The 72089-nt window shown below is 37.5% G+C and overlaps 1 protein-coding gene across 1 annotated transcript; it reads left to right on the forward strand.

Annotated features, from left to right (window-relative positions):
- The first annotated feature begins 6227 nt into the window (after nucleotides 1–6227).
- SGPP1 (sphingosine-1-phosphate phosphatase 1) lies at nucleotides 6228–45039 on the forward strand. The gene is made up of 3 exons (XM_016223856.2): nucleotides 6228–6929; nucleotides 32724–32813; nucleotides 42617–45039. The coding sequence occupies exons 1-3, from the start codon at nucleotides 6243–6245 to the stop codon at nucleotides 43166–43168; spliced, it is 1329 nt and encodes a 442-aa protein (XP_016079342.2). The 5' UTR covers nucleotides 6228–6242; the 3' UTR covers nucleotides 43169–45039.
- Nucleotides 45040–72089: the final 27050 nt, after the last annotated feature.

Genomic DNA, 72089 nt, shown 5'->3' on the forward strand with positions numbered 1-72089 from the left:
GACAGAGAGAGAGAAAGCTCAAGCCTGCAATCAGAATTGAACCCACAACCCTTTAGTCTGAGGGCAGACACTCTAACCATCGAGCAAACTGTCCAGGGTAGTTCATAGGTTTTAACAATCTCTTTACACTTCAGTGTCTTTCACGGGAGTTCTATAGGAATGGAATTCCAAAGCAGTTTGCATTTCTTCATTCCATTATTCAGTAAACACTTAGATACTGACAATATGGAAATCAAGAATACAGTTTATTTGCAGCTAACTCATGGTCTAGTGTAGGAGACAGTCTTCAAAGACTCAGCCAGGTGAGAAACAGAAGTGAGGTCAAGACAGAGAGAAATAATATGAACTGACACACAGAGGCATTAGGAGCAGGAAATCTTCAGGGAATGCCGTTTCTGAATCATGGAATCCGGAGTGAGGGTATCAGGGCAGCGCTGAGAGAGGCAGGGGCAGGATGTTAAAGACCTTCTATGTGAGGCCTGAATAGCGCCTGGCTTTCCTCGCTCTGCCTGTTAAAGTCCCCTCAGCTTGCATATCTCTCAGGGAATGGGAGAAGAAAACAAGAAGCCAGGTAGGCTGCCAAACAGCCTCTGTGAAACCAAAGTTCAGAGTAAACTAGACCTCAATCATCTGTTTTTCGTAATGAATGTATCCTAAGAGATACATTCATTTAGTTTAGTCCTTTGTGAATGTCAAAGCAAAATCTGAAATTCCCTGAAGGCAAAAGGGAAACACTGGAGGACTTTAAGCACGGTAGAACTGTGAAGCCGGTAGAACTGTGATTAAATTTGCCTTTCGGTCTTGAAAGCACTTGTGCAAAGAGATTTGATGTGATGGTGAATGAACGCAGAAGTATGAGGAAGACAATGCATTCCATCTGAATATGCTGAGTTCGAGATAATGATGGATATATGAATGATGCGAAGATGATAGTAAGGGACCAGATTCAGTTATTTAAATAAAACTTCCAAGGTACATTCTGTCCTCAGCACACTCTCAGTCCAATTTCCTATTATTATTACACTTAGACGTTTGCGGTTGTTAATTCATTTTATAGTTTAAAAACTTCTTACGTATATAAGGTCATTTTAGCCTCTCCATAATCCTATAAGGTAGACAGGACTGTTGTTCTTCCTATTCTGCAATAGGATTTATACTTCTGAGATGGTAAGTAATTTATCTGCCCAACTTCATAGAGGAAGTCAGTGGCAGATCCAATTCTTCTGACTCAAGGTAGTAGTCCCTCTATAACAGTGCACTGCGTACATTTATAGCAGTGAGTTTCAATCTTTTTCATCTCATCACACCCATAAACTGATTACTAAAATTATGTGGCACACCAAAAAATATATTCTATTTTTTTGCTGTTCTCACACACAAAAAATAGGTATAATTTTGATTCATTCACACCAGATGGCTATTGTGTTGGCTGTAGTAATTTTTTATTTGACAGTCTATAGGAAAAGAGGTCAGTGCCCCTGACTAAATAGTCAGGTATTGCATGTTTTAAAAATTCTTACAGCATGCCAGTTGAAGATGGCTGATTTATAGTAACCTATCAACTCTTTGTTCAGTTTCTACTTTTCTCCCAGCACTATGTTAGTGGAAATAACAAAGAATTAGAAAATCAGCATGAATCCTTGTCTCTGAGGAACAGCAGCATTGTTTGTTGGCAAAGCTGTAGATCAGCAATTAGATCTGGCTTCTGGTTCTAATTCTGCCTCTAACCACCTGCATGATTATATTTTATTTGAAAAATAACAAAAACCAACCTCAAACTTAAATCGAAAGGGGAATTAGTTGGCTTATGAAATCACCAAGAAGGATTAAACAGTCAAATGGCAAGAAAGGTAGGGCCACAGAGATGGCCTTTAGGAACACCTGGAACCAGGGGCTCAAACTTTGTTACAAGTCTTCAAAACCTTTGGTTTCTGTAGCTGTTTATATGGCAGTTTCACTTTCTCTCACTGCTAATTAGTTTTCTCTAAGGAAGAACTATGTCCACAACGTTTCTGAGTATATAAGTTAAAGCTTTAGCCACTGGAGAGAGAGCACCCCAAGCTATCACTTGTGCAAAGCACAAAAAATCTCAGGGAACCTACTTCCTTGGCTCAGCAGAAGGTGGGTGCTCAATCTGTGGTCACCAGAGGAGTCAATTCCACAGAGTGCTAGCAAGATTATCCCAGGTGTTCCTTTTCTTAGGTACTTTACGAAAGGCATGAATTTTGACTGTGGGGCATAATATTAGTTAGGTAGAAGCAAGCAAGCCAGTGTTCCAGGTAGGGGGAGGAAGTTTGAATTAGTGATGTAGGTGGTCTATGAATGAAAGACAAGCCTGACTGGAATGGAGGCTACGTCCTTGTTTCCACTCACATTAACATTGGATTGCTAAGGTAGAAACCGATTATGATGGAACTAAGAGGTAAAACAGAATTTGTTCTAGTTGAAGCAGCCATTAGAGGTTTCTTGTATAGATTCAGCCGTAACTCTGAAACTCCAGTTTATAACATAAACAAATCCTCAACCACATCCTAGAATGTACCTTCCTTGTCAACTAAACGTGGCTTAGGTTTGTGGCAGTGGGAACAGAGAAGAATGGGTGACAGAATTCAAAGAAGGGAAACTCCAAAGACAACACCCTAATTTAATCCAGGAGCCTAGAAGGATGATAACATATAATAGAAGTCTCAGTGAAGATTTGAACATAAGCATCTTGAAAGCAGATGTCTTAATAACATTGCATCTCCAGGAATCTAGCACAGTTGGTGCTTGATTTACTACATTAATAAACTAAGTGATTCTCATAAAATTAGTTAATAATAAAATGGCTTCTAAACCCCTTCTAGCTCTACAATTCTATGTCCATTTCTGATTCCTGATCTTAGCCTTCAAAGTCCTCAAATAACCACACACAAAAAAGATAGGCTTTTTTAAAAGGTTAAGATGGTGAATTTTATGTTACGTACTTCTGACAATAAAAAATGCCCCCCAAAAGGATAGGTTGTTTGTTCTATCATACTTTCAAAAATATACATTTGAAAATATTCCAAATACATTTTATAAATATTTTCACCAAGAGCTAAAGTTTATAAAAACACTGTATGTTGTTTAGAAAACTAAATTAACCATTCTGATTAATGGAGAATTTAGCATATTGCAAACATAAAAATATTAGGGAGAAATCAACACCTACCAAAATGTCTGGAATGGTGAATGGGCAGATGTGGTTGGAAATTTCAAGTCCTAAACTTAAAAAAAAACATCTCCTGTGTTGGGTATACACCTGTATTTCCAATAATTTCTGTGGGGGAAAAAAAAGTCATGAATCAGATTTTAAGAATAAGAAAAGTGGCCTAGCTGGCATGGCTCAGTGGTTGAGTGGCAACCTATGAACCGGAAGGTCATGGTTCCAGTTAGAGCACATTAGGGGTTGCAGGCTCAATCCCCAGTAGGGGGCGTGCAGGAGGCAGCCAATCAATGACTCTCATCAATGATGTTTCTATCTCTCTCTCCTCTCTGAAATAAAAATAAATAGATAAAAGATTAAGTAAAGTGGAGCTGGAAAAATATTAATAAATAAAGGGGGAAAATCTTAGAAAGAAAAAAATGATTTAAAAAGGTACTACAGAGTTGGGGTAAAGTAAAACTGAGTGTAAATAATCTGTATGTTAAAGAAGGAATTCCTTGGTCATCTCAGCCTACGTGGATTAGAAATAAAATGGATGAGAGACTATTTTGTTGCCTGGAATACTCACTACTTTTTCTGTAGTTTTTTGTTTGTTTTTAAAGAATCTTTGGGATAAAGTGATTGAAAGGTTGAGGCATAGAAAACATAGAGAATGGAAAACTCATTATCTATTAATTATAAATTTTTATGTATATTTACCACATTTTATTTACACTTGTGCTATGACTTTTTTTTTTTCCTACAAAAGAGCAGAGTTAAAATCCAGGTCCTTAATAAGAGAATGAGAAATACAATAGGCATCTTTTTGAGAATACAGAGGAAATAAATTTTGTAGTTTAACAAACAAGAAATTAAGTTGGGTTCCAGATAGACAAAAGTAACAGTCCCGTCCCCCCCAAGTTTTATCAAGATATAATTGACACAGAACACTGTATTAGTTTCAGGTATCAAACATAACATTTGATATAGGTATGTACTGCAAACCTATTTGCCTGCAGGCCTATGAATTCAAAGGAAATGCTTTAATTTTTTTCTTACTTCCAAAATCCTGTTCAAATCTACCCCTTTCCTTCCAATCAGAATCACATCCCTCGTTCTTTTTTTTGATCCTAAGCCAAGGATATTTTTTCCATTGATTTTTTTTTTTAGAGGAAGGGGAAGGGAGGAAAAGAGAGAGAAACATTGATGTGAGAGAGAGGCATGGATTGGTTGCCTCCAAGATGCACCCCAGGGCCGGGGACTGAACCTGCAGCCCAGGTACGTGCCCTTGACAAGTAATCGAACCTGTGACCCTTAGGTTTGGAGGGCGCCACTCTAATCACTGAGCCAAGCTGGCCAGGGCCTACAGCCCTAGTTCTGACCCTCATTCTCTCACCTGGTAACTGCAATCACCTAATTATTTACCTGGCCTTTGGTCTCTGACGGCTGGCAACTTATCTTTGATTTTCTTCCAGTTCTCTCTCTAAAGCACAGTTCTGATGTTGTCACTCCCTTAACTCCCCACTGCCTACAAAATATAATCCCCAGCTTGGCATTCAAGGCCTTTACAATTTGGTGCTGTCTTCCCTTTCTAACTCTATTCCAATTACTTACCTTCCTACTCTGCACTCTATGAGTTATTACTTGTTCACCAGATGCATCTTTATCTATTTCCATCCCCTCTTTATTCATTCCCTCTCCTTAAGATTGGCTTCTCTACCTGTTGGTATCTCGCCCTTTAATTACGACCCATCGCACGGGATCACGTGACTCTCGGCGCCTTTCCCGCCCTCCCGTTGCCCTCGCTTGCCCTGCCCGGAGCAGCCGTGTATGTCTCTGCCTGAGCCCGTCTCTGCGCGCTGGAGGTGGGCCCAGCTCCCCTCCCCGTCATATCGCGACGGCTGGGTGTCACAGCCCAGCAAGTGGAGCGCGGGAGAATAACTCTCCCTGGGACAGCAGAAAATATTTCCTATGACATAACCGCAGGAGAATTTTCCAGCCTGTTTCTTGGAAGAGGTTCAAATTCTTTAATTACAGGCACTCACCTTACCCAAAATAACTTCCTGAAATTAAGAGTTCTGAGACCTTCTAATAAAAACTATTCTCTCTGGAAGTCAAGTCTGCGTAACTTGTGAGACAGAGACACTAAACCGACTTTATCAAACTACCGCATTCAGCCACCGATTAATTCCTGTGCACGCCCGGCAGCCATTAGAATTTATTAAAAGGAAATTCCACACGTGTGTCAAAACTATCTGGGGTCTCTGAACCTATTCCACAATGTTTTGGTCAGTGACACAGTATCGTCCTGGGATCCGCATGCAGTCTTGCCACCACTGGTCAATTGGCACGTGGCTTTCAGGACATCAGCCCGCACAGACAGCTCTCTAATTACTTGTGATGATTTAGTCCAACGATTCCGGGCGCGTGGTGGCCGCTTCGCCACCATTCACCGTTCACCATTTGATTCTGTGCCAGCAGGATATCCGGGTGCTTGGCCACTGGCACCGCCGAAGCGAGCACCAGGCTCGTGGCCTCCCCGAGCCGGGGCTCGAAGAAGCACAGCGGGCAAGCGCAGCCCGAGGGAAACGGCCGCGGAAGTTGGCGAGCGAGGACGCGCAGCCTCGCGCACGCCGGGCGCCGCGACGCCTGGCGGGTACGAGGCGAACCTGAGGCCGCCGCGGCGCCAGGCCTCCGCACCTAGACACCTCCCGAGGCGCCCGAGGCGGCCGAGCGCGGCCCGGCGCCCGTCCAGGGCAGTAGCGGGGGGAGGGGCGGGGCTCGGCGCGCGCCGGCGCGTGGAGGCCGCGGGCGGTGGCGGAGCGCGCGCGGAGGAGGTTGGGGCGCGCGCGCGGGGGAGGTTGTGGCGCGCGGCCGCTACTGCGGCCTGTGGCGCGGTCACCCTACACAACCCAGCGGGTCGAGCGAGGCGCTGCTGCCGCCGCCGCTGCCGCCGCCGCTGCCGCCACCGCTGCCACCGGCCAGGCGCGCAGGAGCGATTCGGGGCTGCGCCCGCGGCCGGCCCCCCCATCCTGCCGTCGTCCTCCGGTTCGCGGGCCGCGCGGGTCCCGTTATCATGTCGCTGAGGCAGCGCTTAGCTCAGCTGGCTGGCCGTCTGCAGGAGCCGCAGAAAGTGGCCCGTTTCCAGCGGCTGTGCGGGGTGGAAGCGCCGCTGAGCCGCCCCGCCGCGGCTCCGAGGGAGGAAGAGAAGGCGGAGGCTCCGCTCTCCGGAGACTCCCGGTGCCGAGAGCGGCAGCCTGGGGCGTGCGGAGGCCCCCAGCCCCCCGGGAGCGACCGCAATCAGTGCCCCGCCAAGCCGGGCGGCGGCGGCGCCCCCAACGGCGTGCGGAACGGACTGGCCCCGGAGCTGGGCCCGGCCTCGCGGCGGCGAGCGGGCGCCCTGCGGCGAAACTCGCTGACGGGCGAGGAGGGCGAGCTGGCCAACGTGAGCAACTGGCCGCTCTACTACCTGTTCTGCTTCGGCACGGAGCTGGGCAACGAACTCTTCTACATCTTGTTCTTCCCCTTCTGGATCTGGAACCTGGACGCCCTGGTGGGCCGGAGGCTAGTGGTCATCTGGGTGCTGGTCATGTACCTGGGCCAGTGCACCAAGGACATCATCCGCTGGCCGCGGCCCGCCTCGCCGCCGGTGGTGAAGTTGGAGGTCTTCTACAACTCCGAGTACAGCATGCCCTCCACCCATGCCATGTCCGGCACCGCCATCCCCATTTCCATGGTCCTCCTCACCTACGGCCGCTGGCAGGTAAGTCCTTCCCTCTCCTCGCCCCGCTCAGCCGCGGGGCGTTAAAGAACAAGGAGTTCTCTTTGCGCTCCGCGGTTCTTTTAATTTGTCCCGTCCTTCCCCTTCCAAACTTCTCTTTCCGTAGGTTTTCACAGTGCCCGCAAACAGGCCCCTTTCTAGGTTTAAAAAATTAAATTATCGAGAAAACCTACAGACTTAGCCATCAAACCATATTTTAATAGTAATGTCTTTCTTAGAACCCAAAAGAAACACTGTTCGTGAAGTCATACATCACCATTGGGCTTCGGTTGAGTTTTTAAACCGTTTTAATTCTTGTAGTGCACAGAATATCATTGTGATTAATTATAATGTCCTTATAATTAATTGTTAGATAACTAAGACTCAAGTTTCGCTGTAGTATGTGGTGTCTTCCCCGAAACTGATAGTTTCAGGCATAGGTAAAATTTTTAACTTTCCTCGGAGTCAGGGTTTATAAAACAGTATAATTCCAAAACAAACATGGTCGGTCCCGGCAATAAAGTAATGAATTTTAAACCAAAGAGCCACCCTTTATGTAAGTTAATGGAGAACAGTGTTGAGTTCTCTTTTTAAGGGGTGTGGTTGCTAATTTGCTGAACCCGAAGTTTATCTTCTGGATCACTAATCTGTAGTATCAGTTGTTGAGCTATGGCAGCATTAGGCTTGTTACATTAGCTTTAAAAATTCGTGGTTTTATTCTTAAAATGAGGGTTCTCAACCAGATTAGTCGGTTTGTAAAAATGGCAAGTTTGTAAAAACAGCAGGGTCAGCCTGACAGTTGGGAAGAGTATTGAATGGTAAACGTTTTGTGTTCTGCCCAGTTCTTTTGGCCTCCCTCTTTGTTTCCCCCCATGATCCCCAAATTAAGTTTAAAAACTCTTTCTTACAGATGCAGAGTTTATTCTTAGGCTGCTATCTTGTTTTATCTGTGTTTTAAATTGTAATGCCAGTCCCTTAATTTAAGAATAAAGTTAATATTTATGGAGGCTCTAAGGAGTCAGACTTTCTATGTTTTTCCCATTACAGCATAATACACATTGAGAAATACACATTCTGTGTAACACTCCTTTATGATAAGCTTACTTCTCCCAGATGTAGTTTCAGTATAGATCAAATCTTGTTCCCATGGACACTTCTGTGCAGTGCATCGCTCTTAAGTACATGGAAAATATGTAACGTGTGTAGTAAGAATGACAGAATTACAGGGGAAGAGTACCATGGACAGACTTTTTTCCTGTTTAACCAAAGGAGAGTTACCGTGATATTCAGATTGTAAAGCAGTGCTGCCTGTTTTGCATATAGATAAATATCTCAAATTTTATTTAATCTAAACATTTCAGGAGTTAAGGTACTGTACTCAGTTATGTTTGGCATGATATTCACTGGTTAGGTAATGATGTTTTTCATATGTTCATGAGACTTTTTCAGTATTCTATAATTATAGGGCCTTTTATAACTCCTTGGTCAGTAGCTATGTTGCATTCTGCTAACATTAACAGTCCAAGTAAGAGAAAATATTTATTGGTCATCATTCACTCAGAACACATGCTAACAGGAAGTCTGAAAACAGTACTGTACTGATGGATTGTTTACAGGATGCAGCTATCAGTATTCTAACATTTCAGAATTATTTGAATTATCAGAATAAGCTTATCTTACAGTTTTTTAACAACCTAGTATATTTAATTCAAAGTTTGAGGAATTTGTATATCATACAATTTTAGAATTTGAACTACGCAGGATTTTAGAAATTTACGAGTTTCAAACTGTCATTTTACATATGTGGAAACACCAATTACATTTAAATTAATCTTATATAATTAATTATTTAAATTTATTATTTTAAATTTTTTACTATAAATTTGAATAAACTTCTAAATTTGAATAATTGTTTATCTTTTGGTTAGAAGTTTTGAAAGAAAGGCTCCCTTATATAAAAGTTCTATGTTTACAAATGTATGACTATAAAATTCAGTACAAAAACCAAAATGACATTTTTTATTGCTTTTTGAGAGAGAGAATAAAATGTCAATTTATTGTTCCACCCACTTATGCATTCATTGGTTGACTCCTGCATGTGCCCTGACCAGGGATAGAACCCGAAACCTTGAGCTATCAGGAATGATGCTCTAACCAACTGAGCCACCCAGCCAGGGTGACTATTTTTTAAAACTGGGGTGGGAATAAAAGTTGAATACATGTGCAGGGGGGATTCACATAGACATGATAAATCCATGAAAATTCCCAGACAGGCAGCACTGGGTATATAAAACTATTTAAACAAAGGAAAAAGGGGAAGGGGGGAATGCGGTAATCGATTTCAGAAGTGAGAATGGGCCATTTACTGGTAGTTGAAAAGAGCAGAACACAAAGGGCAGGAAAACCCCACTAGGCCCTCAGAAACATTGGGACAGAGGGGTATACAGAATACTAGCAGGTGCCTGAAGCTCTCTTGTTTACCGTACTTAAATCAAGTTAGGCTAAGGCAGCATTCTAAAATATCCTTCCCGAAGCAGGTTTTTCTCTGTATTTCTTAGGCAGGAAAGTGGCAGAAGTCTAAGGTTGTGAGTTTTTGTTTCTTAATAAATAGCTTAAAGTCAGTATCCCAAAAAGCACCTTCAGGTTGACATAATTGTTTTCCCTTTAGTGTCTCGCCTTTGAAACTTTAAATAATAAACTTTCACATTCTAGAAGCCAAGTTGGTAGCTTGCTCCATATTTCATTGATTCAGCCATTCAGTTTTGAGAAAAGTTCAGTTTAGTGAAATGTGTTGAGTCTCATTTCAGGAGGCATCACTATGCACATGGGTCCCCAAAATGAGGCCTATACTGTATATGCAAGCAGTCAGGTGTTTAATAAGGGATATGTCTATGAATAGAGAAGAAAAAAAGGATAATGATCAGAGCAAATTATAAACCAGCTTCTGAGTCTGTAAGCCTGTCAGTTGAGAATATTTCTGGATGTAAGGCCCAAAGTTTCTTTTGCTGGAATGAAGGCCTGCAGTGACTATCTGATAGATCCTCCTTGTCTGCCTTTTTGAATGTCTCTGATGATGTCATCAGGTGCTCTGGTGAATTCTACGTGGCTTACACAGCATCAGTCACTGAGACTGTTTAAGTATGAGCTGTTGTAGTGATTTTTCTGAAGTTTATATTATATCCTTTAGCTGCCATTTGCAATTGCAAGGCCCAGAAGAGTTTTCATTCTTAATAATTCCAAGTCAATGGATGGGGGATAATGAAACAATAGTTCATAGGATTATAGGCAAATATTTAAGGAAACTAGAAAAATTCAGGATCCAGTCCAGTAAAACTTTAATGACATTTAACTGGATTAGAGTCTATATCCATAATTCTGTATTATGTAGGGTGTGACAAGAGTAGGTTTATAGTTGTGAGTACGTGATACGCAGAGTTTATAATTGTATTATTTATTAATTATTGTATTATTTTCCATACAAACTATTGCAAACCTACATTTACCCCATCCTGTAGATTCTATGGTAACATAGTTTCTCTCCCTGAGATCAGCCTCATTTTTCTCAAAGATGATCACATCAAGACTATTTAGTGCCTAAATATAGTTTCAATAAATTTGGCTTATTTGCAAAAATTCAACAATAATAGTAATTGATTATATAGACTCTCTTAAATCTGCTTTGCTGGAGTCTCATAAGGAATCTCCAGATTAAACTCTCAATAGCCTCTCAGGGTGAAGAAACCAAGCCACATAGTTGCCATCAGACTTTGCCTGCAATAACCATAGATTTGGATGAATTCCACAAGTTCTCGAGGTCCCCTAAAATGCCTTGCAGTCCTTCCTTCCTTCCTTCCTTCCTTCCTTCCTTCCTTCCTTCCTTCCTTCCTTCCTTCCTTCCTTCCTTCCTTCCTTCCTTCCTTCCTTCCTTTCTTTTTTAATATATTTTTATTGATTTCAGAGAGGAAGGGAGAGGAAGAGAGAGAGAGAAACATCAATGATGAGAGAGTCATTGATCAGCTGCCTCCTGCACGCCCTCCCGCTGGGGATCGAGCCCACAACCTGGGCATGTGCCCTGACCGGGAATCGAACCACGATCTCCTGGATCCTAGGTCCATGCTCAACTGCTGAGCCACGCCCGGCCGGGCTTGCAGTTCTTTCTTTACCATCTCCCAGGAAAGCAACCTTCTTTTTTCACCTGCAAAGAGTGCTATGAACCATGAATAAGCAAGGTACCATACTGTTTTTCCAAGGGGCTTTTATTAGCTTCCAAAGTCTATCTTTTTTTTTAATTCATCAGAGAGAGAAACATCGATTTGTTGTTCCACATATTTAGGCATTCATTGGTTGATTCTTGTATGTGCCCTGATGGGGGACTGAACCCACAACCTTGGTGTATCTGGACAAGCTGAGCTACCTGGCCAGGGCCAAAGTCGATCTTAATTCCTTAAAGCTTTCTGGTGACATCCAGAGTCTATACATGTCTCTCAAACATGACATTCCACTCAAAGTCTTGGTTAATAAAACCAGTTTCCAACTGTGTCCTGTTATAAAGAGAACAGATTCTCATTGAATTCATGCAAACAATGATATTGCTATGAAAATTAAATAGTACTCATTTAAGAGTTTCCGAATTCTGGAGAGATCAGGTAGGGAGAAAAATATAAAGGCTTCAGTATTGCTTACAAAGGTATGACTTACCATACTGCTCTAAGAAATACAAGTTTCCTTACATCTGGAAAACAAAAGAATTTTGAAAATCATAATTATCCTAAGTTCAGTCAGTCCCATATAATCAATTCTTTTTTATCCAGATCATCTGCCAGTATTTCCATAAATCCAGTTATTCCTTAGAGTTCTATAAATCTGCATCTTGTTTAAGGGTATGATCTGAAAATTTAATCTCAGAAAACTCTGTTTTAGTATTAAGTCAGAGTCCTTTTCATGGATCTTTGAGATGAAACCTATTTGCAAATGCATCCAAGTAAAACAATGACTTTGTAAATGACGAAACTTAAAATGACATGGTTATTAATCTGATTATAATGCAGTTGACAAAGAACTTTGCTTTTGTGTAAGATAAAGCATTCCAAGATAACAATTAGAATTACAAATGAGCCCTAGCTGGTTTGGTTCAGTGGTTAGAGCATCCGTCTGCGGTCTGAAGGGTCTCAGGTACGATTCCAGTTAAGGGCACATACCTCGGTTGCAGGCTTGATCCCCAGCTGCAGGAGGCAACCAATGGATGTGTCTCTCTCACATCGATGTTTCTCTTTCTCTCTCTCTCTTCCTCTCTCCTTCTCCCTTCTACTCTTTCTGAAAAGCAATGGAAAAAATATTCTCGGGTGAGGATTTTTTTAAAAAATTAAAGAATTACAAATGAAATTATATCGGAACTTTGTAGACTCTTGGAGATTTTTATAAAATCTCTGGAATATTTATTTTAGTATTAATCTGTGTATACAAATACAACACAAGGATTTAACCCCCCCCCCCACATACAATCTTTGCTTTCTAGGTAGAAAAATTTTTCCTCATATCATTATTTGGAGTAGAACAATAAATACAGGAAAAACCTTATCCTTTTTGACATAGTGAAAAACAACAAAACTTTAATTCTCTATTAGCTTGCTTTTGTAATTTAAATTCATTTATTGAATTAAATTTATTCCAATCTTATTTACTTTAACCATATATAACATTTCTTTAAGATTTCTTTTCATAAACATTCTATAACTTTTCTAGTTCCTTTTAGTTTGTCTCGTCTTAACTCATTCAGTAATAACTAACTTTAGAACAACTCAGTTTCTTCGGATTTTCTACTTTCTGTTACTCAAAACACACAGTTTCTTTCCACCTTAATTAGAATTCTTAACTCTTAGAAACCTTAATTTTTTGTGACAACTAAAAGTAAGCAATTAGCATTTCTTAGATTGGCAAATTTATGAATACATTTCATAACTTGTAGAAACAGGTTCTTTTGTGAATGGTGAATGGCACCAGATGTTAGACCTCAGTTCAACATCCTCAGTTCTTGAGTTTTGGCTAAGAAAAAACTCAGAGCCAAGATTCAAATACAAGCAAAAGTTTATTTTGAAAGTCACAGAGGTAGAAGGAATTAGCCATGGAAGAGGTGAGCCACCTGGGCTATGTGGGCTCAGGAAGTAAGGTATAGAGGCAAAAGAAAGTGCACCTGGGGTCCCCTGGCTGGTGTTGCTAAGTGGTTAGAGCGTCTGCCCACCCAACAGAGGGTTGCAGGTTTGATTCTGGTCAAGGGCACCTACCTGGGTTGCAGGTTCAATTCCTAGCACCCCCCCCCAGGGGGATGGCATGAGGGTGCATGGGGAGGCAATCAATGTGCCTCTCTCACCTGATGTCCCCCGCCCCCCCACTGTCTCTGAAAATGGAAAATATATCCTCAGATGAGGATTAGCCAAAAAAAAAAAAGAAGAAGAAAATGCACCTGGGGAAAGAAAATGGGGAAATGTGTGGGCATGAGAGAGAAAGCATGCGCTCGCACACTCAGGTGCACAAAAACGGGAGGCCAAAATGACCTTTTTGCCTTTCTACTTTTTTTTAAAATCCTTGTTATGAATTGAAAACAAAGGTACCTCCCTTTGCTGAAGTTGTTTTGGTCTTCTTCTCTGTCAATTAGCATTGTAATACTTTGCAGACTTCTATTTCCAGAGTGGTTAATGAAAAAAATTGGAAACTGTAAGAAGAATTAAACAGTGAAAGCCTGGTGGTTTTCTAATTAATAGCAGTTTTGGTAGACAGTCCTGTCTGTCCACTATGTTCCTACTGCTTATTTAACACAGGTGAGGTTAATTCTATATGCCTAGAATGCTGAAACATTCTGAGTTATCTCATATATCATCCCTTTGGTTTGGAATAAGTACCCACTCCTTCCTGCCACTTAATGTTCCTACTTGAAATCTTCTCAAGATTCACTTCCTACAAGGAGCTTTTTAAATTAACCCTTTCTGTTTTATTATTCCTCATTGGTTCTTAAAATGACAGTGGATCTCCCCCCAAAAATTAATTGGGGGCTTGTTTAAAGCGCAGATTCTGTACCTTACTCCCAGAGATTCTAATCCATTTACTTAAGTTCCACAAAGATTTTTGAGGGGAAAAAAGGAACTTTCTTCAGCCCCTTCCAGTAAAATTAATTCTTGATGTTTACAGTAGATATTTAATATTTCTTCAACATTGCTGTCTCAGTTCTTTTGCAGTTCCACTCTGAATCTTTTAAGGATATGTTATAATACAAAAAAGGGAGTTAGGAACAGTATTGCTCCAAGGAAGTATTTGGTACGAAAAGAATTTTAAAAAACACAAAAGAATGAAACTAGACCACCAACTTTCACCATACACAAAAATAAACTCAAAATGGATAGAAGACTTAAATGTAAGTCACGAAACCATAAAAATCCTGGAAGAAAACATAGGCAGTAAAGTCACAGACATCCCACGTAGTGGACTTTTCACTGATACATCTCCTAGGGCAAGAGAAACAAAAGAAAAAATAAACATATGGGAGTACATCAAACTAAAAAGCTTCTGCACAGCAAAAGAAAACAGCCACAAAATACAAAGGAATCCCACGGTCTGGGAGAACATATTTACCAAGGATATATCTGATAAGGGGCTAATTTCCAAAGTGTACAAAGAACTCATAGTACTCAGCAAGAGGAAGACAAACAACGCAATTAAGAAATGGGCAAAGGACTTAAATAAACACTTCTCCAAAGAAGACATACGGAAGGCCAAGAGACACATGAGAAGATGCTTAACGTCGCTAATCATCAGAGAGATGCAAATTAAAACCACAATGAGGTATCACTTCACACCTGTCAGAATGGCTGCCATCAACAAATCAACAAACGACATGCGCTGGCGAGGGTGTGGAGAAGAATCTCATACCCTTTGGGACAGTATGGATGGATCTGGAGAATATTATGCTAAGTGAAATAAGCCAGGCAGCGAAAGACAAATATCACATGATCTTGCTTATACGTGGAATCTAAAGAACTTAATAAACTGATGAACAGAATAGATGCAATGGCATGGAAGCATAGATGAGTCTGACAAATGTCAGAGGGATGGAGGAGCGCGGGTGTGTGGAGGGGGAGAGAGTAACCAAAGAATTTATATGCATGTATGCACAACCCAAGGACACGGACAATGGTGGGGAGAGGGACTGGGGAGGGGAATGGGATGGGGTGGAACAGGTCATTGGGGAGAAAAAGGGACATTTGTAATATTTTAAACAAAAATAAAATAAAATAATTTTAAAAACATTACAGTGATAGAAAGTATTATAGCATTTCTCTGAATATTAAATAATTTGAGATCCAGTGACCAGAGTAATGATTATTGCTCTCATATTATTCATTGGAACTTTTGTAGCCTGAATAGGGAAAAAATAGAAAATAAAGGGGCATTAGATACTAAGAACATAGTCCTTTGAAGAATAATCTGAAATAAAAAATAAAGCATTCATTTTTTATTTATGGTTGAATATTTCTAGAAATAAAATTCTTAATTTTAAATAATATGACATATAATGAGTTCTAATTATATACTTGATTGAATAACATTTTTTAAAACTATGAATTTCATTTTAAAAAATTAGTGTCATCACATATTTTTTATGTGATGACACTAATTAACCAAACTCATTCCCAACTAGTCCATATGCTTTCACAATTTTTAGTAATGATAATGTTATATAATCAACATTAACATTTATTAAGGTCTTACTGTGGGTCAGACATTGTTTGAAATGTCTGTTACCTCATTTAGTCTACTCTTATAACATCCCAATGTTTGGACCTACTATTCATAACAAATTTACAGATTAGGAAGCTGAGATAGAAGGAGGTTAAATAACTTAGTCTAAGTAACATAGCTAGTAAGTGGCAGAGGCTGAATTACACAGATAAACTCCAGAGCTAATGCAGAAAACTTTTCAAATCATATTGTGATTGTTAAAGAATGTTTGCAATAATAAATTGTTTTGAAATAGCATTGTTCTTAAAATGCAGAAAGCTCTTATATGCCTTGAGAAGTTGTGTATGTACATACATATGCAATATTCACAAATATTTGTGTTTTAAACATAAAATGAAGTTGACTGAAATCAAATGCATATTTGATAACCCTTTTCCCCTCTATATTTCTGACATAAATAAAAAACTCAATAAACATAATAAGAGCTTTGGAAAAAAAAAGTACATAGGAAGATATTCTATCAAAATATAGATTATTGTAGGTAATAAAGGAAGATATCTGTGAGATCATGAAAAGGTAAAAGGAAGGAAGTAAGAGTTACAAAAGTAGGTCCCAAATGACAAAGACCAGAAATTGCTTCAGGAGCCCAGGGAAGCTGGCAAGAAACAATTTATTGAAAATCAAATTGGTTTGCTACTTGATTTTTTTTTTTTTTACCTACCATGATACTTGCGTTCGAAATGCACATTTTCCTGATTTTATAAATGCTTATTGTTAATTATTTATTTAAAATTAATTTTACTTGAGTGTAACACATTGTAGAAAATTCAATATTTACATAAAAATACAAAGGGAAGAGTACATTTTTCTTCTTTTGTTCCAAAGATAGCAGTCTCTCTTTTCCAGAAGGATTTATTGTTTTATATTTCTTGTTTAGCCTTCTAGAAATAGTCTTTACTTTTGTGGACATATATTTATAGAATTTATTTTTTATACAGATGGACCTTGTTGTTTTCATTTAAAAATGTACTATGGAGATTTTCCTTTTCTTTACTCAACAGTTAACACCAATTTTGTGCTTGGGGTTGTTTTCAATGCCTTAAATCACTTACCTTTTCTAATTCCCATACAATCTTATGAGTATTACCACTTCTTTGTAGAAGAAACTGAGGCAGAAGGAAGTTAAGTAACTTGTGCAAGATGACTCAGCAAGTACATAATAGAGCCTGGATTCAAATGCAGGAAGTTTGGCTGCATAATGACACTATCCTGCTGGATACTGCCTGCCCGTAGGAGCACTCTCTGAATTACAGTCAGGTGCTAAATAATGTTTCTGCCAAGAAAGGACCACATATACAAAGTTGGTCCCATGATAACAATGGAGCTGAAAAATTCCTATTGCCTGGTGATATGGTAGCTGTTCTGGTGTGGTAGTGCAAAGCATTACACAGATACAGTTATGTTACAGTTGCCTTCAGTATTCAGTACAGTAACATGCTGTACAGGATTGTAGCCTACCTAGGAGCTGTAGGGAAATAGAATATATCACCCCAAAATATGTCTTTTTGACAGAAGGATTAATTTAGGCTGGTTAATTTTATGAAATGGCACATGTGGGAGAAGCTCTGAAAACCAAGTAGAATTTGCCCTTTGTATGTAGAACAGGGTGACGATCTATCTCTAGAAGGTCTTCTCAGTGCAGAAGAGAAGACATAAGCCTGCATAACAACCTTACCCTTGTTTACTGTTCTTGGTAATCTCTCATCACTGACTCCCTCCACCCCCAACGTCTTCTTTTGTCTTCCACTATGGTATTTTAAGGTGGTGGTTTCAGCCATTTTAGCGAGTTAACTTAGTTTTCCTCCATCTCCTTCATGTATGCAGGTGTTACTAAACTTTTGTTTTTCTCCTGCTAATGTGTCTTTTATTCCTGGGATATCTCAGCCAAGAACCCAGGAGAATAGAGAGGAAGTTATTTTTCCTCCCCAGAAAGCTAGGTGTGTAATAGGCTGTATCATCTAGGTTTGTGTAAGTGTACTCTAATGTTCGCACGACCACAAACTGCCTAACAACACATTACGACGCATCTTGCATGTCTCAGAACATATCCCATCACTAGGTGCACACAGCTATATATAGAGAGCTACCTAATTTTTTCATATTTGCATGATGTTCCACTATATTAATATAGCATAATTTGTTTAATTAGTGAAATGTTCCAGGACTGCCTATTTAGAGCCTTTCTATTAGATTGTTGATTGCCTACTGATTTTTTAACTGTTTTTGGTATCATTGCTTTTCAGAGAGAGTGGAGGAGGGGTGGAGAGAGAGAGAGAAAGATAGAAACATTGATGTGAGAGACACATCAATTAATTGTCTCCCGCCTGCAACCGAGGTATGTGCCCTTGGCTGGAATCGAACCTGGGACCCTTCAGTCTCAGTCTGGGTGCCAGCCTGACACTCTGACCACTGAGCCAAACCAGCTAGGGCTTAAATAATGTTTCACTCAATGTCATTTTGTTACAACGTTGATGGGAAAAGAAAATCAGTTCCGGGCCAGGCCGCTGTCCCTGTGAAGTTTGCATATTCTCCCCATGTCTGCATGGATTTCTGTGGGTACCCTGGCTTTCCTTCCACATCCCAAAGATGTGGATATTAGATTAACTGGTGTGTCTAAATGGTCCCCAGTCTAAATGAGTGTGGGTGTGTGTGTGAGTGTGCCCTGCGGTGGTAGAAAGGTGTCCTGTCCAGGGTGGGTTCCCACCTTTCCCCCTGAGCCTCCTGCAGAGGCTCTGACGAACTGCAGACTTACACTGGAATAAGCAGTTGGAAAATAATTATCTTACTTATAAAATTAATCTTTCTTAAATGTATATATAGCTCACTTTTTTCCCCAATGTTTGATATTAGAAGTGTTTTGAATCTTTATTTAGAAGTTTGGTGATGTTTTTGTGACCAGAAATATGCTGTAGAAACCTAACTCTTGTTATCAATTAGCCTATGGTAAATTTGCTTTCCTTATGTCTCATCATACTTAAAGTTGCAATTTCCAAGAACTTATCTACAGTATTAACTGAGGACTTAATGTGTAGGATATACTGCAGCAATATACTTTCATTTTTCCCTCTCCCCTTTTTAGAATTATTGTTTTCAGATGTTTTACATCTACATATGTTATAAAACTTGCATTATTTTTGTATAATGTTCAAGCCTTATTTCTAGAAATATTTTTTCTCCTCTTTTCCCTCACACCGTTCCCTTCTGGAACTCGAATCTCATGTGTGTTAGACTGTTTCACACTGGTAACTCACAGATCACTGATGCTATGATGATGATGATGATGATGATGATGATGATGATGATTACGGCAGTGTTTTTACCCTCTGCTTCATTTTTGATAGTTTCTGTTACTTTAACTTTCAAGTTTACTCATCTTTTCTTCTGTGATGTCTAATTTCCTGGTAAACTCATTAAGTAGGATGGGATATAATTTCAGATACTTTATATAGACAAGTTCCAGTTAGGACTTTTTTAAAATCTCCATTTCTCTATTCATTAAGTTCCTGTTTTCCTTTATTTCCTTGAGTATGTTTGTAAGATTTTAAATGGTTATTGTAAGTTCCTTATCCACTAATTTCATCATCTCTGTCATCATTATGTGATCCTACTATTTCTCCTGGTTATGGATCACATTCTCCTGCTTCTTTGGTAATTTTTATATAGTTTTAGATTTTGTTGTATTCCTTTAAGTAGTGTTGGACTTTGTTCTGGTGTACAGTTAAATTGCTTGTCAGTTTAATCTTTTTAGGCTTGCTAGTGGGCCCTGACTAACGATAGTCTAGAAGCTACTTTAGCCTCACTAATAAGGTGGTGTTCTAAAGACCCAATTTCTTAGCACTCTGCCCGATGGGAAAGCAATTCCAGTGCTATGTGAGCTTCGGGAATTGTTTGGATCACTACTTTCTAGTCTTTCTTTTTACCTCAGCCTCATGGACTTGTACCCCATCGTGCACAGGTTAGTACTCACCTAAAAATTTTCAGAGACCCCTCTACAGATCCTTAGGGCTCATTCTCTGTGCAGATTCCTCTCTTCAGGACTCTGTCCTGCAAAATATTGCTGCTTTGGGTTCCGTGAACTCTAGTCCCTCTCCTAACTCAATGAGACTGCACAACTTTGTTTTGGTTCCTCCTCACATGCAGCAGCCTGGAAACTGCCTCTAGCAGCAAGCTAGGACAATCATAGGGCTCATCGCATTTGTTTCCCTTTTCTCATTAATCACAGTCCTGTGCTGCTTGTTTCCCAATATTTGAAAGCAGTTGTTTCATATAACTTGTCTCCTTTTCTGGTTGTTTACAGTGGAACAGCTGTTCTTTCAACAGTTAATCCTTTATGGGCAGAAACAAATCCTGTCACCTCTACTTACTGTTTTTTTGTTTTAAAATATATAACAGCTTAACATGATATCCGTCCAAGGAGCCTGCCTGCCTGTGCCTTTCCCTTCCCCCTCTTCTTCCCTTTCAGGCCTTCATCTCCTAAACTCTAAGGAACCACATAAGACTGTAGCCAGGGGAGCAATGGGCAGTGCCAGCTTGTCCCAGGCTAACCCCCGAACTTGTCTTCAAGGCCCCCTTTTCTTTGACTTCTCAGTGAGCCAAAGCAACCCTGCCTAGGTTCATTTCTTTCCTGAACATTTCTAGAGAACCAAAGCAGCCCCGCCTAGGCTCTTTCCTGTTGCTTCTTCTATCCTAGGCCCTTCTTTGTTTCACTGTCTGCAGCTTGAATAAACGTACTCTCAAAATAAATAAATATATGTGTGTGTGTGTATAAAACAGCTTATCTAAATTAATTCTTATACCATATAATTCACCCATTTAAAATATAGAACTCCGTGGCATTCAGTTCATTCATAGAACTGTGCAACCATCACCACAATCAACTTTAGAACATTTTCATCATCCCTAAAGGAAACCCTGGACCTATAGTCACTCCCCATTTCCCCCCAGGCCCAGGCAGCCACTAATTCACTTTGTCTGTAGATTTGCCTACTTTGGACATTTCATGTAAATGGATGCATTCAACATATAGTCTGTTGTGACTGGCTTCTTTCACTTAGCATAATGTTCTAAGGTGCATCCATATTATAGTATCAGTACTTCATTCCATTTGTTTTGCTGAGTACTATTCCATTGGTGGATATACCAAACTTTATTTTTCATCTGCTGATGGACATTGGGTTCACTTTTTGGTTATTTTGAATAATCTTGTTATGGGTCTTTTTGCTTAAGTTTTTGCATGGATATATGTTTTTGTTTCTCTTGGGTTACTTATTGGTTTTTGAAGCCCTTTTTATTGTGGTGATATTTTCCTTTTGTTTGTGGTGTGATTTGGAAATGTCCTAAATTCTTCTTTTCTGACTTTGTTTTATTATAAATAGAAAGTTTTCCTTTTTATATATTAGTCTTTTTTAAAAAAAATGATTTTAGAAACAGAGGAAGGGAGAGGGAGTGAGAGAGAAACATCAATGTGAAAGAGAAATATCGCCCATATGAACCCTGACCAGGAATCGAACCTGCAACCTGCATAGGTGCCCTGACTGAGAATTGAACCCTTGACCTTTCAGTGCACAGGATGATACTCCAACCAACTGAGCCACACCGGCCAGGGCCATGTATTAGTTTTTTATTTCATGGTTTCTTAGTTTTGTGTAATGTTTAGAATGGCTTTCTACAGTGGTTTCTTATAGTACTTTTATGGTTTCATTTTTTATGCCTAAGTGTTCATCGCTTGCTTTGAGGAAGGAATCCAAATTGATATTTCCTAGTGGCACCATTTATTGAATAATCTATTTTTCCCTACTGATTTGAACTCTCACTTTTATCAGACCTTAAAACCTTGATATAACGGACTAATTCGGGCAAGGGAGCATTTGTTAAAGCAGAAAGTCTGTTATATAATAAAGTAGATTTTCCGAATGCCTGTGTTAAAAAATTGACAAATTAATTAACTTGTTTTTACTTATGTAGACACGTTTGTGAAATTAAAATTAAGTATGTATGAAAAGTTTAATTCCACAGAAAATTTTTCTATATGTATTACCATAATTTTAAATTTATACTGAATAGGCCTAGTAAATGCATGCATTCATCAGTCACCACGAGTAAAAAATGCACACAGCTGGGATGTGGATCTGCTGGCTCCCTCACAAAACTGCTGCAGAAAGTCACATCACAGTCCTAGCCAGTTTGCTTAGTGGTTAGAGCATCGCCCCAAAGACTGAAGGGTCCTGGGTTCAGTTCCGGCCAAGGGCATGTACCTTGGTTGCAGGCTCAATCCCTGGCCGCTGTTGGGGTTGGGGTGTGTGCAGGAGGCAACCAACTAATGTTTTTCTCTCACATCTCTCCCCCCCCCTTCCATTCTCTCCAAAAAGCAATGAAAAAAAAAATCCTCAGCTGAGAATTAAAAAAAAAAAAGTCACGCCATACAACAAACCAATTACCGCTTGCGATGCAGTGATCCCATGCTAATCATTTGCGGAACATTGTTTATGAGCAGTGACTCTTGTATTTAAATATATAGACTGTAGTTGTAGATATGTAATATTTATGTCAGCAAAATTACTACAGTGTATTTTCTAACATATGGCCTATTTGCTAAAATTTGTTAAAAATAACAGTGAATTAATAACAAAAAATAACCTGTTAATTTAATTATAAGCGAATCTAGCATAAAAGCATTTAAAAATTAACAGGGTGTTAATTTCCACATATGACAGATGGACCGGAAATTTTGTTCATTAAATCTGAAGTCAGTTATATCGAGGTCCACAAAATCGAGAGTTTACTGTATATTAAGTACATGCATATATTTGGGTCTACATTCATATTATTTATTTAAAATTGATATACTTGATATTTGTGTGTAAGTTCTATACTATTATTGTAGCTTTAAATATAATATTCTTCAGGATTATTCTTGGTGTTTTTATTTTATTTTTTTTAAACATATCCTTATTGATTTCAGAGAGGGGAAAGGAGGAGGGGAGAGAGAGATAGAAACATCAATAATGAGAGAATCATTGATTGGCTGCCTAGCCTGCAACCTGGGCATGTGCCCTGACCGGGAATCAAACCCCGATCTGGATCCTAGGTCGATGCTCAACCGCTGAGCCACGCCTGGCCGGACTATTTTATTTTTTTTATGTATTAAAGAAAAAGTATGTTGTTTCACTTCACAGTAGACCGTAAGCTCATTTGCATTTTGCTGTTTTTGTTGTTTTAACTACCTGCCCCAGGTATCCAGTGGAGCAGTCAGTTGAACTGTTCTTACAGTTCTCCTTCAAGCGTTACACATCATCATACTTACTACCATGTTTTATACACAGAAAGGGGGAGGGTGGGGTTAAGTTTCTTGTACGTCTCTATGGTACTTGTCGTCTCATAGACATATCATGGGGACCTGCTAAATCAGAAAAGGGAGAGCACCCCCTGGGGAAAGAGGAGGGTGGGGAAAGGTGTGGGCATACTCCATAAAGAGAGAGGCACCGCCTACATTTCTTTCTTTCTTTTTTTAATATATCTTTATTGATTTCAGAGAGAGGAAAGGAGAGGGAGGGAGAGATAGAACCATCAATGATGAGAGAGTCATTGATGGGCTGACTCCTGCACGCGCCCAACTGGGGACTGAGCCCGCAATCGGGGCATGTGCCCTGACCAGTAATCGAACCACGATCTCCTGGATCCTAGGTCGACACTCAACCTCTGAGCCACGCCCGGCTGGGCTCCATTTCTTAATCAAGTTCCTTCATCAACAGGTTTTGATTTGAGTTCTTCGATTCCTTTATGTAGTTCTGTGCTTCTTGATTTACTTTCTGTATCAGCATCATCTGCTACTTGGCAAGCTTTATAAGACCTTCCTTGGGCGGTGTTCCAGCCTTCCACACTTCAGGAAGCCTGCTAGTCAAGTATTTTCTCTGCCTTAGGTTTCCCAGTTCCAGAGGTAGCTGATGAAGTGCCACCTCTTCCCCGCATCCCACCCACCACCTCCACTTTTTAAATTTTAAAATATATACTTGGGACGTCTTCCTGATACGCCAAGGTTGCAGGTTTGGGTCAGGGCACATACAAGAGTCAAACAGTGAATGTATAAATGAGTGGAACGACAAATTGATGTTTCTCCCTTCCTTACTCTCTAGACTCAATAAATAAATAAAAAGAATATATACTTTAGATTTTGTTTGTCTGTTTCTAAAAGAAAATCCTTTTGCTATTTCTTTTTATTGGAAAGGTAAAGTTGTATTTTCACATTTAAGTCTTTAATTTACCTTTAATTGATTTTGTGTATGTTGTGAGGCATGGATCTGATGTAATTTTTTTCATATAGATAATTGACCTAGTACCATTTTTGAATAGTTTATCCTTTCTCCACTCTTTTGTAATGCCACTTCTGTTATATGTCAGGTTCCCATATATATGGGTCTGATCCTGGGTTCTCTGTTCTGTTTCACTGGTCTCTTTGTCTATGTCTTTATCCATATCATTGTCTTAACTGCTTTACTTGCTTTAGAGTAAGTGTTGAGTTCCATTTATGAATGTTCTCTACCATATTCCTTAAGATTGTCTTGGCTATTTTTGAATATTTGCTTTCAGTATACATTTTTAAATAAGCTCTTTAATTTCCATGAAAAGCCCTGTCTGGACTTTTATTGAAATTGCAATGAATTTATAAATTAATGTGGAGAGAACTGATAGTCATACAGTATTGACTCATCTTATCTATGAATATGGTACATCTTATTTATTTAGGTTTTCTTAATTTTTTTTTTTTTTTTAATTTATCTTTAGCCCTACCCAGTTTGGCTCAGTGGTTAGTGTGTTGCCCTTCGGACTGAAGGGTCCCGAGTTCAATTCCTGCCAAGAGCATGTACCTCGGTTGTAGGCTTGGTCCCTGGCTCCAGTTGGGGTCGTGTGGGAGGCAACCAATGGATAAGTCTCTCTCACATCGATGTTTCTATCTCTCTCTCCTTCCACTCTGTGTGAAAAGTAATGGAAAAAATACCCTCAGGTAAGAATTTAAAAGTAAATAAATAAATAAGTTAATTAAATAAAATTTATCTTTATTGTTGAAAGTATTACAGATGTCCCCTTTTCCCCCCTATTGACTCCCTCCTCCTGCTTCTGCCCCCTCCCCAGCCTTCACGATACTATTGTCTGTGTCAATGGGTTATGCATATATGCATGTAAGTTCTTTGATTAATCCCTTCCTTCCCCCTACTTCTTAAATGTATTTCAATGAAGTTTAATAATTTTCTCCATATGGATCAAGTGTATCTTTTGTTAGATTTATCTCTAGTTTATATTTTTTGTTACTGTTGTAAATGATATCTTGTTAAAATTCAAAGATTTTAACTTTTTGTGGCTGGAATATACAAATGCTCTTGATTTTTATACATTGATTGTATATATAACATTATTCAACTCTCCATTTATTGAATAATTTGTGTGTATATTCTCATGTGTTCTCTATAGAGAAAATCATGTTAACTGAGAGTAATTACAAATACTTCTGTTACAATTATACATTTTTCCTTCTGTTATTGACTAAAAAGCTTTAATCAAGGTAATGATGTTGAATTCTGCAGACATAATCTTTTCGTTTCTAATAAGTGCCAGGAAATAACATAAGCCCTACAAATATCAGGATGAATAAAACAAATATGGTCCATTTCCTCAAGGAGATTAGATTGGTGTTTTAGGAAGACTCTTGTGTCTGTAGTATGGAAAATGGAAAAGAGAAACAAGACTGGGGGCAGGGAAACCAGACCAGGTAAGAGGTTATTCAGCCAGTTCAAGGGAGAGGTGATGGAGATCTAGATTAGGGGACTGCAAACAATGGCTTGCTGCCTGATTTTATATGAATGGCTTTTACATTTTTAAATAGTTGAAAAAGGTCAAAAGAAGAATGGTATTTTCTGACATATGTAAATATGAAATTCAAAATTTTAATGACCATGTATAAAGCTTTATTGGAACATAGCCATGCCCATTTGTTTATATATTGCCTATGGTGCTTTTGTGCTACAACAGCAGAGTTGAGTGATTGTTACGTTAACTATATAGTCCATATGCCCAGCGTCGACCTGGGATCCAGGTGATCTGGGTTCGATTCCCGGTCAGGGCACATGCCCGGGTTGTGGGCTCGATCAATGACTCTCTCATCATTGCTGTTTCTGTCTCTCTCTCCCTCTTCTTTCCTCTCTCTGAAATCAATAAAGGTATATTTTTTTAAAAAAACTAAAAAAAAACCTATATAGTCCATAAAGCCCAAAATAGTTACTACCTCGCTCTTTACAGAAAAACTTTGCTGGCCCCTGATCTAGATAGTATCAGTGACAATAGAGAGAAATGGATGAATTTAAGAGTTATTTTAAGAGGTGGAATTGACAAGACATAGTGATTAATTGGATATGGCAGTTAGGAGGAAACGCAGGACTATTCCCAGATTTTCTATTTGGAAAGCTGAGAAATAGTAGCTTGATTTATAGAGATTAAAAATGTTGAAAGCAGGTCAGATTTGGGGGAAAGGAGCAAGAGCCTAGAGGAGATTAATTCTGTTTTAGATATGATGTTGCGTTTGAGGTGTCTGTGAGACAACTATGTGAAACTGTCTGGGAGGCATTTCTATACATGAAAGAGACCTGGACAGATTTTGTGTTGTAAGAATACACGTGCGGAATGAAATGATGAGAGTCGATGATATTGCCCTTGGAGTGTACACACTGTGAGGAGAATGGAGGGTCTAGGAAAGCTTTGAGTGGATAGAGTAAAAGGAATCTGAAACAGAACCTGACAAGGAGCAGAGGTAAGAAGGTATCTTAGGGATTGTTTAGGGTGCTCTGTGTGTCTGGGGGGGGTGGTTAGTAACCTATTTGAACTAGATTAAGCAAAGAAACAGGAAAAGGGGGGTTGTTATTTGAAGATTAGTGGGAATATCTCATGGACATCGAGGGCAAAAACGTGCTATCAGGTCTTCTGAAGGATTGGAGCCAGGCTCTGGAAATCTGTCAGAACAAAGGCATGCCATCCATCTCTGTTTTTTAAGTTCATGGTCTCTCATTTCTTATTTCTTTTCTCTCTCTGCTTTGGCATGTGTGTCTCTCACCCCTAGTTCTGCATCATCTCCAAATTCAAGCATACAACAGAGACTGACTGACTTTCTTTCTGACTTTATTTCAAATTACTATTGGGAAGAAGCCCAATCAACTCAGTCCAGCCAATGGATTGGCTTCCTTAGAGCCAGATATCCATGCCTGATAATTCAGTAGCTGTGGTCAAGAGAGCAGCAGGATCACGCAGTATGAGCATGTCTCTAGGGCCACACTGCTGGGTCTAAGTCGTGATGTGTGCAGAAGAGAAGGGTGTAGATTGAACAATATCATAAAAAGAATATACTATAAAGGGAAACTGCAAGTAGAATAAAGAAAGAGGATGTTCCTAGAAAAAGAAAATAGTTAATATTATTAAATGCTAAGAGGACAAGCAAGATAAGTACTGAAACTTATGGAAGACTTGGAAAAATTGAAAGAATAGGAAAAAAGTAGTGCTTTTTCCTTACAATTTGAAAATAATTGGGATCGTATGGTATATGGCATTTATTCTCTTTTTATTTAATATTATGTGTGGTGGTTAACTTTATGTATTAACTTGGCTGTGCTACAGTACCCAAATTTTTGGTCAAACACTATTCTAGATGTTTCTATGAAGATATTTTTTAGATGACATTAACATTTAAATCAGTAAACTTTGAGTAAAGTAGATTATCTTCCATAACCTAGGTGGGGTTTTTTTCCAGTCAGTTAAATACCTTAAGAAAAAAAAAAGACTCTTCTCTCCCAAGGAAGAAAGGGATTCTGCCAGCAGACTTGACCTTGGATTTGAGCTACAACATCAACTCTTCCCTGGGTCTCTGCTGGCCTACCCTGCAGATTCTGGACTTGCCAGTGCCCACAGTTCTAAAATAAATCAATAATAAAGCCAGTTCCTTACATAAGTCTCTCTATGTGTACATATACACATCCTGTTGAAGTTAATAGAGTTAGTTGCAAGTCATTTTACTGACTTTTACTAACTTCAGTGGTTCCTTTTCTCTGGAGAACTCTAATGCATGTCATAAATTTCCCAATCAGTAAAAATTCTTAGAAACATTCTTAATGAATAAAATTTTTTATATTCCTACAAAATAGTTTTTACGCTATTGGGTGTCCTTACTGTAGATACTATTATCTCCATTTATAGATGAGGGCATTGTGATGCCAAGAAATTATGAAACTAGCCCATAGTTCTCCACCTGAAGAAGCAGGCACCTTTGGGGGAGTCTGCCTCACTGACAGCCCTCTATAAGCTCCCTCACCTGTAGGGCAGCTATATATTCTGTACATGATCTTGTCCACCAGGAACTGAGAATAAGTACTGGGTTGGGGAAGATTTCCTCAATGAAGAAGTAAATTCAGAAACCATCTACCATGTGGACTGAAGAGCAGAGAAGCTGCTCTGCAGAAAAAGAAGAATGAAGCAGATATGTCAAAAGAAGAGATGGTCCTATGACTGTCCAGTTTATAGCTCCAGTTTCTTCTTGAAGCTCAGCCTCATCCTGCCTTAGGGTTCTGTGAGGTAGATACTCTGTATCCTTATAACCTTTTTTCCCCCCTCAAGATAATTTAAGTTGATTTCTGTTACCTACATTTTTGTTTAGAATCCCAGTAAGTGCATGTAGTAAATAGCTAGAGCTAGGTCTGTGGAGTTTCAAAAACCCATATTTTAAACTATGACATTATAATCAATAAATGTTGACATATTCATTGTTTTATGGGGTGTATATAGTTTTATGATAAACATTTTAATATTTGAATCCTTGCCTACATTTCTATGTAGTATAGCATTAGTATAGAATTCTAGGAGAGAGATTACTGGGTCATTATATATACATTTAGAACATTTAGAGCTCTTTTATGTGTAGACAAAAATGCTTTCCAGAAAGATTGCATCCATTTTCATTAAATTAACAAAGTATGGAAACAAGGCAGATATATCATTAATGTGTTATCCTTGTCAAATGTTTACATATACACTATCCATTCCTCATATTCAAAATATAATTTTTTCTGGTGTCTGCCTTTGTCCCATATTTAAATTACTCTGAACATTTTAAATTCTATTAAAGATAGTTTTTGTAATTGCTTAATTGCAAGTAATTTTATTGACTTCTTTTACTAACTTCAATGAATATGAATGGAAAATGCCATGATATGAAAAGTAATTCTGATTATGTGTGATAAATAGTTAAGGAGAGCATATCAGTAAGAATAAAACTGTTTGGTAGAATAACTGAAGGGAATGTTTAGATAAGTGTTCCTGTAGTAGGATGTGCAATGAAAAGATTAGATGGTGGTATGAAATTAAAAGCATCTAGAAGGTCCTGTGAACTCTTCTGGGCTTGGTAAATTTTTGTTAATTTGAAAATAATATGAGGACTTACAAATTTTGCTTTCATCTTTTTTGCTAAGATCTAAAGATCAAATTTAAGTAAAAACCTTATTTGAGGAGATATATAAATTCAGCAGATAAAGGTCAACATTCTCCAAGAAAAATAAAATAGAAAGTAGGAACTCCTACCAAACTTAAAATTATTACCTACTGTATTTGTGTAGTGATAAAAGTGTAAAGCGACGAGCATGGTAAATTGTAAAAGCCATCAGAATAGGCCACTAGAAAATAATATTAAATGTTATTTAGCATTCTCTGGGTCTGTTTCTTTATCTGTGAAGTGAGGAGAATGAAATCAGTACCTTTAAGATCTCTTATACCTCTAATTATGTGAAATTTGTATCTAGCCTCCATTATAAGAAAAACCTAATTAAAAATAACTAAGTGATAATCTGCTTGATCCTAGGGATACAAACACACTTTTCACATGAAAGGCAGCTTAGCATAGTGGTTAAGAGCTCAGACTCAGTAATCAGACTTTCAGTGTTTGAATCTCAGTTTTGTAACTTAATACCTATCTGTTTGATTTTGGGCTTCTCTTTGCTTTTTTTAATTTAAAATAGAATACCTACCCCAAAGGGTTGTTCTGATAATTAAATGAGGTAATATTTGTAAAACTCTTAGAATAGTGCCTGGTACATGGTAAGTTGTATGTTAAATAAAATTATTTCATCTATTAATGTTTCGTTAAAGAATAAATCCACATTTATTTCTTCTAACATCTGCCTAGAATTGAATTTTGGTTTTAAAAAATCCAGCCAATTTATTTATCAGAAATAAAGGATTGGATTAGGTAGGAATGTTATTGGAGAATTGCATGGACTGCGCTTCTTTGTTGCTAGTGGAAGGTGGGGTTCTTAGGGCACCACTGGATAAGAATTTCCAAAAGCCCCCATGGGAGGATGAGATGTGGTAGAAAGCTTTATTTGTGAAATTATATCCCTTGGTTTGCAAAGTACCATTTCCCTTAAGTCAGTCCTGGGAAAGGTGCAGCTAGGGATCCAGCAGAGCTAAAAGCAAAGCCAGTGTCCAGAGTTTCCATTCCATGGTGGATCTGGATCTGGTATAGCATCAAGCTAGTCATGGTCTATCAGTCCACTGTGTGTGGAGTCCGCATGGCTGTGGGCCATGTGGGTGAATGCAGGGGAGCATACCCCCTGCGACAGGAGAGCCAGGAGCTGGCACAAAAAAAGAGGAAAGCAAGAGGGGGAACTCCTTTGTTCAGGAGCTTATGTATCTTAGATTTCATGCCCTTGCAGTGACCACCCCTGTTCTGGCCAATGACCTGTTCCCAAGTGTGAGTGACAGGTAATCACCTTTCCTATGTCATCCAGACCTCCACTCACTGGGCATGCCTATAATATTTGGCCTTCCCTTTGTTCCTTTCCAGTTAATTAATAATTGGGTTAAATACAACGGTATCAGGAATAGAAGTAGAGAGTAAGAGTGGAAGACTGGATTTACTGTTTCTTTTGTTTCTACTCTGGGTTCTACAGAGGCAGCCACGAATTTCTTCATCTTAGCTATCTGGGAAGCTGTGGTCTGCCTGCAGCTCTAAATGATATAAGCAATAACACATAGCCTTTCTCTTTCTTTCCTCATAAATCCTTTCCCTATAATAGGAATTGAGAAATGGATCTTATTTTGTTTTTATTTGTTTGTTTAATACTCACCCGAGGATAATTTTTCCATTGCTTTTCAGAGAGAGTGGGGAAGAGAGAGAGAAACACATCGATGTGAGAGAGACACACATTGACTGGTTGCCTCCCGCACGCACCCCGGACAGGGCCAGGGATGAGCCTGCAACCAAGGGAGGTGCCTGTGGTCAAAACTGAACCAGGGACCCTTCAGTCCTCAGGCTTAAAGCTACAGAATCTGTACCTAATGTTTATTATAAAACAAGCCTTGGAAATTCCTTTTCCTAAGTTTATTCAAAAGGATTTTCAGATTGCAGTTTCTTATGGTGGATTCCAGAGATGCTCCTAGAACTTAAGGTTAACACAGCCCAGGTTTGAGACGAGGAACTGAACGATACTATGGTATCATTGATAACCCCAAGTTATCATGAGTCTGATACGCTAAGACTGATTTCCTCAGTGCTGAAGGCTTGTATTTACTTCATTGAACAAGTTTATTGACTGCCCACTATGTGCACTGTTGTCACTGGTACTACAACAGTGAACAAAGCAGACTTAGGGCCCTTGCTCCAGTGGAACTTAGATTTTGAGGAAAGAGACAATAATTAAAATAATATTATATATAAACATATATATGTACACAAAGAATATATGTAAAATATATCCAAATGCATAAATATGTCCTATGTCAAAGATAAGAGTCTTTAATTTCTTTCAGTAATGTTTTTTAGTTGTCAGTGTACTGGTATTTCACTTGGTTAAATTTATTCTTAGGTATTTAGAAGAAGATATGCTCTTGGGGGGGGGGGGAGAAGTAGATGGTTAAAAGGGAACCAGGAGAGTGAAAATAACTGGTATAAAGAAAGTGGTGGGCCATGTCAAATGCAGTAGAAAAGTCTAATCAAAATAACTAGGTACTAAATCTTTACCATCCTTCTTACAACCATACTTCATTTTTAAACATCACTTCTTATTGAACCACCTTGGCTTCAAATTTGTAAGAAATATGAAGGAATGAGGCATAAATTGCTTCAAATATGCCATCTCCCTTTCTTTAGAAATGTACCACATGCCTATCCCCTAGAATGCTAGGAGAGTTAAAGCCAACTCATAAAGTAGTGCTATTGATACCAAGACTTCTCTACGTTTTGTTTTTTTCCTTTTTATGGCCTATTATTTCCAGTATCCCATCAAAATTTTTCTCAATATGGTTACCATTTAAATTTTAGTGGTGGGGCAGAAGTGGAAAACAAATTATAAGGTGTTGAATATTGAATACAAAATGGGAAAATATCAATAGAAATTGTAGATAGCAGTTACTAATGGAAGCGAGAGGGAGATAATGCCCAGTCTATCTCCCCAGCAAAGTGAAGACCCTTACGTAGTCCAGATTTAGGTACTATCCCAGAGGCGCTTTCATTTTGTAGCCATATTAAAAGTATGTCTTCTACCTGTTTTTCTTTTATTTATTTTTTAAATCCTCACCTGAGGATATTTTTTCCATTGCTTTTCAGAGAGAATGGGAGGGAGAGAAAGAGAGAGAGAAACATTGACATGAGAGACACAGGGATTGGTTGCCTCCCCCACCTTCCCCTACTGTTTTTCTTCTTTTGTAGAATGCTGGTGATTGAGTCTTTACTGTAAAAGCAAAAATGAGTTGGTTCCCACAATGAAGAATATGGAAACACCAGATTTCATTTACTTGTTCATTTCATGCAGAAGTATTTCTTGAATGTCTGCTGTGTGTCATGTTTAGGGTTAGTGCTGGGAATACATTGGGGAATAAAAACACATACTTCTTTTCATGAAACTTTAGAGTATGTGATTTGTTTTTAATTTGCTTGTTTACATTTAACCTAATTTATTTAATTTTACTTTTTTTCCTCTTTAGTACCCTCTTATATATGGACTGATCCTTGTTCCCTGCTGGTGTTCCCTAGTTTGCCTAAGTAGAATTTACATGGGAATGCACTCCATTCTGGTAAGAAAAATGTTGTGTTTATAGTGCTTTATTTTTTCTGAAATTGATAGGCAATTTAATAATTTTTAATCATTTGTAAACTTACGTGAAACCTAAATGACAAAATATAGTTATTGTAAATCTTCTGTGTTTTGCAAAAATATCAACATGATGCTTTGTGAAGTTTTAACGTAGTAATTATGTACCTCATAAAAAGAGTTCCCAGCAACCACAATAGCCAGGTATACTCAGGATAACATTTCTCCCTTCTTCCAGTCTCAGTTTTATTTTTTTCTCATTCTCTACTATGACTCTCCTAACGCTGAGTCAAAACCAACAAGGGGAATATAGAAACCAAGGGGAGCTCTACTTATTAGTGACTAGAAACTTAAATGCACTTAATCTATTGTGGTGCCACCTGTATTTACGTACTAAACTCTACTTGTCTTCTCTTTCCTAACAGTATTTTAGGGCTCACAGCAGATATTTTATTTTGAGAATGCAGTTCAGTTTCAAAAGCACCAACACAGACACTCATGTACTCTTTTCAGCCACATCTGCTCACTTCCGTTCCTCTCTATCCCTATTGACATTCCTTTAATCATCTCTACCAGATTACTGCAACAGCTTTTTTTTTTTTTTTTTAATATATCTTTATTGATTTCAGAGAGAGGACAAGAGAGAGGGAGAGAGAGAGATAGAAACATCAATGATGAGAGAGTCATTGATCGAGCCCACAACCCGGGCATGTGCCTCGACCGGGAATCGAACCCTGATCGCCTGGATCCTAGGCCTACGCTCAACCGCTGAGCCACGCCTGGCCGGGCAACAGCTTCTTAATTAGTAGTCCTCTTTCTGGTCTGACACCATTCCATGCAATGTTTAGTCTCTTGTTACAGTATACTTCCCAAAACACAAATGTGGTGCCATACTGAATGACTTTACATTTTCTCAAATGCAAAAGTGTTTCTTACCTCCATACTTTTAGGATTGCTATAACTAGTGCATGAAATGTCCTTTACCTTTCTTAGCCTAGCTAACCTACCTATTCTTGAATATTCACAAAAATGCTCTTATCTCCTAAAAGCCTCATTACTTTTCCCATCTTTCTTTTTTCTTTTTTCTTTTTATTATTATTATTTTATTTATTATTATTATTTTTTAATCCTTACCTGAGGATATTTTTTTCTATTGCTTTTCAGAGAGTGTGGAAGGGGGAGAGAGAGAGAAATAGAAACATCGATGTGAGAGAGATACATCGATTGGTTGCCTCCTGCTCCTACGCCAACGGGGGCCTGGGTTGAGCCTGTAACCGAAGTACATGTCCTTGGCCTGAATCGAGCCTGGGACCCTTCAGTCCGAGGGCTGACACTCTTACCATTGAGCCAAACCAGCCAGGGCCCATTTTTTCTTTCTGAAGACTGGTTAGGTGACCCTTCTCTCAGAGCCTTTTGAACATAATTCTGGCACAGCACTTATCCTAAAATGAAAATGCTGTTTTCCTTATCTGTAACCCCCACTAGACAGTAAGCAACAGGAGAAAAGTAACTATGTTTTCTCTCTCTATCCCTTGCATATAGTGTGGTGTCTCTTAAGACACAGTGAACCTGTTATATATTATATTGTAGATAAAAGATCAGAAGAAAAAGTAGAGATATATGAACTAATTCACAGAATCCAAAAATTTCTAGTAAATTACATTGACTTTTTCTTGTCCTTAACAACTTTCACTTTTAGAACTTTCATATTTGACTTTTTAATAATTATTTATATTAATACAAATTGTGAATTTGTATACAATTCTAATATCTACTAATTTTATAATGAGACTGAGTATCAGAGTCTTATATCACATATAAGATTTGTCACAAGAGAATGTTGTTATTCATCTCTGTGCCTTGTGAGAGTTATTCCCTTCTACTACCGAAAGTTAGCAATATCACTCTTAAAAAACTTTCAAATGGTTATGCATCTTTAAATGAAAAAATGAATCCTTGATATTTCTTGAAGAAAAATATATTAAATAATATTATCTATACCTAGGTTCATTATCATCGTACAATGAGTAACATGAATCTGATTATATTGAATGTATAATGCATAATCTCAAAGATGCTGCTCTTTAAAAAAATTAAATACAAGCGCCCTGGCCAGTATGGCTCAGTTGGTTGGAGCATCATCCTGTGTACCTAGGGCTGTGAGTTCAATTTCCGGTCAGGGCACATACCCAGTTTGCAGGTTGAATCCCTGGTTGGGGCGCTTAGGCGAGGAAGCTGATTGATGCTTCTCTCCTCTCTTCCTCTCTCTCTAAAAGTCAATAAGAACATATCCTTGGGTGAGGATTAAAAACAAAAAGTTTAGTCTGGCCGGGCGTGGCTCAGCAGTTGAGCATTGACCTAGGATCCAGGCGATCGGGGTTCGATTCCTGGTCAGGGCACATGCCCGGGCTGTGGGCTCGATCAATGACTTTCTCATCATTGATGTTTCTATCTCTCTCTCTCCTTCTCCTTTCTTCTCTCTGAAATCAATAAAGATATATTTAAAAAAAAGAAAAAAGTTTAGTGAATTGGTCAAATATTCAAGCTTAGTTTATTTTTTTAAAAAATAGGAATTCTTTTAAAAAATATATATATTTTTATTGATTTTAGAGGCAGAGGAAGGGAGAGGGAGAGAGAAACATTGATCAGCTGCTTCCTACATGCCCTCTATTGGGGATCAAGCCCAAAACTGGAGCATGTGTCCTGACCTGGAATCAAACCAGCAACCTTCTAGGTGCATGGGACTATGCTCAACCCAGTGAGCCACACCAGCCAGGGCTAGTTCATTTTTTATATACCAGATAATGTCTACTCATGAATCAGCTGAAGTAAAAACAACATTGATGTATTATTTTTCAAATGATGACTCCCATAACTCTAGTCCTTTTAACTCTTCAAGAATCATCTTGTCCCGTGTATAGTATTACAAGTTTTTGCTTTTCCTTTAAAAGTAAAATCACAGATAACTTGTAAATATTGTAAATTATGGTTCTGTTATAACCACAACTATTTCTATTCAGTAATGCATTGCTTCTTATCATTTGATAATTGGCTATGAAATTATACCCACAATGAACCCCCTTTTTTTTTAACATTTAGGTCTAACTTTCCTCATAATTTTTGTTTCTTTTCCTACATTTTAATGTTTTAGTAATTACCTGCGTTTTGAACTATTTTCTTAATCATGGTTTGTATTTTCACTGTTTATTGTGAAATTAGTATGGAACTATAGGCAGAGTGTGCCCTAGAATTTGCTAATAGGTGCTTAGATACCATATTATCTAAGCTGATATCTTTATTAACATTGAGAGTTCTAATGTGTTCTAAATAATTCATAATGAACACTTCATTCAGTATTTGCCATATGCTTTGTTATTGTTACAACACACAGAGCAACAGCTTTGTTTATTTTTAATATCCACCTACTTTCCTAAACTGATTTTCTTTACCCCCAGGAAAGTAGAGGAGAGTTACTACATCCATTTTTTCTTTATTTGTTACCAAACCCAGCTCTTAAATTTTAGTTTTTTAAAACATAAGCCATTTTCAAGTTACTAGACTGAGTACTTGTCCGATTACTTTTGTTATAGAGAAAGATCTGGAACAATAAACACTTAAGAGTTCTAATAGTGATGAGTTTTAATAGTGGTTATTCCTGGATAATAACTATTTGGGGGGTGTTGTTGGTTTGTTTGTTTGTTGTTTTTGTTTTTTGTTAATTCTTACCCAAGGATATTTTTTCCATTGATTTTTAGAGAGAGTGGAAGGGAAGGAAGGAGGGAGGAAGGGGGGGAGAAAGAGAGAAGGAAACATGAGTGTGAGAGAGACACATCAATTTGTTGCCTCCTGCATGTGCCCTGCCTGGGATCAAACCCACAACCTTTCTGTGTTAGGAGGTTGTACCCAACGATGCTCCAGCCAACTGAGCCACACTGGCCAGGGACTATTTGTTATTGTATATCTGTATTTTCTAGTTTTTCTATAGTGAGCATGTATTAAATTTGAATTTTATTACTAAGGATGGGTTTTGAAATTTTTTATCTTAAAGAAGATAATCAAAGATAATCCAATCCAACAGTACATTTTGTTGTTAGAAACCCTGTTGGTTTCGCTGGCATATTAAAGTTAGAAGCAGGAAACCTGAAATGTATTATAATTAAGAAAAAAAAAATACTAGGAGACAACTGAAGTTCTAAATTCCAGTCCCAGCTAACGATTAGCCTCTCTTATTCTATTTCTTCATCAGAAAAAATATAAAGGAGAATATTCCAGATTTAATTACATAATAAATCTTTATTGAATGTATGGTATTTGATATCTTCTGTTATAAATTTGATGATAACCCTGAATATTCCACTTAAATGTATAGTCAATTTTTAGGGCATAAAAATTATAATAAGTATCTAAAATTATTCACTAAGTTTCTTTTTGGAATATTTGCTATTTTGAATTCTTTATGTTACATTTCATGTTAATTTTCTTTATTGCATACTTTGTGCTGTAATACTTAAAAGCATTTGATTATACATTTTAATGTTATACATTAAATATCCCAATGATAGCCACTGTGTTTATGTCCTGAGCTCGATCACTCATTATTTCTGGTTTTGTTGCATGGAAGTTCAGTATGCCCTCACTATCCAGTGTAATATCATAAACAATAACTCAGTCAGGAAAGGAAGCAGATTTGTATAGTTGTTTTTTTTAATTAATTAGGGTGACAGGGTTAATATGAACATACAGGTTTCAGGTGTGGGTTTCTATGTTAGAAGATTGTATAGAGTCTTGCAGCAATCTAAGTTTAACATTCATGGAGATATACAAAAAAGTAGAGGACAACAAATATTGGGTGTTTTATGTCATACTGAAGTATACTTCTAAAAGTGTAATGTAAAAGTAAATCAAACAAGAAAATCTTAAGTCATTAATTTTTTTTTCACTTTTAAGGTATTATAAAAAACATTTTACAGGAATGAACATACTCATATCTATAATGTGAAAAACTATATATTTTTAAAGTAGCCACTTTAACCCTTCTTTTCACCTAACCTTTGAGTAAATATGTATGGTTTTATATAAATAACTCATCAATATCTACTTAAAACATCTAACTTGGTACACATTCTGTATGAGAATTATAAGACTCAGAACATTTCCACATTAGTATATAACTTAAAGTTTTGACTCAGTCATGAAATTTAAATAAAAAATAAGCTACAGCTTCTGTCCTGGTAGTGAAAATCCTATGGTTATTCCCTGAGACCTGCGTCTTTTAATTACAAGTTAGAGAAGAAAGGGTAAGGTAACAAACAAAGGAACATAACCTCATAGAGTGAAATTATTTGGCAACTAGGAGCCTGAAACATGAGGAATAGGGTTTGACAGTCATGTGACTTGAGATCTCCGTATTCTAAGGTATGGTCAGAGTTGAGGCACTTGGGGAATCTTCGCGTGATTGCAGTAAAATTCAGTTAACCAGAATTCTTAAGTAACTTTTAGTGCATATCAGCAAGTTTTCATGGAAGACTTCATGTTTTAAAAGATGTTGAAAATTTAGTTTCTCTTCATTCCTAATATTTAATGAGGTGATTCCTTTTTTTTCTTTTTCCAAATGTATTGAGCACTTTCAGTCTAGGAGATTAAATAACTAGCTATGTGAACTTAGGCTATTTTCTTTCTTTAAAAACTAGTTCATTAACTTTAAATTTTCACCAAGTTTGAACACACTTGAATGGGAAGAAAGGTACTTTTAATATTTATTTTTGGGGCAACAGAGCAAAATGCAATTGTCTCAGGCAAACTATATCAGAGTGGTTGTGAGAATTAAAAGTGGCATTAAATGTAAAATATTACAACAAATGTTTTAGTACAGAAATAATTATTATTCCCTGAAAATGTCTTTAGCCTAAATTCAAGAAATTATGTTTTATCTATTTCTCTTATAGAGTTCTTGTCAGGCAAAATGTGGTGATGACTCTAAAGAGTTACTTTAATTGCCTTAATTCAACTCACCAAGTATTTATTGCCTGCCTACTGTGTGCCAGACACTGGGTATATATGTATAAATAAGATAAAGTCTTTGCCTTTGAGAAATCACAGTCTAAATACTAATATGTAATATAAGTAGGTACTGCAGTAATTCTCAATAGATTCACTGGGGAGCTTTAAAAAAAAATACTGATGCCCCAGTCCCGCTTCAATTCAGTTAAATCAGAATCCCTGAGATTTGGCACAGGCACCAATATTTTTGTTAAGTTCCCTGAGTGATTTTAATGGCAGCAAGAGTTGTGAGCCTTTGGTTTTCTGGAAGAAATAAAGCAAATAAATGAAAAACAATGTGGTAACTGCTGTAACAGTTATGTAGAAGATGCTTAGGAGGCAGAGAGGAGGAAGTTGTTCCTATTATAGGTTTGGAGGAGAAAGTGTATGGAGGAGATAGATGCCTGGGCAGAATCTCAAAAGATATGCAATAGTTTGCCTAAAATATAGATGGGAAGGGTAATTCCAAAATGAGAGGAAATAGAGTCTGTAAATTATAGGATCTGGCATTGAAGCTTAATGGTAGGTAGAAGCCAGGTATGAAATGCTTTGTATGTCCTAAAAATTTTGAATATACCAGTGGTATTTATTGCCTTTGTTGATACTTTCAGAAACATTTTGTTAATTGATTGTATCTTTCCTGGACCTACTGTAAAAGGAGTCACTTATATAAAAATTAAAATTTTAAATAATCTCACTTCATACTGTAGAATAGGAAAATATCAGTGAGAACTTCTTTTATATAGAAATGTTTTTCTAATATGTATGTAATATAATAATTGTTGAAAAACAATAAAGATATTCATTTAAAAGCAACTTAGTAGATTTTGTTAAAATAGATAAAACAAATTTCTATAAAGGATTCATTCACTCATTCATTCATTCATCCGTTCAACAAATATTTGAGTGTCTACAATATGCTAAGCTACTTGGTAGGTGGTGGTGAACAAAATATAATCTATTTCCTAAAAAGTTTTAGTTGAATATTCAATTCTTAGCCTGTTTAGTAACTGTCTGTATCTTCTGTAGCTGCTCTTATATTCCATAGTATTCTGATTTGGAGTTGAGTATCTTTTAGAACGTTGGTTTCAAGTATTGTACTGTGGACTGCCAATCCACCACTACAAAATTTTTATTGAACTGCTACCGTACAGTGAGTACAATGGCTGGAATTTGGGGTATATTGAAGTCTTCAATATAAAAGGCAAACAGACTTTTTTAATAACACTCTTTTATGATCATGAAGACTGTATAAAGAAATCATGTAAATCAACAAGAAGAAAATCTAAAATAACAGTTCCCAAAAGACACAATTGTGCATTGCATAGAAAAGGAATAGCCCATAAACTTATGAAAAAAATAATAATCAGGAAAATTCAGTGGCTCATGGGATATAAATTACAAACACTGGAAAAAATTTTATTTTCTTGTAAAATTGAACATGCATTTATCCTAAGATTCTGCCATTCTAGTCCTAAGCATATGTCCTGGAGAAACACTTTCAGGCCCACACCAGGGAACATCAAAAGAAAGATAGTAGCATTGTTTATAATATTCCTGGTTGGCTTAAGAATACATACCAATTAAGAAAGCATTTAAATTCAGCTATAACCAATGAACTAATCCAAAACCTGAAAACAACCTAAATGACTATTGGTGGGAAGATGGAGAAATTGTATATTCATACAGAAAAACATTACACAGTTTTGAAAATGAATGACCTACATGTAAATACAGTGAATGAATCTTGAAACTTAATGTTTAGTGTAAAAAGCAAATCAAAGGAGATTGCATTTTTTTAAAGCTCAGAAAGAAGCAAAACTAGATAACATTTTGTTTGAAGATATGTGTTAAAACAGTTTTTAAAAACAGGTGTTTATTCAGCCAAAACTCTGGTTTATAATGGTCTCTGGGGAGGATGCAGCAATAGAATTGGGAGATAGCATACCAGTAGAGTCAAAGTACTGGTAATATTATAGTTCTCTTTTTGGGCAGTGATTTCATAGATACTAATTTTATAAGTTCATGTGCACTCCACATATCTTTTTCTATGTACCAAATATTACATTAAAAAATTATAAGACAGAGAAACATTAAGCAACTAGTCTGCTTAACTGCTGAACGATATTAAGTGCCCGTTGTTATTGACAGCATAAGGATAACTATATGAAAAGAGTGGTTTCAGTGCAGTGATGAGTTAGAAAAAAATAGGAAGTGAAGAAGCGAACATAAGCAACTCTTGATAAAAATGTCAGTGATAGAGAGTTGATCCCAGGGGTTTTGTTTTGTTTTAAGGTGGAAATTCTGAAACCATTTTGTTTATGTCAGGAATGATTCAGAAAGGAAAGTTCTTTTAATAATAGCTTTATTTCTTCCAGTAAACCATTTTTCATCACCTACCCAAGTCGTTCATGCCTAAAACTAAGTCATCTTTCATCCCTTTCTCTTTGCTTCTCTCCTACAGTTTCTGTCACCAAGTTGAAATTGTCAGCTCGAATGTTAAAATAGTTTCCTAGGTCATCTGTGTACTTTTCTTCATGTGTATATGAACCACGTCAATAGTGAACCACTGCAGTAGCCTCCCACCAGTGTCTCCAGTGGCCTCCTGCTTTCCGTACTTTTTCTCTGACTCATTCTTTACACTGCAGATCGAGTGTTGCAGTCCTACTTTGGAATCTTTCAGTGGCTCCCTAATACTTTTTTGAAATAAGATTTAAACCTCTTACCTAGTCTATAGCGCCCTGTATGATTTGGCCTCTGCTTATCTCTTTTACCTCATACCACATCCCTCTTTCCTTTGCTCACTATTTGAGTCACACTGGATTTCTCTCAGTTCCTTGAACTCACTAGATTCTTTTCTGCCTCAAGCTTGTGACACTTGGTATTCCCTCCACCTAGAATACTTTTCCTTAGATCTAAAGATAGATAAGGCTGACTCCTTTTTGGAATCAGGTCTCCTCTGCTCAAGTGTCACCTCCTCAGAGAGGTTTCTATAATCACTCTAATAGGGTCTTTTGTCATACTATCCCATTGTCCTGTTTTAGTTTTCTTCATAACACTCATAACTATCTGAAATTGTAATATTTATCTACTTTCTTACTTACAGGGTTATTGTCAGTCTTTCCCATTATGATGCAAGCTCTATGACAGCAGGAATCTTGTCATTTTTTAAGCAATGTATCTTCAGTCCCTAAAATAGTTCCAGGCACATGTAGGTACTCAATAAGTATTTGTTCAGTGAATGCCTGGATGAGAAAAGAAAACTGTCCAGGCTTTGTATCCTCTTTAATCATGAATTACATGTTTAAATGCATGAGAATGAAGATGGTATTTCTGAAAAATAGGTATATTCTTTTTCCCAAGAGTCAAAGCTGCATAATTTAAGCATATTAATTGTTCAGGATTTGAGTGTAGATTTGTGGGTATGTATGCATTTACTTAAATTTATAAATACTTACATTTATATATACTTTTAATTTACATTGTAAATTTATAAAAGGATAGAACTATGAAAACATAATTCTTTTATTATTAATAAATCCTTTTTATTGTCATTAAAACAGTTTTTAGTAACCATTATATGGCCAGTTAGTAAATTTTACTTTGAGAATGTGACATACTTAAAAAATTTGTATCTATTAACATTTGAAATATGAAATATATATATATATATGTGTGTATATATATATATTTTTTAATGCCAAAAATAGTATTATACTAAACAACTCTACTTTTCTCTTTTCCCAGGATATTGTTGCTGGATTCCTATATACCATTTTAATCTTAGCTATCTTCTATCCATTTGTGGACCAGATCGACAACTTCAACCAAACTCACAAATATGCTCCATTAATCATCATTGGGCTTCATTTAGCCTTGGGGATCTTTTCTTTCACTCTTGACACCTGGAGTACATCCCGAGGAGACACTGCTGAGATTCTAGGCAGTGGTGCTGGAATTGCATGTGGATCTCATGTTACCTATAACATGGGTCTAATGTCAGACCCTCCTTTGGATGTATTACCTTTAGTTAGGCCCCCCATTACTGTAACTCTGTTTGGAAAAGCCATGTTGCGTATCCTTATAGGGATGGTATTTGTACTGATAGTTAGAGTAATAATGAAAAAGATCACCATTCCTTTAGCCTGTAAAATCTTCAATATACCATGTGATGATGTTCGAAAAGCAAGACAGCACATGGAAGTTGAACTTCCTTACCGGTACATTACCTATGGAATGGTTGGTTTCTCTATCACATTTTTGGTTCCTTATATATTTTCCTTTATTGGTATCTCTTGATGGAAAAATGTTTATTATAAGAAAGAGGGTATCAGTTACTGATATCTAAAAATATATTCTAGTTAAAAGCCAAATCAGAGTTAGGCTTTTGCAGGAATTTAACTTAAATAATTAAGTAAATTCATAAGAGTCAGTGCATTTTACCATTGCACATCCAGATATTGTTTTAGGTGAGCTGAGCTATTTCAACACTGAGAAAGTGATAAGTTTCCATTTAGACTGTTAATATAATATTTGGAGAGTTTTGTGCTGTTATGGATTCAATATATATAATATATATTAAGGTACATAATATACAATTATGTATATAATATATGTTATATATAAAATAATATAGCTATGTTTTTTAAACTGGGGATATATTATAAAATCAGTAATAATATGCAAACATTGGTGCCTGTGTATTTGGACTTAATACAGGCATGTTGTTATTAACAGATATATTTAATGTTTACTTACTATGGGAGCCATTTCCTAATTAAACTGCATAAATTATTAGACCAGAATTCATATACTACCACATTGATTTATGCCTCATTTTACACTGCCATCATATTACCCATGATGTTGAACATGGGAGGCATTTTTAATGGACCAAGTTTTCAGAAAAATTCATTTTTGGATTCCTTTTTTCCCCCAGTTCTGTATACTGTGTTGAATGTACTTTATTTGCAGTTGTTCTGGACATCAGTTTAATAATTCAGGTACTGATTTTTATTGCTTGCTAATTGTGCCTTTCTGTTGCTGTATTAAGAAATGCCACGTATACTGTGATATAAAAATAAGATGCTACCTTAATCTTAACATACATATAATCGGGCAAATATTTTAAAAATATGTCAAGCTAACAGGGCTAGAAGTAAAACACCCTCAATTCTCTTTAGCCTTTGTTTAGAAAGAAATGTGGAATGGGCTAAACTTTCTCACTAATTTATTGGGAAACTAAATGGACAAATATTTCCATTTTTATAGGTATTTTTCTGTGCATTGTAAGTTATAGAAACAAGATATATTTTTTGTACATTGTCTTGCTGGTTTATACTGCAGGTAGACGTTTCCAGTTAATGGAAGAGTAATTGAAATTTATAGATGGGACAATGCACAAGCTTCATATATAAACAAACTGTTTTTCTAAATTATTTGGAAAGGATTGGGTTTAGCAGTTACCTTTTAACCCACTTATTAGCTACTTAAGTTAAATTATAAAATCTGAAAGTATCAGTATTTAGATCCTATTACTTTTTCAAATTTTCAAATTTTTAATTATTTTCAGAGGTAAATTTGGGTATAGTATTAAACTATTCTTTATTGTCTGTGCCTTTATATTTTGAAGTGTAATTATAATTAGATTAACATTGAGTTTATTTGTAATAAGTTTTTCATAAAGAAGAGAATTAGCTTTCCATAAATGAGCATCAGGTATGGAATTCCTTTAGTGCAATATCTGTCAGATTATCCAGAAGTATCACTTTAAGATGTTTCTATTTTGGGCAGCATAACTATTTAAGCTCATATTTTTATAATTCTGATTGAGAATTTAGAGACGTGGTAATTTTTACCAGTACTGAATCTGATAATTTTAAATAAAGCAACAAAATTTGGAACCTTTCCCTATTAATAGGAAACCAAGGCACTTGGGAACATATCGGTACGTTGGAAAATGTGCAAAGAACTTTTCTTTCAAAATGTGTTCAATGAATCAAATTTGAGGGACTATTTCCTATAATTTGGGTCTATGCTATCTTATTAATTTTTATATCTAGCTTTAAAGGTATTTGAAAATATTCCATTTCTTTGTGTTTTATTATTTTCTGTTCTGTGATAGTTCCATGCTAAATGTATTTAAAAATAAAAACCAAAGTCAGGTTGCAGGGTGTTTGGTTTTGTTTGCCTTCTATGCATTTGTCTCTGTATTATCTGGTAGAGATTATAAAATATGTTTAGAATTTTCAATTCCAGTAGGCTTTCCCTCTGAGGCGTTTTATTCAAAATCAGTGTACTATTTCCAGTAATAGGAGACATTGAAGAAATTCTGTCAGATTCAAGTTGACTTTGGGCTCCATTTATGATCATTCTGACATTGTACTTTTAGTAAAAAGTTTCTTTTAAAAACTTATGTATAAAGCATGTTTCAGTAAAATCTGTGGCTAACAGTATTGTAGGAATTAATCATAATACTAGGAACAGGTACTTTCTCAAGCAGAATAAACATATGAATCAATCTCCCTTCCTCCCTTTCTCCCTCCCTCCCTCCTTCCCTCCTTTCCTTCCTTCCTTTTTTTGCCTGCCCACCCACTGCCAACATGTAGATATTTCATTTTGTAACTTTAAAATTCCATGATGTGTGAATTGTAAAAACTAGGTCTTCCAGAAACTCATTGTAAGACCTAATGTAAAGCAATACTACAGATTATATAATTACTAGCTTTCTTTATAAGTAATTTTTAATAATGTGTCTTTCAAAGACAACATAAAAATTAATTCAGTGATATGAATATAATTTAAAGGCAAATTTTCATAAGACATTTGATAAAGATGAGTATGTAAATACTAAAATGTTTTTATTTTTAATATAGTCACAATTTTATACAGCAAAGGTGTTTGGTTCTTTTCATTGCCAAAGCTATTTCATTGTTGTTAACAAAAAGTTTAGACTTAAAAACACAACTATTTAATCTGGACATCAATAGGACCAGTTTTTAAAATTCAACTTTGTAGTTGAATTAGTTTTTCTGAAGGGAGCGCTTGTTGTTTGCTAAGGAGCTGTTTTGAGAAAGGGAAGGGGTAATAGTTTGAGGAACAGTAACGGAACAGCCTGGCTGGTGTGGCTCCGTTGTTGGAGTGTCGTCCTGTCCTGTACAGCGGAAAGTGGCTGGTTCAGTTCCAGGTCAGGGCACATGCCCAAGGTGGCTGATCGATGTTTGTCTCTCACATCAGTGTCTCTCTCCCTCTCTGTAAAATCAATTTTTAAAAATAAAAGTTTTTGGGGTTTTTTCCAAGAGTAACAGAACATAGCATGCTGGATATTTTGTCAAATTTTGGTCACTTTCAGTTCCTTCTATAGTATATGTAAGTTAAGAAAAAAACTTTTACACTTGAATTTTAATTGTGGTTACATAAGCTACAAATAGCACAATAAAGTAAGTTTTAACAAGCTATGTGTAAAGGACATTTTAGAAAGCTCTTCATCTTTAAGTCCACCAGACCAGTACAGATCTTTATAAGACATTTCTTCCCCATGAGACACAAAGGAGGGAAAATTCAAAGAAAAATAAAAGAAACATTCTTTTTAAAATAAAAATGTTTATAGAAATAAACACTGACTAGCTGGTATTTCCTAATTTGTTCTTCTTTTTCCTTTCATCATCTTTAGTCTTGTTGCATAGCACCACAACCAACAGGATATGATAGAATATCTTTGTTTTTTAAGTGTTTTTCCCCCCCCCATTTTCTGAAATCCAAATGAATTTTAAAGTTGCTTTATGGCCCAGCCGGGCGTGGCTCAGCGGTTGAGCGTTGACCTGGGATCCAGGCGATGGGGGTTCGATTCCTGGTCAGGGCACGTGCCCAGGTTGCGGGCTTGATCAGTGACTCTCTCATTGATGTTTCTCTCTCTCTCTCCCTCTCTTTTCCTCTCTCTGAAATCAATAAAGATATATTTTTTAAAAAGTTGCTTTATGACCTGTACTAACAGATCATATCATGATGTTTGCAACATCATTAGGCTTGTTTTCAACCTTAAATGTCATCAAGTCCATTATCTCAGATTTTAAAAATTCTTCCACTTACCAACAGACTCAGAAACAGAAATCAAACTTGGATACCAGAGGGGAAGGGGTGGGGGAGGGGTGAAAAAAGGTGAAGGGGAAAATAGTAATATTGTGATAACTTGGCACACTGACAGATAGTTACTAGACTGAGTATGGTGAGTACTTCATAATGTATGTAAATTATGAAACCAATATATTATTGTATGCCAACTACACTTTTGTACCCCTGAAACCAATATAATGTTGTATGCCAACTACACTTTTTAAAAAGTTCCTACACTTATATATCATGTGCTTTGCAATATTTGCTTAATACATATTTTTAAAGTTTCCTTTGTTATATAATGACATTTTCTTATGAGATATAAAATGGATTCTTTTTTTTAAAAAATTTAAAATAATATTACCTCTTCAGATTTGAGGTTTATCCCTTGTCCTAAATTAAAGGTTCTCGTAACCGAAATCCATTGTAGCACATATGAAGACCTGTCATTGTCTTATTTATTTATTTTTAATTTTTTTTGTCTTCATCTCTATGGTGTAAACTCCAGGAGGAAAAGTACTCGTGCCTCTATTTGTTTTGGATCCCTGTAAGACAGTAGGCATTCAATTAATATATGTTGAATGAATATTCAATACCTAGACAGGCTTCAGCATGTGCATTTTTCTGGGGAATAATTCTACACCTTTATCAGAGTCTCAAAGAGATTAGTGATGTAAAAAGTTTAAAGTTACTTCTTGTTTTAGCTGTTTTAAAAGTTTAGGCTATAAATAAATGCTTTCAGTTTATCTGGTAAGAATTTTGTCACTTTTATGCAAATATTTAAAAGATGATAATTTAGATTCTTGAAATATTTTGCGTGTAATTACAGTTCTCTATTGTATAGAATGTGATTTTTATCCAAATTAGTTGTAAGATAATTTCTTTAGAATTAAAACCAAATCTGAAAGAAAATATACTGCATATATAGGGATATAATTGTTTTTAGTAATAAGAATATAAATGTGTTCATGAGACTATTACTTTATACAGCTGACAGTCTGATTTTTATATTTAAAGTGTTATTAATAATTAAAATGTAGATGAGATATATTCAGGGTTTAAGTATTGATTTTTTTTCTACTTAAAAACTTTTAAAGGCTCCCCTGGTCCCAGAGGTCTCCAGGCCCACAATTTTTTTTAATTAAGATATACTGACATATAACTTTATATTAGTTTTAGGTGTACAACATAATGATTTGATATGTGTATATATTGTGAAATGATCACCGCAATAAGTCTAGTTAACATCTGTTCCCATACATAGTTTCAAAATTGTGGGGGTTTTTTATAAGGACTTTTAGATCTACTCTCTTAGCAACTTTTAATTTTTTTTTTAATAGCTGTATTTTTTTTTAAATTTTATTTTTGTTTAAAATACTACAGATGTGCCTTTTTCTCCCCAATGACCCGTTCCATCCCGTCCCTTCCCCCTCCCCAGTCCCTCTCCCCACCATTGTCCCTGTCCTTGGGTTGTGCATATATTCATATAAATTCTTTGGTTACTCTCTCCCCCTCCACCCACCTGCCCTCCTCCATCCCTCTGACATTCATCAGACTCATCTGTGCTTCCATGTCATTGAATCTATTCTGTTCATCAGTTTATTAAGTTCTTTAGATTCCACATATAAGTGAGATCAAGTGATACTTGTCTTTCGCTGCCTGGCTTATTTCACTTAGCATAATATTCTCCAGGTCCATCCATACTGTCCCAAAGGGTACGAGATCCTTCTTCTTTACAGCTGCGTAGTATTCCATGGTGTAAATGTCCCACAGCTTTTTTATCCACTTACCTACTGATGGGCGCTTGGGCTGTTTCCAGATCTTAGCTATTGTAAACTGTGCTGCTATGAACATCGGGGTACATATATCCTTTCTGATTAATGTTTCAGGATTCTTAGGATACATTCCTAATTTTACAATATAGTATTAACTATATTCACCATGCTGTATGTTACATCCCCATGACTTATTTTATAACTGGAAGATTGTACATTTAAATTCCCTTCACCCATTTCACCAACACCCCTCCAGACCCAGATTTATGGAACTCAGTTGGTGACAATAAAATGGATTCTAATTACCCTAGTATATAAAGGGTAAAACCCCTTTCCATCTGGGTTGATATAGGGGCTAAAATTCACCAAACTTATTTTAATTGATAGTGTTATTTTTGCTTATTTCATATTGAAATTCTGTGATAATGCTCTTAAAGTAGTGAAAGTGGAAAAAAAATACTTCCTCAACATTTCTACTCTGCAAAAGGTTTCAATTAGCTTTACAAATAAATATTTTAAAAATATTTCTTTCTCTCGGCAGTATATTCCCCAAATCTTATTTAAATTATTAATTGATTAGACCTGTAAATTTTTAAATTAACACATAACGTAATTGATAAATATCATTAATCAGCTATAAACCCAAATATGACATTTAAATGTGAAATATTTTTCTACCTTTCCTAAAAATAAATCGTCTACATTTTCCCACTCTGTTATATATGTCAAGAGTAATTACAGAATTACAAATATTTTATACATATGGGATCTTAGAGCTCATATATAGGGTGTCCCAAGAAAATGTATATACATTTTAACAGCTGATAACTCAATTTTTCACTCCTTTCCAGTGTTAATAAACACTGACTTTATAATCAACCATTCAAAGTGTGTATACATTCTTTCGGGACACCCTGTATATGGGAACATCTTACCCAATTCATAAATCTATAAAATTAGCAGATAATCATATGCAATCTTCTTAAATACTCCCTCAGTTTAGGCAGGCAGACTGTATGTACTTTTGAACAGTTCTAAGTGAAATCAAATTTTAATGGGCTAAGAGCAGTGTGGTGGGCAGAGGATACATTTTAGGTAGAAGAAACAGGATAAATCAAAGCATAGAAATGGAATTGTTTTAGACGTTTGGCAAGCAAGCAGATCGCAATTTGTCTTGAGGGTCAAGGTACCTGGAAGACAGTAGTAAGATGTAAAGCTGAAAGTTTGTTAAAATGTTGAGTAAACGGTGGTTATAGTGAAGCGTTTCCTTTCCTTACCAGTGCCACTATTTACTGCTCATGTAGCTCATGGATGAAATTACACCCAACTTGAAGGTAAAACTATTGTTTGCTAGATAATTATTAAGTATTTGTTTCTTTTTTAAATCTGTGATAAAATAATTGTGCGTTTTGCTCTAAGTTTTGTTAGCTTATTAAGGGGAAAGAAGGCAATTTCATATATTAACCCTCGATTTTATATGAAGCATCTCAAGGCTTTGGATTTTGGTGACATGAATAGTGACTGCTGTAGTTGCAGCTACTTAGAGGAGGGGCACCTAGAGAGTTAAAACTTGGTCAAGTTACACTCCCCCATGTTGGTTTGCAACCTCCTTGGGAGATTCCCAGGTGTAATCTGAAACTGGCCCCCATACATGGAGGGCATGGAGAGACCAAAGAAAGACGCAGGTCACCCCAGATTGGTAGGTGGCAGGCTGAAAAGCAAGAGAACGTATGAGGCAAGGCGGCCAAGTACATCTGAGCACCTGCCTGTCAGATCTTAAAAGTTTACGTAGAGGCCCTAATGGGGATAGTTACACATACTGGTAGTTCACGTGGTCTCTCAAGGCTGTAGGTTTCCTTGGGGCAGCTTCTGGGAACAGGGGAGGCAAAAGGAACACACATTCCAGAGAAGGGAGGAGGTGGGGAGCCTCCAGTTGCCCAGGTTCAGCTCTTGGGTCAACCAGCAGTCATGTCTTCTTGATGACCTGCAACATCACCTTCCAAAACCTCACTAGACGGTTATAAAGCAAACCAATGGCATACCCAGAAACGTGCTAGCAGACCAAGAGGAAATGTGTCTTGAGGATGTGACCCCTTCCAAGGGCCTGTATGTGTTCTACACACAGCACTACCTGTCAGAGGACTCGGGGATTCCCAGGCATGCTCTGGGAATAACGCGGTGTTCTTCACCTTACTGTTTAGCTCATCATATTTGAGACCGTGAAATTTTATATGGATTAAGCTAAGAACCTATCACACATCTGATTAACCCCAACTGCTTGGGACATGAAGATTGTGGGGTGAGGGTAAGAAGGGTGTTTGCTAGTCCAATCACAGAGACAGCATCCATATGTTCCACGTGTGTGAGGTCATCTGCAATATACCCTGATTCAGCATTATTCCAGAAGGGTCTTTGCTTGCTTCCTTATTCGAGTTGCATGTGTGCCTGTTACTCATTTAAAAGACAATGACCATATTGTCTTACATTTACCTTATAATTAGCTCTCAAACATGTTACTAGCCATTGCATATCTACAAGTATAGCCATGCCATTCACCTGCAACTCGAATTCCTAAGAAACTTTTGGAATACACCATAAAAAACTTTTTTTGGGGGTTAATCCTCAGCCGAGGATGCTTTTTCCATTGCTTTTTAGGGACTGGGAGGGAGGGAGAGAGAGAGAATCAATGTGAGAGAGACACTTTTGGTTGCCTCCTGCATGCTCCCCCATCCAGGGCTGGAGCTCGAACCTACAACCAGGTACATGTCCTTGACCGGGAATTGAGCCTGGGCCAAAGCTCTACCGCTGGGCCACACCGGCCAGGACAAGAATGTCATATTCATGGGTAATTCCTTTTATCAGCATGACATGGACGTCTTTTTCTGTTAAATTTTCTGTGTGGTCTTATTTAAGGTATGTCTCTTAAAGATTTAGTGTTTTTCGTCAAATCTGAGTGTCTTGGCACCTCTCTTAATTTGTGAATCTGGTTTACTGACATTTATTGGAATTACTGGTATGTATATGGGGCCTTTTCTGCCATCCATGTTGTGAAATCCAGTGCTATCTTCTGTGTCATCTTCATGAGCTCTACGCCGCATTCCTCACAATCCACACTCTTTTCGTCATGAAACACTTTCTTTTACCTTCTGTGATATCACATTTTCTTCCTCTTCATTGACCCTTCAGTCTCCTTTGCTGGCTCCTCCTCCTCTGCCAACTTCCTGATGTTGAAATGCCTAGAAGCTCGTTCCTGAACTATTTTCCACTCTCTATCTACATTCTTTCCCTAGATAATTTCAACCAGTTTCTGGATAACTCCACTCCAATCTTCTCCCTATCCAAGCTTCAAATTATATATCCCAATGTCTACTTGACCTTTCCCCTTGGATTTCTAATGGACATCTTGAATTTAATATGTGCAAAGCAGAACTCTCGTTTTTCTCCACCAAATGTGTTCCTAACCTACTCCTTCAACTCAGTAAGTGGTGTTATCAACTGCTCAGTTTTCTATCTAAAAATCCAGTTGTCATTCTTCCACTTCTCTTACCCTTCACAAAGTAACCCATTCACCTTCAAAGCATAATTTGAATACCTCCACTTCATTGCCTTTGGTTCCACCCAGGCCTAAAGCATCACCATCACTTGTCGCCTGGCCTACTGTCTAATAGCCTACTGATCTTCCCGCTACCACACTGGCTTCCTTATCTGTCCAGTGATTCATTCTCCACATACAAATATTTAAAAATGTAAATCAGATTATGCCACTCACTTTTAAAAAACCCTGTAGTGTATTCCCATTGTAATTGAAATTAAATCTAAACACCTTCACAGTGCCTTCAAGGGCCATAATCTGGCTCTAGCTACTTCTTTGCCTTAAACTCCATTCCAGTCATAATGGCCTCGTTCTTGAACTCAAGCATCAGAGCCTTTGCCACCTTCCCTGCCTGGAACACTTCTCCCTAGCTCTTCCTATAGATGGCTTACCCTCCTTATTCAGATCTCAGTTTAAATAATATCTTCTCAATGAAGCTTTCCCTGGCCATCTTATTTAATGGAACCCCCATTGCCTATATGTGTTTTTTTTTTTTTTATCAAATTATCATGTCATATTTTGTTCATAGCACTGAATTTCCCTTGTTTATTTGTTTGCTTGTATCTTCTTTCCTCAGTACCATGGAAGTTCCATGAGAGCATGGACCGTATTTACCATAGTCTCTGCTTAATTCCAACACCTAGAACTGGTAGAGACTCAATAAATATTTGTCCTATGAATGACTGAATGGATCTACCTTACTCTTTTATAGTGCTACATGGTACAATTACAGTTTACTTAACAATTACCCTGTTAATGAACTTTCAGATTGCTGCTAATTTTTTGCCATAACAATGCTACTCTGAAGATTCTTGTATCTTTTTTGTAATTGCTGTGACTGCATATAGGCAGGGAGCCAACAGAGATAAATAAGACTATATCCTGTCCCCTTCCCTGACGTCATTTTTACTTCCTTTCCCACAGGAATTTAAAGAACCCTTATATACAAACTAATTTTTAAAAATAAAACAAGCTTGTTTTTAATAGTTCAGATTGAAAGAGGAAGTTGTTACTTTATCATCCAGATTTATTCTGTCCCTGTCTAGTTAGTTTTAAAATTCTCTTACATCTCAGAAATCACTGTGGAATTATAAGAAGCTGGAACAAGACCCTTAAAATTACCTCTGCCGATAATTTCTCATTCAATCTTTCATCTCATCACCTTACTCATCTCTGTTGGCTCCATGCCTATACGCATCCTCAGCAATCTACACTAGAATGTTAAATTGTCTTATACTGAACATTTTGTAACTAACATTTTAAATGGATATTTATTGCCTCGTGGGCGTAGCTCAGTGGTTGAGCATCGACCTAGGATCCAGGAGATTGTGTTTTGATTCCCGGTCAGGGCACATGCCCAGGTTGTGGTCTCAGTTCCCGGCAGGGGACATGCAGGAGGCAGCCGATCATTGAATTTCATCATTGATGTTTCTATCTCTTTCCCTCTCCCTTCCTCTCTCTGAAATCAATAAAATTATATTTAAAAAAAAAAAAAGATGGGTGTTATTACTGTTTATATTAATTATTGTAGTACTTAAAATTGTTGGTATATTGCCCTGGCCAGTGTTGTTCAGTGGTTAGAGCGTCAGCTTGCGCACTGAAGGGTCCCGGGTTCAATTCCCAGTCAAGGGCATGTACCTTGGTTGCGGGTTCACTCCAGTCCCCAGGTTGGGGCCTGTGCGGGGGCCCTGTGCTGGAGGCAACCAGGTGATGTGTCTCTCACATCAGTGCTTCTCTCCTTGCGCCCTCCCTCCCTTCTACTGTCTAAAAAAGCAATGGAAAAAATATCTTCAGGTGAGGATTAACAACAGTAAGAAAAAAATTGTTGGTATATTGAAATAAAGAAAATGTATAATTTATTTTAAGAAAATTAGTAGCAAGAATTAAAAGACAACAGATCTGCTAATATTCTTTTTTATTGAATTTATTGGGGTGACATTGGTTAATAAAATTATATAGGTTTCAGGTATATAATTCTACAGTACATCATCTGTATATTGTATTGTGTGTTCACCACCCCAAGTTAAGTCTCCTTCCGTCCCCCCTTTACTCTCTTTTACCTCACCCGCCCCCCATTCTGTCAGTCACCATACTGTTTTCTGTGTCCCGGAGTCAATAATTTCTTGAATTCCTTACTTTCTCTTTATTACTGTTCCTCTAAGTGTTTTGCTAAAATGAGACAATGTTTTATTCCTTGTGAGTACTAGATACTGTACCTGACTATATGGATTCAATTGTAGAATATTTTCCTTTGGATATTATAGATTTTTTAAATCACAATAATATTGATAAGACTGTATAACTAATTCTCAAATATGAATTCCGACAAATTATTAATGTTTTATCAGTACAAACCCAAGAATATATTATTGCAAAGTAACACCTGGCAAATGAACTGCAAATGAGGCATAAGGACTAATTAACACATTTTAGGCAGGTAGTCTTCAGAGTTTATTATTACTAATTCCCCAAATAAAACATGTACTCAAAGAAATATGTGAACACAATATAGAACTTGAAATACATGATTAGAAGTAACAGAAAACTTAGTCAAAATGGTTTTTAAACATAAAAAGAATGAATTGCCTTATTTAACTGAATGTCCAGCGGTAGCAGGCTTCAGGCCAGGCTTGATCCAGTGAAACCTAAAGCCATGGAGACCAATCAGCTCTCTAAGAATGTTTTTCTGAAGGGCTACATTGTGAAGAATTATTCAGATTTTGATAGGAGTGCTGCAATCAGTGATGTCTGTCCAAGGGCAAAGGGGAGAGTGATGTGGCAGATAAGCCAAAAGAAGGGTTCCCAGAAGAACAAAAATCAACAGTGTTGAATACTAGTAGAGACTCAGGATGGGGGCAGAGAAAAGCCACGGGTTTCACGCTAACCTTTAAGAAAGGAATTTCAATAGTATATGTGGTAGGGGCCGCAGTCGGGCTATGATGAATTAAGGGCGGGGGAGGGGAGAGGAATTGGGGAGAAGCAGTAAGTGCACTGCTGAGGTGTATAGGTTTGTGAAATTGGCAGGTACTACATGATAGAACTGATTTCATTATTATATACAGTTGTTAAAGATGTAATTAAATCTAAGGTTAGACTGCACCTGAATCGGGAAGATTATACAACCTAAAGTGAACAATATCCATCAGATGACTTTGTAGCTCCTGATCTTAAGCAATAAATTTTAGTACCGCTTACCTGGCTTTTATCTCACATCTGTCAAAGAGAAAACATGAGGGATGGGCTAACCTACCTGGAGCAGTGAGCTCAGTGTGAAGTTCCCTGACCTGCATTCCCTGGGAACTTGTTAGAAATGCAAATTCCCGACTCCAGCCTCAGACTTACTCACTCAAAAGCTTGGGGGTGGGGCCCCAGGCAATTTCTTGAACAAGCTCACCAAGTGATTTGTATGCACACCCCAGTTACTGTAGTGTAACAGCACTTTCTCATGAAATAAGCCACATAGTTATTAAATTCCTCACCTACTTGGTCTGCCTGACCTAGATTACCTGGATTCTATACTGCCAAGCTCTTTCAAGGGGTTAGAGCTAACTAAAAGTATTTTAAGCCTATTGTGGTCTGTTGGCCAGCTCTGGTCTATTAAGAAAGCTCTGAGCTGGCCCGGCCGGCGTGGCTCAGCAGTTGAGCGTCGACCCATGAACCAGTAGATCGGGGTTCGATTCCCGGTCCCAGCACATGCCCAGGTTGCGGGTTCGATCCCCAGTGGGGGGCGTGCAGGAGGCAGCCGATCAATGACTCTCTCATCATTGATGTTTCTCTCTCTCTCTCCCTCTCCTTTCCTCTCTCTGAAATCAATAAAGAAATATTTTTAAAAAGAAGAAGGGAAAGAAGGAAAGAGGGAGGGAAGGGAGGGAGGGAGGAAGGGAGGAAGGGAGGAAGGGGGAAAAACAAAAAGAAAAAAGAAAGCTGTGAGCTGGAGGAAAAATGATTACTCATTTGGGAACCAGCAGCCCCCAAAAGTGAGAGAATCTCCTCTCCCTAAATCTCCATGGCTTGAACTCAGAAGCCTCAGGCAACCAGAGCCAATTCCTAACACATCAAAACTGCATACAATAATTTTTTGTGCATTTGTCTCGGACGAGCATACTGTTTTGTTGAATTTTTGGCTCACTATCCATTTGCAACATGTGCCTTACAGAAATTCTCTCCCTCTCCCCTTTCTTCCCAACAGTTTATTTGTACGTTACAATAGAAAGGATGCTTATCTTGTTGAGTTCTCCCTTTTGGCCTTGGGATTATTTAAGGTCTTTATCTCTGTGTATTTAATAAACTGTTTCTTCCAGAGTAAGTTGAAGAAGCTGAAATTTGACTTCTGCCTAAATTTATCCAGATTTTTTTTTCATGAGCAGCGCTTGATTTATTAGCACTAAAAAACCAGTTCTCATGTACAAAACAAACTAAAATTTAAAGCAAGGATTACGTGAATTGTTTTTCCTGGAAGCACTTGAGTGAATGTTATCCAGATTTTCAAATCAGCACGTTATTTTCTGCTGTGCAGCATCCCTTAAAGTCTTGAACTTGATATACTTCAATTTGAAGATATTTCTATTTCAGGGGGAAAAAACTCACAAATTAATACCATAATAATTACAAATGCATAAGACAACTGGAAAGAAATCCTTAAGATTCCAAAATAAAGAATTTCACCTACTTAAGGTTGCAGGAGGCAGCCAGTTGATGTGTCTCTCTCACATCGATGTTTCTCTCTCTCTCTCCCCAACCTCCCTTCCACTGTCTCTAAAATGAAAAATCAATGGAAAAAATATCCTTGGGTAAGGGTTAACAACAACAAAAAGAGCATGACTAATGTTTTGTTGGTAATTTCCAATATTAAATACCTACCAATGTATCATTAGTCATATTGGTGGACCTTAACCTACTAGATATGCTACCTTTTTCAAGATTTATAATATATAAATCTTCCAAATAAGTATTCAACATAAATTCTTATATATAATTGACATTTCTTTGAAAGATCCTGTTCTATTTCTATATATAGTATTTCTAGAATAGTAGTTTCAATATTTTTATCTAATGAACAATGCTCTCACTAGAATAAAAATTGCATTTATATTTCAAAACTTAGTAATATGTGTAACCACAGAAAAGTGGAACAGTAGTTGTTTTTTTCCAGAGAAAGAACTTCTCTATTTCTTTGCAGCTTTCAACATGTTGGAGTTTTGCGAACTCACTCAGGCAAGAAACATCTTTTGAGTGCCTATTACACCAGGAACTCTGCTTAGAACTGAAGATACAAATGTAACTAAAGCAGTGCATCTGGTGTCATAGATTTTATGAAATCCGGGAGGGGAAGTAGAGATTAACCAAACAATTGTACATGAAACCATGAAACTGTGAAGCTTTAGGGAAGAGATACATGGTCATATGGTGGCCTTCTCCAAAGTGATTTGGTATAACCTGGGCTGGGGGTATCCGGGCAGTATTCCCCGTAAAGTGACAGCTGAGCTGACTGTGGAAAATTAGACCCAGATCATCTTCGATATCCTCCAGCTGGCTTCATGTGGGCCCAGCACATTTCTTAGTTTTGTCCCTGAGTATATAATCTTTTAAATAGCATATGGGATCTTTTATTCATTTTTTTTCTAACTGGGTCTTTTCCATTTTTGGAAAAGCTATTAATCTTCGTGTATTAAATTTGTAACCAATTGCCTTTAAAATTTTGAGGAAACACTTTCTCTTATTCGTGTCCATTTTTGCCTCAGCCAATAAGAAAGAAATACCTGCCAAAACTTCCATTCTTTAGGGCGTTTTAGGAGAGACGCTACAGCTGTTTTCTCTCCACCTCTGTAAACAGAAGAGGGATTCATCTGCTTGACGAAATGGGGGGAACCTGCCATGCATTGAATCACCTTTCCGCACTGGGTGGGATCAAGGTGCCAAGGCCAAGGCCAAGCCTCGCGCGGGGTGCGCCTCTGGGCTCTCCGCGGTCAACAATGAGGGGGCCCCAACCCGCCGCCGCAGGCCGGGAGCCTGACTCTCCCACTGTGGGAGTGATGCTCGAGTCACACACACTGCATTACTTCATGGAAAATTCCAGCTTGTTTGGCCAAGAAAAAAAGGAAAAATGTTCATCCTTACATCTTGGATTTTTGCCTATTTTAGAATGCAGTTAAAATGCTCCTTTGTAGCAGCTTGAAGAGTTTGATTAAAGAGTAATCCACCAGTAGTCACCAAACTCTTGACTGTACATTCATCATCATAAAAATGTTTAAAGTATCACCAATCTTTAACTAATAAGTTATATGTACTATAATAATGTTCTTTATATTATAAAACACACTTGGAATAGGGATTTTTAAAGAAAGAGATTTCTAAAATAAGTTTTACTTATTTATGAATTTCAAATATTTTCTTCTCACCCAAAATATTAATAATGTCATTATTTTAGAAAATCTTGGTTTAACATCTTGGATAGAGAAAGACTTGAAAATATGATTCTATATTCAATTTATTTCACTTCTTGGTTTTAATGTCTATCGTAGATGAAAAACATAACTCAAAAGAGTACTAAGATTCAAAAGGCAGTCGTGCAAAATCATGATACTCAATTTTTTCCTGTTTTTATGTCCTAATTATGGGAAGGTTTTGTTGAAATTCCTCTAGAAATATCCCTCTTCCCTAATGCCGTCAGATGTTGCATTTTTATATCTAACAAACAAATTAAAAATCTACAGTAACTCTTCATCTGGAAAATGTTCAAACAAGTTTGACAATTCTGTTTCCAAATTTCAGCATATTTTAATTTTTATAGGTGAGAAACTTATGTCACTTCCATCAACAAAAATTACAGAATGATAGAAGCATTTCCAAATGTGTTTTCAAATTATACTTGCTTTGATAAGCAATTACTTTTCCATTCTTTGTTAAAAGGTCACTGTTAACTTGAAGGAACAGATAAAGTGTTCCTTTTTTTCTGTTTCCCAAAATATCTGCCAACATTGCATTTTACAGAGAGCGACTAGTCAGCACAGGCAAGGACAGGAAATTTGAAACTTTCCTTTTTGTAAAAGGGGAATTTGTAACTCATCTTCACTTTGGCAGCTTTTTATTTTTTTAATTTTTTTTTTTAATCCTCACCTGAGGATATTTTTTCCCATTGCTTTTCAGAGAGAGTGGGGGGGGGGGAGAGAGAAGAGAGGAGAGAGAGGGAGAGAGAGAGAGGGAGAAACGTCGATGTGAGAGAGACGCGTCAATTGGTGGCCCCCGCACGTGCCCTGACCTGGGCCAAGGATCGAACCTGCAACCGAGGTCCGTGCCCTTGGCCGGAATCCAACCCCGGACCCTCCCGGCTGGGACCACTTTAGCAGCTTTTTAAAGTACTTTGCCACAAAATATCAGTAAACCTGTCTGTTGTATGAAAAAATTTTATGCCCATTCTACAGATAATTAAAAAGTATTATAGAGAGTCTACACTAAACTTTTAAAGACTTGTTTTTATTAAAATAACTCGATTATGAAATCCTGTAGAAGCCTGTACAATCTGGTTCAACTTTCTTGTTGTTATATCTTGCCAATGAAGAATTTAATGATTTGATTTCATGTGAGGCACGGTAATGGTATTCCAGAAAATTCATTTATTCTCGTAAATTTAGTCGCTCTGCTAAAAAGAAAAATCAGTTTTGTTTTCCCATGAGAAATAATTTTTGTTAAAGAAATCATGACTCAGAATTTTTTCTAACAAATATCATAAGCTGAGACATATTAGAAACACTTGTACTTTCATCCAAATGAATAGTAACCTCCCACATGGAATTATTTGTACTAATACTTGTTTCTTCAACTTTCCACAATATTTTCTATGCATATTCCCTTTAGTAGATGTTACCTGAAGAATGTGTTTTAGTTTGTCTCTTTTGTAAAATTCTTTACATTATTTTAGCCATTTTAAACTCTGGCAGGAAAGAAATTTTTCCCCAATGGAAAATAAGTTGGTTTCTTTGATATTTTTGTTTTGTTTTGTCTTTCACTGTTAAGTAAGAAACCTCAGAAGTAAGAAATCTTACTGAAAGTGTATAAAGTATTACATGTCACATAATTAAATATCACTGAAAAGATTATTGAGATTTACCTTCATATTCTGGGTGCATAGATATTAAATACCTTGCTAACAGTATTTTTATGTTATTTTAGCTAATACCGTAAACCACTAAGGCAAGATTCATTTGCTAGAAAAGTGGGTAGAAATCCATGTTTCAAATGGTCTTCTTTGTAGTTTTTAATTCTCCTAGCTGACTTTTTATTACATCTCACCAACTGTCATTTTCATCACACGTTTTGGCTGAGAAGAGATTGTACTGGAAATAGGAAAAATCTAGTTCTGCCATTTTAGTGTCATTGCTTTTGCTTTTATTATTGATCTTTTCAAGTCCTGTCTTCTTCGCATGACTGTTTTAAAATCATATGCTTATTGTCTTAGGCCAGGTTCTCAAGAAGCAGCCTGAGATGAGGAATTCTGTGCCAGTGATTTATGTCAGATGGAATTTTAGGGCAGGGAGGGAAATGACAAAGATTAGGTTTCTGCTCAAGTTTTTCCTCAGGACCTCTGGAGCGGATGGCACCATGGAGCTGTCTCACCCTGAGAAAAAGGTGAGCCTTTTGTTTTGTACCCCTTTATCATTCAGTCATTGTCTGCGGCTACCCGGGGTGGGGGCGGTAGTGTAACACACACACACACACACACACACACACACACACACACACACACACGATCAAATAGGAAACGAGCAAGAGCAGCTCATTGAAATGGGAAACACTTTATAAAAATAGAAATGCAAAGAAAAAATATAATTCAATAGCACTTTTTCATTGATAGGTAACCAAGCTAAAATAATTTATAATACATTGTGCTGTATAGGGTTGGAGAAATAGATATTTTAGGGAGGTCAAGTTTGGCAGTAGTTATCAAAATACAAAATTCACATCCCTTTCCCAGGCCAAATAGCTCAGTTGGTTACAGCATTGCCCCGATACGCCAAGGCTGCGGGTTCAGTTCCTGATCAGGGCACATACAAGAATCAACCAATGAATGCAGAAATAAGTGGAACAACATAGCGATGTCTGTCTGTATGTCTCTCTCTCTGTCAGATCAATCCATCAATAAAAAATTATCCAAACTACACATCCCTTTGACTCGACAATTTCATTTCTAGTAATTTATGCAAAACAACACATCACAATTGAATGGCAGAGGCAGCTATGAGAACCCAGGTGTCTTGTATACGGTGGACATTAAGGAGATCTGAAATGTGAAACAAAGCAACTCTTCTTACCATTTATTTTTATTGGTTTTAGAAAACATACTTTTCATAACATATTTTTCTGTTAACATGTAATGGGCTTAACATTACTTAAAATAGGTAAATATTTTAAAATTTTTGCTTTAGTTTCAAATATAGTAAGTACCGACAGACATAATGCACATAAACAAAAGCTCTTTGGGGTCCTCAGTAATTTTTAAGAGTGAAGAGAGGTGCTGAGATGCAAACATTTGAGACCCACTCTTCTAGAGTGCTCTTTCATCTTCTCTCTCCAGCATTATCATGTTTCTTCTCGTGCATGACAATATGTGTACCTGTATTGTTCCCTCTACTTAAAGAGAGGGGCCTCTCTGTATCCATCACAGTACTCCTCAGTGCTTTGCATCTAACAGGTTCAGTATTTTTTATTTCAGTAAGTATTTGCTGAATTAAAAAATGAACGTTTCTCTCCCAGTTTAATTCTAAATCTGGTCTCCTTTTCAAATGTATCTTTACTTGACTCTGCTGCTCTTTATAGGTAGCCACTGACTCATCTCTCATTTTCCTTTCATTGCTAAACTTCTCAGGTGCAAGCTCTTCACTTAGCTCCATCCCACGTGTGGTGACTCATCGGGTGTGTAGAGTGAGGGGAAGAAATAGGCCAGGAATTCAGTCTTGCATCTTGCTAACTTACTAACCTTCCTCAAGTATTGGTATTGTCTCGTTATTCTTGCTCAAGAGCCTACAGAACCTCTTGTTTACCACCTCAGGTATAAACAGCTCTGCCTGTGTTCATTCTCACAATGCTATCTCACCCACCGACCTTATCTCCCATTAATCCGGCACACTCCCATTCTGTAGGAAAGCTGGTTGCCTCACTGGCCCGCAGGCGCTCTTGCCCAACAATACACTTTTTGTACTGGCCACTCCCTGGCTAGATGTTATTCATTCTTTAACCCCAGTTCGGGTCCCATAGTTTCCATGAAGGTTCCAGAGTCTCTTTTGTCCCACGTCATCATAGCAGACGTGCACTTGGTAGGTGTCAAGCTCTGGGCTAGACATTGGTGACAAAAAGTCAAAAAGTTGAATCAAATACACTCCCTGTCCAGTTCAGGAATGTACCCAATGGGGAAAACTGAAGCGACCATAATAAATACTATGTTCCAAGCATTTTAAATGCATCATTTCACGTAATCCTCAAACAAACTGTATTTTACCAGTAATCCTACTGGTATAAGAAATGAAGCAAACCTGGTGGGTTTGGCTCAGTGGGTGGAGTGTTGTCCTGCGGACTGAAGGGTCTCTGGTTCGATTCCCGGTCAAGGGCACGTACCTGGTTGCAGGTTCCATCCCCAGCCCCAGTCGGGCCCGTGCAGGAAGCAAACAATTGATGTCTCCCTCTCTCTCTAAAAATCAATGGAAAAAATATCCTCAGGTGAGGATTTAAAAAAAAAGAGGGAAATGAAGGAACTGGGTGCTAAGCACACATGCAGCCTGCTCTGCACATATCTAGGAAGTGTGGGAGTCGTCTTGACTCCAGAGCTGGAGTTCTTAACTATCGTATAATGAATGCTTTTTGACTGAAATAGAATCAGAGCCTAATGAGCAAAGTGACTGTGGGGCAAGGAAGAAAGAGCCTTTGTTTCCAGGAGGCGGCAGAGGGCAGGACCAGTAAGACAAAGTTTCATGTTGTCCTTCTGTATATCCACGAAAAACCCCAAACACACCACAAAAAAGCACTGTCAAGGCCATGGAGTTATGAAAGAGAAACTTGGACAACATATTGCTCTCTTTTTTGGATTCCCATAGAATAGGTCATTGTCCATACCTTCATTTACACATCAAATTCACAGAAGTGTGTTAGTTTTTTATGTGTCTGTTTCTGCCATTTGAGCACCTACTGTGAGCCAGTGAGTATAGAAAGATGTCTTTTACTCACAGTAGGTGCTCCATACTTGTTCTTTTTGTTTTAATTGGTTTTGAGAGAGAAACATCAATTTTTTGTTCTATTACTTATGCACTTACTGGTTGATTCTTGTATGTGCCCTCACCGGGATGAACCTGCAACCTTGGTGTATCGGGACAATGCTCTAACCAGCTGAGGACCAGGTCTGGGCCTCAATGCTTGTTCTTAGAGGAATGAGTGAGTGGCCAGCAGAATGTGTAAGGCTGGGGAGAGGAGGCTGATAAGATAAGAAGGCAAGGTGAGGCCTGTTTTTAAAGAGCCTGCTGTGGAGATTTAAGGCTTATTATGTAGGCAACAGGGAACAGGGAAGCTAGCAAGGTTTTCTGTTGATAGTACTTACTTTCTAACCCCCAAAGTAATACATGTTTATAGCTTTAAAAAGACATAGTCCTAAAAGGCTTACGATTAAGAGCAGCAGTCCCCCGCTCTGCGCCCAGTGCTCTTCTCTGGGCAAACATCCTCAACAATTCTGTTTACCTGAATTTACAGCTGGATTTCTAAATAATGTTCTTATAGAACTATTTTTTGATTTATTAATTTTAGATATTGACTTCCCACCATAGCGTATGAGGACTTCATTCTGCCATGGCCCACCCCTTCATTGTTGCCAATGCTTTTTCCATCCTCTCTGTAGGCCTAGGGTCTTGACATTCCACAATAGTGTACCTTAGTGTGCGTTCTCATATCCTGTTCTAGGAACATTTTTGTATTATTTCTTTGATAAATGCCTCTCAATTCATTTTCTCTCTTCTCACTCCAGGCCTCGTATCAATTGAACCTCCTGAATTTATTCTTTCTTTAAAAATTCTTTTGTCTGTTTTCCATTTCTTTGCTCTTCTTCTACTTTCTGTGATTTTTTTTTGCATTCCCAAGAGCTCTTTCTTGTTGTCTAATATATCTCAGTTACATACGTAATGTGTATGAAGCTCTTCCTTGTTAACTGATACATATTATACATATACTTTTTTAATAAGAAAGCTTGTTATATATATTAAATATAATACACATACATACACATGCCCATTATTATATATGCAAACTCTTCTCATTATGAGTATAATAGTAATTCATTTTCCCTAGGTTGACCCTATTTTCTCCAGGTCCTGCTTGCTCTGTGTTGGAGGTTTTCCTCCAATGTCTGGGACTTTGGCAGTCTGTGCATTTTCAGAGCCGAGGATCTGTGGGGATGGGAAAGGGGAGCTGGGAGTCCTCTGGCAGGCTTTCGGTCCCATGTCAAATGCCATCTTGCAGCCTTCGTGCCTGTAAGCACTGAGCTCTTCGGAGCCAAGTAGCCTGCTTTTCATTAACATTTCTGATTTTTGTTCCTTAAATTGTTACTTCCTCCACCCTGCTAAATCAATTAACACTCTTCCATTTAATTTTCATCTTATAAATCCATTAAATTTTCTCTCTTTTTTCTCTCTCTTGTTTTCTTGGTCCTTCTGGGTTGTTTACTTTTCCCATTCCTTTATGATCATTTTAGAAAATGGGAGGAAGCAGAGAGAAACTCATGTGTTACTCCACCTTTTAAAATCAAAAGTCCACTGAAGTTCTAAGTAGGAGCATTAAGGATTTCTTGTCTTTTTAAAAGATAAAATGTTGGTGGCTTTATAGAGAACAGGCTGGAGAAGGGAGAAAACGGAGGCAAACAAAGTTGGTTTAAAGCTATTGTAAAGTCCAAGCAAATCATGAGGGGCTGAATTAGGATAGCTGTAGTGGGGAAAGCAAGGGTACAGGAAAATGTGTTTGGTTTTTTTTCCTCCCAGGTACTATTGTGATTGGCAGTTAGACAGACACTGAGCATAGCAAGGACAATGGGCCAGGTAGAGAAGGTCACCAGGGCGGAAAGCCCTGGGTACCTAACAAAGGACAATTGTAGGGTGGGACCTTGTTGCCATGGTGGCCTTTCCTCCCCTAGCATATCTCTGGTCCTGCGGTTTGGACCCCCGACCTTTTCTCCCTAGAGATAACATCTAGGCCTCAGTAGTATTTCCGCTTCTGGCTCAGAAAAGCAATGAAACCAAACCAGCAACCCCATGGCTGACCAATCAGTGGAGACCTGGACCCTGAAAGGACACCAGGAAAGCTGCTGAATATTCTATTGAGATCTTCCCCTGAGACCTCCCCTAAAATCTCCACCCTTAAAATCCTTAGGAACCACTGAGCTCCACCTCCCCCCAGCACACCCAGGCCTTTACCTCCCCCATCTCCCTCCCCCAAGGCGTTAATGTTACTCTCCTCACTCTCAAGCTCCAAGGGCACTGCCTTTACTTCTATAACTTGTTTCCTAAGCCCATTTCTTCTACAAATTACTTCCACCTCTGTGATTTATAAATAAATGTCCTCTTCTAGTTTGAGTCATGGCTCTGAATTATTTCCTAGCCAGAACTCAAGGACCAAGGTTGCTAAGCCCCTCTAATGCCTTGTGCTGTTCCCACGGCCTACAACAGGAGCAAAGGGTATAATTTATCCCATTTATACTTGGCATTTATGATTTTGCTTTTTGCAAGAAACAGTTTTCTTCTTTTAACTGCTCATGCTGTTCTAAGTAGTTGTCAAGTAAATTTTTTCAAATGTAATTTTTTAAATGTGGAAGATTTATGGGAAAAATTATTACATGCCACTAGTTTAAGTGAGAAATGATTATCAAGTGTAGTAATTTCATAGTACAAACCAAAAACTATAATGTATTGATTTTCAATATTTGAATTTAAGGGTGAAAAATGCTAATTAATTAAATTAATGTATTCATGACTGAGACTTAATCTACTTAGTGTTCCTTTTATCTTCCAAATTTTCCCTTTATCAGCCTGAGAGTAATCATCTGCAATCATCTGATTACAAAATTTATTCAAGCTGTCAACTCTCACCAAGACTATTTTATCTCCTTTATTATCATAATGTACTTCTTAAAGTGAAAGAAAACATAGCTCTTTTGCAATGTGATATTATTGCTCAGATAATAAGATGCTGGCAATCAAGAGCAGATCCATCTTTTTGCTTGGCACAACTTAGGATATTGTGTTTTCTGCCAAGGAAATTTACAGGTGGTGCAAAAGTAGGTTTACAGTTGTTCATATGGAAAATAATACAAAAATAATAAAAGAATAAACTATCATGTATTCACAACTGTAAACCTACTTTTGCCCCACCCTGTGTTTACTATGCTGCTTATAAAACAAATCCAACCCCCTATAAATATTTTTCTAGGATAGAAGAGAGAGTCAAGCGATTTGTAAATCAAAAAAACCCACAATGTTCCATTATAGAAACATTATTCCATTTCTTGGCTGTTGTAAATTCCTGGTGCTATCATTTAATTTTCCCCCCTTATTTTTCAAGGATCATTTTCAACAATTTAAAGGCTCATTAAACATCTTTTTTGTCACCATTTCTATAATGTCTCAGAGCAAGGGGTTTTAGTAGATCAAAGGTTGGCACTTGAACTAATAATTCCTGAATACCTACAATGGGGCAAGCCCTGAGCTGGGTGTTTTATTTGCATTGTTAATTTTCATAAAACCCCTGAAAGGGGGATATTGTCGCCTGATGAGTAATTTGAGGATTAGAGAGATTAAATAATTTGCTCAAAACCACACAACTAATTTTGAGTAATAGTCCTTATTAAAATGTCTGCCTATTGTGATTACTTTTGGGGAGGAAGAGTCCTATCATTTAGAAATACAAAGAGTAATATTTACAAATGCAATGACATCTGGGGTTTGCTTATAAATACCCTGATAGAAGATGTGGTGGGATAGTGGGTGCTAGTATAGGTATATTTAGCCTTCAGCTGAAGTTGTGTGATAGGGTCATACACATGAGTCCATGATAATCATTTTTTCCACATATGTGTATAATGGAACTTTTCCATACTGAACAGTTTTTAAAAATAAGTACAATCTGAAAAGTAGAGTCAGAACAAAATGGGTGCAAGGAAAGAGAAAAAGAGGGTGTAAATTTGTAGTGGCATTTGCCTTAGCAATTCAATACCGTATAACTTGTCCATTTAGAGCCAGTCTTGTAGCATATGCCCTGAATCAACTTCACAGGTGTGGGCAAATAGACACTTTCATATCTTATTTAAGGAAGAAGTGAATTTATTTTCACAGCGATTATCAAGATCCTAAGCTGCTCCCTTTGGTCCTAACCATACTTCTCTGTTTAAAATAAACTATGGTCCTAATTCTTAATTAAATAGAAGACAGTTTATCAAATACTTGGGCCTTTTTCTGTTCATCTCCCCTTAACTCCATTTAAAGTAGCTATGTTACTATTTGCTCATTTTTAACTTCAAAGTGGCAGGAAAAGAACAGACAGCTTAAACTAGTGATTTCGCCACCTTTGAGCAGCAACGTGAAGAGGTTTTCTGGAGGTAGTTTGTGTTTTTTAACATCGCTATCAGTTTCAGTACTAGTTCTGCCTATTCCCCAACTTTCATGTGCTAAACTAAAAGGGGTAATAGTAAAGTCCATTGTAAAACAGGAGTTAAAACATCATCACTGTCTTGAAAAACACAGTTTGGCATGGTGAGTGGTATAAACCAGCTGGCACCTGTCACAGGATGGCCTCACCCCACACTTTGGCTTCAAGGGCAGTCTCGCTGACTTTTTCAAAAGCTCCAAAGCTGTTGTCAAACCAGAAAGTACTCGTTACATAGTAGAGATATGCATGTCTAGGTGTGGGCCCTATGTATCGGGGAACCTTCAATGGACTCTGGGATTCAATAGTTGGGCAAAGGAATAAGTTGTTTAGGACTGGAGCCAGAAGCTTCAAATGTAGGCTGTTAGGCCAAGGTCTCAAGGACTAGCCAGCCAAATGAGGCAGGCTACACTGGAGTTTGAAGACAGGACTGTTCTTTTTAGATGTATTTTACCAGAGAGTGGAAAATAGGATTGATTTGTACATCCTGTATGCTGACACTAACCCTCTCCCACATATACAAGACAATGTCAAATATGGTTCTCTGGAATGACATCTAAGCCTGAAACCCCACTCTTGAATGATCTCAAGTTCTTCATCTATGTGTTACTGTGAAGGTAATTTGCAGATGTGATTAATATTCATAATTAGTAGACTTTAAGTAATGGAGATTATCCTATATAATCTGGGTGGGCCTGAGTCAATTAGTTGAAAGGCCTTAAGAGTAGAACTGAGGTTTCCCAGAAGAAATTCTGCCTGTGGACTGAAACTTCACTCATGCCTGGGAGTTCCAGCCTGCCTTTTCTGACAGCCTGCTACACAGATTTCAGGCTTGACCCCTAGCCAACCCCAACAACTGTGGAAGTCAATTCCTTGCAAAAGTTCCTTAATGTGTATCTCCTGCTAGTTCTGTTTCTCTTTTGGATGAAAAAGGAGCCACATACCAAACTTGACAAGCTCAGGGGAGGCTTAAGTTTGTACGGAGGGCCTTACAAACCCAGAGACCTCAAGTAACCACATAGGATGGTCTGAAATTAAAACTTTCTTTTTATTTTTTAAAAAAATGTATCTTTATTGCTTTGAGAGAGAGGAAGGGAGAGATAGAAACATCAATGATGAGAGAATCGTCATTGATCTGTTGCCTCCTGCACACCCCTAACTGGGGATGGAGCCCACAGCCGGGTCATGTGCCCTGACTGGGAGTGGAACCGAGACCTCTTGGATCCTAGGTCGATGCTCAACCACTGAGCCATGCCCGACCGGGCAAAACTTTCTAACTAAAAGTGAATCATGGTGGGTAGTCATGTCCTAGGCCGGTATCTTCCCTGACAAAGGTCAATCTTTACCTTAACTGAGCCTGTCTATTGTGTTTTGCTTCTACAGTAACGTACCTTTGGAATGTCAGGGTACTTTCCTTTTTTCCAGAACCCTCACTGCACCAGAACAGAGATCACAAGACCCTTCATTGCTATTATCATGTTGTTAACTGCTTATTTTTTATACAAGCCAAGATTTTCCTGCTTTGCTTTCTGGCACCTCCCTAACTTGCCACCAATGGATTTCACGTTACCCCCTTACATCTTCCCATTTGATTCTGATGTATAAAATAAGTGGTAAAACTGCCATTATCTGGAGGATTTTCTCAATCTGTTGAGAGTTTGCTTTCTAACAATCGTCAGTTTGGCATCAAATAAACTCACAAAAATTCTCTTCAGGTTTAAATGTTTCTTACCTTGACACACTGGTTGAGCCCTGATTAAGCATGAATATTTTCAAGTCGTAGTATATACAATGTGGACTTTATATTTTAATAATAATACAAACATTTGTATTTTAATAATAGCAAATACAAATATATTGTGTATATATAGGAGTGAATGTGTGTGTAGGGGTATACGCATGAGTGTTCTCTTTTAGAGTAGGCTGGACCTTGAGTTCCCATGTCCTTCCTTGTAATGTCCAGTTCTAGCAAGAATCCTGCTAAATCATTTTAACTAGAATCTCTCTCCCTCAGTATCTGACTGGGTTCCTCACTCTACATTATTCCCCAGGTGATGTTTATTACCCTAGCCTGCTTTCAGTAGAATCCTTCCAGTTGATCTAGCAATAATTCTATTTACCCCTTGATGTTTCCTCTTGGTAGTTTTCCATCCAAAGAACCCCCTACACACACCTCACCTGCTCCTTGACTAGAAATTCCCATTTTTCTTGTTGTATTCAGTGTTGAGCCCAATTTTTCTCCCATATTACAAAACCCCCACAATAATAGCTCTCCTTGAATAAAATCTGATTTATCATCTCTAACAAGTATATATATATATTTGGATTTCAAAAAGTTTATACTGCTATATCACGTATACAATTTTTTAAAACACAGACATGAAAAGAAAAACATTGCAATTAAAAAGTAAATACAAATAGGGGTTGCCAATAGGGGTTGTAATTCTCTTCCTGTATCTCAAGAGTCATCTTGCATTTATCTCACTTTGAGATCACTCATCAAACTATTTGCCAAAAGATGGCGTACAAAGATTCCAGGGTTCATATCTTAAAAAGAAGTAACGGTGCCTGTTTCAATATCAATTTTTAAATTCTCAATAAATGTTTTTCTCTTTAAAATGGAACACTTTGGGAGCTTCCAAAAGATTCCCTAAGAGTGAGCACTTAGGACAGTTAATACAGATCGGCCAAATATGCTGTTCATTCAGTCACTCCCAAGTTGGTTTATCACTCTGCTGAACACTGCTAATCACAGTAATAGTCTTGATACCTGTAGTTTTTAATGGTTTTTATTCTTAGCCACAGGAATTTAATTTATATCCCAAATAGACCTTTGATTGATTTATTTATTTTCAAATATATCTTTATTGATTTCAGAGAGAGGAAAGGAGAGGGAGAGAGAGAGACATAAACATCAATGATGAGAGAGTCATTGATCAAGCCCACAACCCGGGCATATGCCCTGACCGGGAATCGAACCCTGATCGCCTGGATCCTAGGTCGGTGCTCAACCGCTGAGCCATGCCCCGCGGGGCTAGACCTTTGATTTAAATAGGAGGCAAAAGAAAAATACCATTAAAGTGCTAGTTAAGGAAAGCATTAAATTGATAATTCTGCATTTTTGCCTCAGGTGATTTTCATATCCATGTATTTCACTTAGTTCATCATATACAGACATTAAAAGAATATTAAAAGGAGAAATATAGTGGTGATTACACCCAATTTAGCTCTTCATTTATTGAGAATAAAAAGAAGTTATATCTCTCATGTTTCATTTACAAATAACAACCAGAAACCTTCTCATCATTTAGAGACAAAACACAAATTATAATTTGATTTTTTTAAAGAAAAATGTAATAATTCCAGCCCAGCTGGTGTGGCTCAGCGGATTGGGTGTTGTCCCACGCACCAAGAGGTCCCTGGTTCAATTCCGGTTCAGGGCACGTGTCTGGGTTGCAGGCTCCATCCCCAATAGAAGGCGTGCAGGAGGCATCCGATTGTTTTTCTCTTTCATTGCTCTCCCTCGCCCTTCCTCTCTCTTTAAAATCAAAAACAATTTTTTTTTTTTTTAATTTAAAGATGCAATAATTCAAAAAATGAAAAAAGCAGTTTTTGCTTGGCTTTAATCCTATAAAGTGCACTTAATGTTAAATCTAGGAATGTGGAACTATTATATATCACAAACCCTGTTTTTTCTTACACAGAAGTTTGTGTTACACTTTAACAGGAAAAAAATCTGTCAAAAGAGAAAAATCTACCCAGGAAAAGTTTTTGGTATTTATAGATTGATTTTTAGTTTTGCTAAACACGTAAGTGATGAACTATTACTTAATAAAGGAATTCACGACTCAATAAAGGCAGGGAAACCCTGCCTTAAATCAGTGTGTTTCCATAAAGGCTGAAAATGGACTTCATCATACGATCTTTAATAACATACAATGTGTGTACCACCTGAAATTGTTCATGCTGCACATTTTAACTACAACAGTATTATCCTGTCAAGACAGCAGCCACTTCGGCTTCATGTCATATCAACATTACGGTATGTATACTTGCTAAATTTAGGGCACTTTTCAAC

Source organism: Miniopterus natalensis, chromosome 1, assembly GCF_054644295.1.
Source record: "Miniopterus natalensis isolate mMinNat1 chromosome 1, mMinNat1.hap1, whole genome shotgun sequence".
NCBI lineage: Eukaryota > Metazoa > Chordata > Mammalia > Chiroptera > Miniopteridae > Miniopterus > Miniopterus natalensis.

What these genes read in the sequence shown, in the direction of transcription:
- SGPP1 (XM_016223856.2), top strand. Translation starts at nt 6,243, where the DNA reads ATGTCGCTGAGGCAGCGCTTAGCTCAGCTGGCTGGCCGTCTGCAGGAG. An exon ending in TCACCTACGGCCGCTGGCAG is followed by an intron (nt 6,930 to 32,723) that starts GTAAGTCCTTCC and finishes TTTCCTCTTTAG; the next exon opens with TACCCTCTTATATATGGACT. An exon ending in TGGGAATGCACTCCATTCTG is followed by an intron (nt 32,814 to 42,616) that starts GTAAGAAAAATG and finishes CTCTTTTCCCAG; the next exon opens with GATATTGTTGCTGGATTCCT.